This window comes from Maniola hyperantus, chromosome 25 (genome assembly GCF_902806685.2).
Source record: "Maniola hyperantus chromosome 25, iAphHyp1.2, whole genome shotgun sequence".
In the NCBI taxonomy this organism is placed as follows: Eukaryota; Metazoa; Arthropoda; class Insecta; order Lepidoptera; family Nymphalidae; genus Maniola; species Maniola hyperantus.
Window position 1 is genome coordinate 5,245,484 of NC_048560.1, and position 72,089 is coordinate 5,317,572.

A 72,089-nucleotide genomic window follows, 5' to 3' on the forward strand; every position below is an offset into this window, starting at 1 on the left:
AAGCTTAAGTTTGAAGGCCTCCCTGGCGCAGCTGTAAGCGCTGTGGTCTTATTAGTGGGAGGTCCCGGGTTCGACTCCTGGCAGGGATTTGGAATTATATAATTTCTAAATTTCTGGTCTGATCTGGTGGGAGGCTTCGGCCGTGGCTAGTTACCTACTACCCTACCGACAAAGTCGTGCCGCCAAGCGATTTAGCGTTCCAGTACGATGCCGTGTAGAAACCAAAGGGGCATGGGTTTATTAAATACTGCCATACCCCTTCCAAGTTAGCCCGCTTCCATCTTAGACTGCATCGTCACTTACCACCAGGTGAGATTGCAGTCAAGGGCTAACTTGTATCTGTATAAAAAAAAGCTTAAGGTTCCCCGATTTTTTTAAACTTAAATAAAATCGCGCGTCACGTCTTTAATATACGCCTTTACTTCTCTAATGTTGCAGAAGTATAGGGATGGTCTTCAATAATAGTCAGTTTCCAATTTCACTTCACTGTATTTTTAAGCATAGCTTGCGCCTTCGACTTAATTCTCACAATTGACCGCCATTTTTATTAAACCTACGCTTTTTATACTAATTTGACAGGACAGCAAAACTGACATATTTTAAAGGTTGGTATTATTTAACTTCCAGTATTTTACAAATTGCAAAGTGATTGAACTAAATGATACTTCCTGTGACGTCACAAATCATTAACGTAACAATTAAATCAGCTAGATGTTAAACATGACACAAAATATGTTGATTCAAATAGTTAACAATTAAATATGACTCATAGTCCATTCCCGCCAGATATAAATAACAATCAATCCATTGTATAAGTCTGGATGCCTCATGATGATGGCAGCCATGGAGATGTGGTTTTTGACATTCGGCCATCCTGGAAAGGCCGTGTCTCACGGCACTCAGATAACATCCCCGCTTTCGCACCATCAGTCACCTGACAAAAGAGAAATACCGAACAGTATTCACTTGATTGATACTTAATTTTATTACAAATATGTACCTACATATTAATAGCATATACCATATAAAATATTCAGTTGATTTATTAAGTTATCAACTACTTCTAATCAAAATTGTTATTAATGTTCCTCTTTTAATCATTACTTTAAATGTTTTGCTATAGTATTTAGGTAATACATAATGGTAACATTTGATTACCAGTAGGTGGGTGTTTGAAATTGATGAAATGTAAACGATTTCGTTGTATCTGCAATCCAAAATTGTAGGTAGGTACTTGTCTATCCAGATAAGTTTATAACAGCTGACGTCATGACTCATGAGACCATTTTATTAAGGTGGCGCAGTACGCTCGACCTAACCTGTATGCTTTTCACTTGACATTGTATGAGAAAGGTGAGAAGCACGATGATTTTTATTGAAATCAAGGGTATAGGAAAAGTATTTTGAGAAAACAAAAATACTAAATGTATGTTCGCAAAATAGAATATTTCAACTAATGAATAAATAAACTATGTCTAGTGTTAATTTGCTTCAGAATTTTCATACCCTAATTATTTATTTACGCCCAAAGTTGTCATAAATTTAGTGTTAAAATAGGAATCTTTTGAGGCTCGTAACTTTCAAATCAATATTTTTTTTTTAATGTTTAATATATCAATAAACCTAGATAATGGCAAGACAAACCGATGTAATACTTAGTTTTGAGCATATCATATCAAATAATGTAGTAATTACCCTCCTACGTTTGTATGAAGAAAGCACTGAACTGAGCCCACTTAAGAAGTTAAAATTGGTTTAGATATCTACTGCACAAGAAAAGCTAGGTTTGACATTGTAGCATATCACGGGTTATTTTTCAAGGTCGTTATTATATTATTATCAAGTTAATAACTGGGTAAGTAACTGACGTTCGACGTTCCTAGAGTTCTGCATTAGGAAGAACTTTACATGGGCATGACACCTATAAACTTAAGAAAAACAGTATGCATACTTAGACGAGATTTCATTTCTATCCCTTTTAAATCTGCAGGGGACGATTATTGAATTTTATATTCTTATGGTCTTGTTTTAGCAGAGTTTACTGTAGGTACTTTTAATTCATCTCGAACAATTTATCATGGGAAGGTCAAATAGATTCCATATCCAAGTCATTGTGTTGGAGAGAATAGAGATCACACAGAGACTATGTTGGAGTGATTCACACACACACACACGTACACACAGAGGCACACACACCATTTGGGTAGGCGACACATATGTATGTCACACGTTGCACATATCACACAGACTATTTGCGCAGGTCACACAGCCCCGTTGGGTAGGTCACACAGACTCGATGCGCAGGTCACCAAGACCATTTGCGTCGGTCAAACAGTCTTCTTTACGATTTACTACAGTCCCTTCTTTAGGAAGATCTCACAGATATGCTCTAGGGATGTGACAGACATCATACTTCAAATGCATTTTTAGTCCAATGATGAGTTTCCATGAGGAATAAGGAACAGAACACGGGTACAGAATAAAACAGTCAGGATAGAAAGTATAAGAATCATCTTACAAACAAGAATCATAATATTATTGATACAAGAAACAGGACTGATACAGACTAAAGCATGTAGGGGAGTAATTCTGACAATGCAAGAATGTCATTCGTCACTTATCGGGATTTTTTGAATTTATAAAATTACAGGAGTAATGTTACTGGCATGTCTCAGTTGCATATTAAATAATAAAATCAAACTAAAGGAGTTTCTAATTTTATATAACACTATTATTTAATTAATGAGTTATTCATAATAAAAGTTTATTACTAATTAATTAGGATTTTGAACTTATGGACCAATATTTCAATTTAATCGTGATTTCTGTATTTTAATCATACCTACTTACTAGATTTACTGTAATACTTAATGTAATGACTGTAGTATAATTAAATTAAAGTAGAGTTGAGCTTCGTTTAACTATAAGTTCTACCTACTATTGTTTTTTATCTAATTTTACTCTTGACGATGACATTTTTAGGGGAAGTCACTTTCGAAAGTCACTCAGACATTTCGATAGGGAAGTCACTCAGAAGTTTCGTTACGGAAGTCATACAGATTATCCGTTAGGAATGTCACTCAGATGTTTCGTTACGGATGTCACACAGACGTTCCGTTAAGAAAGTCGCGCAGTCTTTCAGATAGGGAAGTCACTCTGATTTATCGTTAAGGAAGTCACACAGTCGTCCTGTTAGGGAAGTCACTCAGACATTACATGTTTGATGATAATTAGCATCTGCTGATTTAGCTATATATTACCTTTCGATTCAAAATTAATAACTGTTAGTTTTAAGTAGGTACATCGATATTATTTAGCTCATAATATGTATATTTCAACGTTGCCAGTGCGGCTCCCTCCAGTGCAAGGTCGCCACTCCAGCACCCCAGGACACCCCAACGTCTATCGATTGATGATGATGATGATGATGTCGATGATGTATATTTTGTCATCTGTGTACTTTTATTATAATGAATTTTATTTAATCTATTGATGACATTTAAATTGTGTCTTGAACTAAGCCCTGCCCGCTTAATTTTGCACATCAGTCTTTTTTTCAACTACATATTTCGTTGTCAGTTTAGTAATTTTATGCTTCGAAGTCATGACGACCGTGCTCGAAAAATAATAGTTCACGATCGTAATCACCTATAATTGGTTGATGCTCACCATCACTCATCAGCTATCATGCATTGTTGCAACAAGAATACCTAAAAATCGGCCTATCACAATAATTGAGATTGTAATAATATTTGATACAGTTTATCCGCAACTGACCCACTGCTGTCATTGTAACATTATTGTCTTCCTGCAATTCGTAAACCTATCTTACTATTACTTATTAACTTGTAAGCATAATCCTATTACCTACTGAATTTCATCTGTACTAGCCAATGGTTAACCTGTACGCTATCTATCTTTTAGTTACGATAGTCTCTTTTATATAAATACCTAGTTTTATTGTGTATGAATTTTGTTTTAACTTATTTATTTTTTATTAAAGTTATAGAATGTACACTGTACAGGTCATTATTTTTGTTAAATTCAATGCCACAAAACCTGGTAACCTACATAATATTTGAGATAGTGGGTAGGTAAGAAAAATGTGCAGCTCAACTTGTAACATCGTGGTATTGCTGTTAGTGAAACCGGTAGTAGTGATCCGTAGGTAATTATTACACACTATATAGATTGCTCTTTTTTTTTTAAGTTTACGTTTGTAATTTATGTAGAGAATTTTTCTTAAAATTTTTCGTAAGATTGATTTTTAACGTAGGAACAATAAATTCGAGTCGTCATTGTTGTTGGTTAGTCAAATAAACAAAATATAAATTAAAAAAAATAGTTGCTGAGTTTTTGTCGGCTATTCTCAGGTCTGGGCGCGTTTAGAACCGTCGTAGCTTTAGTTTCAAGTTTAAGTAATTAATGATCACCATTACATTATTGGTTTACAAATTCAACAATTAACGATCAAAAAGTGTACAATGTTACCCAATTTGAATAAATGTTTTGACTTTGAAATAGTGTATCTATGACTACTTATCTAAAAAGAATTCAGTACACACAGTTCCTAGCAAAAATTAAATTTCCAACATTAATCTGGCTCTATTTTCTGGTCTTCAAGGTGTTTAATTAATTTTATAAATTTTGTTACATTAAGATTAGTTGGCTAGACGTATTGTAGTTTTCTTAGTTTTATTGGGTTTCTCACACAGTTTTTAACTTGGATAAGTCACACAGACATTATATTGGAAAGTCATTAGAATAGAATAGAATAGAATGTTTTTTTTATTCATGTAAACTTTTTAAAAGTGCTTATGAATAGTCAGGTAGTTTTAATTTACCAGTAGGTAAGCATGAATAGGTCACACAGTCACTAAAGTTGGGTAAGGATTAAATAATTCAAATGTCCTCGTATTTAAAGTCTCGTGGTGAACTGATTGCGGCCGATCCGAACAAATCAGACCAACAACTTGGAAACCAAGATTAATATTTATATGTATGAGCCTTTAGTTTTGAAACCGGAACAGAATCTACTTACTACATCACCTACGTTTATAAAGTAGCATACATACTTCAATGCAGATAAACTCTCCAGAGATGGAATAGCATAAGTTATTTTAGTTACGAATAAGAACATTAAATATTGTATTAATCAGCACACTGAGCCACCCTATGAGGCGGTAGTCATGGGACTCATGGACCTATGCGGTGGTCAGATTTTGTGATTCGATTTATTCCTCAGGATTTGCGGTGACTGGAGTACTTCGTAACGTGTACAAAGGTTATTTAATTTTATCGGCTGCCTAGTGATAATGATAATCAGACCTACATCGGAGAGATCACAAAAAGTATACACCTATTTTTGTAATTACACACACATGCACATTATTTTACACAAATTATTACATAAAGTGATTATATTATGTGAGTGCACCTAAAGCCTCTCCTCATGATGAAATCTTTAGATACTTATGGTATTTTTAACTCATTTTACAAAAAATAACTTCCGGGATCAATGTAGGTAGGCAAAGATTCTATCTGCACTAATGTAATATTATGAGAGTAATTTGCATATTATGCTTAGAAAATTTGTTGGTTAGATGTAATACGACTCACCGAGTGTAGGTATGCTCGACTTGTTGCTATGGCGACACAGGAGTCGCTGCCCTTGCGTCCCGCACGGCGCGGCGTGGCTCGTAGCGGCCGGCACGGCGCGGGCGGCGCGGCGCGGCGTGGCTCGTTGCGCCCCGATCACCCGATGCCGGATTTGTTGACATCAGCAACCCCGTGGCTCGTGATTGATCCGTCATCGTCAGTAGATTACAGCAGCGCTTCTTGTTCACGCGTGGCAAAGACGTAGTTGAACTTTAATCCCCTTTTCTACATCTTGAAGCCCGCGCTGAAGTAGTAGATTCTTTCACAATTTTCCGATGACGATAAGTAGGTACTCTCAATAAAGTAAGTAGGGCGTCTGGTATTGGTATTGTAGACCGCAATTTTGCACGTAGATATTTCAGCTTCAAGTCCTCTGATGTTATAATACACAGAAAAGTCCTCTGGTCGCATCTTGAAGATGAGTTTGCGTCGATATAGGCCCGCGGCGTAATTTTCTAAGCAGAGGCGTGGTGTTTTCAGAAGAGAAAAAAAAAAAATCTTTGACATTCTTCAATGTTCTGCTCTCTTCTCTTCTTAGTATCCCACTTCTGAAATGTTGCAGAAGTATAGGGATGGTCTTCAATAATAGTCAGTTTCCAATTTCACTTCACTGTATTTTTAAGCATAGCTTGCGCCTTCGACTTAATTCTCACAATTGACCGCCATTTTTATTAAACCTACGCTTTTTATACTAATTTGACAGGACAGCAAAACTGACATATTTTAAAGGTTGGTATTATTTAACTTCCAGTATTTTACAAATTGCAAAGTGATTGAACTAAATGATACTTCCTGTGACGTCACAAATCATTAACGTAACAATTAAATCAGCTAGATGTTAAACATGACACAAAATATGTTGATTCAAATAGTTAACAATTAAATATGACTCATAGTCCATTCCCGCCAGATATAAATAACAATCAATCCATTGTATAAGTCTGGATGCCTCATGATGATGGCAGCCATGGAGATGTGGTTTTTGACACTAATCTGTGAATTTACGTTTCATCATTTCCAGAAAGAATCTTTTGCATAATATATATATCTAGACAGGAAGATAGTCGAAATAATATGAAATAAACAAGAAAATTTTATATTTTGTAAAACCATGGTGAATTAAAACCTATGGTATAGTTAATAAATACTTTATTACTATAATAAAAAATGTAAAATAGTACATTTTAGTTTTATTATTATTTACCTATTTCCATTTATCGTCGGCTTATTATGTTTCTCAACTCTATAACAGCCACCCTAGACGAAAAACCGGCCAAGTGCAAGCCAGACTACGGTTCCCGCGCACCGAGGGAACCGTAGTACAATACTATTTTATCGACATTTTGCACGATAAATCAAAAACTATTATGCCTAAAAATAAATAAAAATCTGTTTAGGAATGTACAGGTAAAGCCCTTTCGTATTGTGATACCCCACTTGGTATAGCAATCTTACTTTGAAAGTCGAAAATAGCAATATTTGTTTATGAACCTCCCTGACGCAGCGGTAAGCACTGTGGTCTTGTTAGTGGGAGGTCCCGGGTTCGATTCCTGACAGGGGTTCCGAATTTTATAATTTCTTAATTTCTGGTCTGGTCTGGTGGGAGGTTTTGGCCGTGGCTAGTTACCACCCTACCGGCAAAGCCGTGCCGCCAAGCGATTTAGCGTTCCGGTACGATGCTGTGTAGAAACCAAAGGGGTACGTGTTTAATAAAAACTGCCATACCCCGTCCATATGTTAGCCCACTACCATCTTTGATTGCATCATCGCTTACTACCAGGTGAGATTGCAGTCAAGGGCTAACTTGTACCTGAATAAAAAATAAATAAAAAAAATGAACACATTTTTTTTAATAAAAACTATATCCACACGGATAAAACAGCGGACATCAATCTAGTAAAAAATAACCATATAGGTAGATATTTCTAAAATTCACGAAAATCTGCCTGAAAGCCAGTACCCTCATCAACCGTATGCCAAGAACAGTTTGGACTTGAATTATTACCGTTAGCTACGCTCTAAAAGAGCTGAAAAGAATTTGGGTTTACATAAAACAGTGTAAGAACCTTAGAAGGGAAAGGCGCTAATGAGATGTTTTGAATATTTTAAATACACATATACCTACGTCCTACATATAGTACGCGACAGGTCGAGATGACAAGCGCCCCGTATACCCGTATGACACTTGCGCTCGCCCGCCCAGAATTAGCGCGGCGGCTGTACGAGTGTACCCTGTACCCGTAAGGAAACACCATAAGGAAATCTGTATGCCTGAGAATTCTCCATATAATGTTCTCAAAGGTGAGTAAAGTCTGCCAATCCGCACTTCACCAGTGTAGCAGACTATGGCTTAAACCGCTTCTCATTCTGAGAAGAGACTTGTGCTCAGTACCTAGTGGGCCGGCGATGGGTTGTCATGTGTATTAAGAACTTAAATTGTATGAAATACATAATATCTGTTGATTTGACGGTGAAGGAAAGCACCGTGAGGAAACTTGTTTGCCTGGGAGTGCTTCATAATTTTTTCAAAGATGTGTAAATTGAATCTGAATCTTATGTGTTAAAACGCATAAAATTTCGAAAATAATATCTTTTCCGGCTGCACTCACGTGTTTAGTCGACGTTAGCCCGACTTACAGCCGGGACAGATATTATTTATAATGGAAATCACTAACGGTACTTTAAACGCTAAAATTCCGAAAAGTTGGAGGTAGATCGAAACTCCGAGCCTCCGAATTGGAGGCTGGAGTTTTAACAACTAGGCTATGATCGCTTTATCCTTATAGATATAATATCTACTCTTCCTTGAATTTTTAAGTTTGTTTCAATAGAAGTAAAATCCGCCCAATTCTAAAGAGAGCTAGAGTAAAAAGAATTTTCTCGAAAATCCTGCAAAATGGCTGTAAGCAGATCGGACACTTTAAACCGTGATATATAACGTGAACAAAGCGACAAATAGCTTGAAAAGCGTTATGTAAAAGCCATTCAACGGAAGATGAACTCGCGCAGTGATGAACTCGGTCCTAGGTTTGATTCCCGGCAGGAACAATTTGGGCATTTATAATTTCTAAATTGTTTCTGGTCTCGTCTGGAAGGACTTGGGAGGCTACCGCCGTGGTTATTGTGCGTTGTGATAATATTGTGCGGTTTAAGCAGCTGTTTTGTCTTGAAAAGCATAATCACATCACATCGAAAATTTGTGTGTGTGTGTGTGTGTATGTGTGTGTGTATCACATCACACTTCACACTAATATTATAAAGGCGAAAGTTTGTGTGTGTGTGTGTATGTGTGTGTGTAATGTGTTTGTTACTCCTTCACGCAAAAACTACTGAACGGATTTGGCTGAAATTTGGACAGAGCATAGATTATACTCTGGATTAACACATAGGCTTCTTTTTATCCCGGAAAATCAAAGTGTTCCCACGGGATTTTGAAAACCTAAATCCACGCGGACGAAGTCGCGGGCATCAGCTAGTAATCTATATCTTAGTTTATTAATTTTTCCCTGTGCACCATACCGTGCTCGGTCATTTAATTCTTTCACCAAAGGTTGCCTGTAAGACATTGCTTTAGCAATAAGGCTGTCTTTGCTCACTCTTGTTAGTTTCTTCCGTAAGAAACGTCGTTTGTTAGTTCGTAGGTTTGCGTCTACATCTCCTGAGGATGCTCCGGTGTCGGGGCGAAACGTGCGTCGAGTGTGTTTGGGATTTGTGTGGTGCTGCGTGGTGGTGGTGCGTATTGCTTGCCTGGTGGCTGCTTCTTCCTGCATGTTTAGCAGTGGGAGGGCGGGCGGTGCATTTCGCATGCTGCATGTTGCACCATACAGATTCGACCTGTTTCAGCGGATTATAGCAAATTAAGCTTTTGGTTCATTGTATATCATGGTAAAAAAAACGCAAAGTAACGCCTGCTTCTATACAATATACAATGTTCGTTTTAGTACATATATGTAAAAACCGAAACACATGTGAATATTTTTACATAGATCCTTTCAATGACGGGTGTATAACTTTGATTCGGGAGTTACTGAGGTACGCGAAGAGCATTTTTTTTTAAAGAATATTAGCCATGTTAAATGACTAATATTCCCCTTTCCTCTCCAACTATGCGTCAGGCTTGTGCTAGAAGTAGGTACGACAATAGTGCAACGGGCGGGGTTTGAGCCGTCGACCTTTCGGTTTTCAGTCCACTCCTTTACCGGTTGAGCTATTGAGGCTATTGAGCATTGCATGAACAGGTCATTCAATGTTCTCAGCGTACATTCGAAATCCTTTAATGTTTCACATCATTTTGTAATCAATAATCTCTAGTGCCACTGCCGTTCCAATAAGAAGTAAAATAAATAAATCTAAATATATAAAAGGAAAAGTGACTGACTGACTGACTGACTGACTGACTGACTGACTGACTGACTGACTGACTGATCTATCAACGCACATCTCAAACTACTGGACGGATTGGGTTGAAATTTGGCATGTAGATAGCTATTATGACGCAGAAATCCGCTAAGAAAGGATTTTTGAAAATCCAACCCCTAAGAGGGTGAAATAGGGATTTTAAATTTGTGTAGTCCACGCCGACGAAGTCGCGAGCATAAGCTAGTAATATATAAAAGGAAAAAGTGACTGACTGACTGACTGATCTATCAACGCACAGCTCAAACTACTGGACGGATTGGGCTAAAATTTGGCATGTAGATAGCTATTATGACGTAGAAATCCGCTAAGAAAGGATTTTTGAAAATCCAACCCCTAAGTGGGTGAAAAATAGGGATTCGAAATTTGTGTAGTCCACGCGGACGAAGTCGCGAGCATAAGATAGTAATAATAATAATACCCAACCCTACCTACTTGTTAGAATAATAGAATACAGCAAAATTTGTGCAGGACCTCAACCCATAGTCGTAAAACAAGGTACCTATGACTAAACTCGGCAATTTATTTCGAGAAAATTCTAATTTAAATCTGGAACGCCAGCCACGCCCCTCAATTTGCGAGCCTCTCGGTACTCCTACCCTCATTTTAGCGTAATACAATAATTTAACGAGACTAACACGATTTTCTAGATTTTCAACCTGAAATAAAACGCAATGTTTCTGAGATGAAAGAAAACTACGTAATTCGGAGACTTCCCATTTTATTCAGCCACTAACTTATACCTGTGACTTCGTCCGCGTGGACTACACAATTTTCGAACCCCTATTTCAACTCCTAAAGGGGTTCAGGGGTTGAATTTTCAAAACTCCTTTGATAGCGGCTATCTATGTTATTATCTGCATGCCTTTCAGCCCGATCCGTTCAGTAGGTTGAGCTGTGCGTTGATAGATCAGTCAGTCAGTCAGTCAGTCGCCTTTTCCTTGTATATATTTAGAATAAGTGTGATATCAATATAGTACGGTATAATAACATTGTAAATTGAAAAATTAAAAAGAGCAACCGCCGAGTTTCTTGCTGGTTCTTCTCGGTAGGAACGGCATTCCGAACCAGTGGTAAATTAAAACTACCTGACTATTCATAAGCACTTTTAAAAAGTTTACATGAATAAAAAAACATTCTATCCTATCCTATCCTATCCTATCCTATCCTATCCTATCCTATCCTATCCTATCCTATCCTACCCTATCCTATCCTATCCTACCCTATCCTATCCTATCCTATTACATTCTATCCCATTCCATTCCATTCCATTCCATTACATTGCATTCCATTCCATTGCATTCCATTGCATTCCATTCCATTGCATTCCATTCCATTCCATTCCATTGCATTCCATTCCATTCCATTCCATTCCATTGCATTGCATTCCATTCCATTCCATTCCATTGCATTCCATTCCATTCCATTGCATTCCATTCCATTGCATTCCATTCCATTCCATTCCATTCTATTCCATTCCATTCCATTCTATTCCATTCTATTCCATTCTATTCTATTCTATTCTATTCTATAATATGTTATAAATAAACCTTACATGCCAAACTCCTATCGAACCATTTCATCAATCTATAACGTTCATCTTGAGATGTCAATTGGATGATACTTTATCCCGCCGGGATAAAAGGACCACTTAACGGCTCTCATGCAGAGCAATTACTCGTGTAAGGTAAAGTGCCGCAGACGTGTAGAGGCATGTTTAAGTGATAAATGTGTTGCGCACGCTATTTCACTTACGTGGACTTCTATTTTTGAGGTGAAAACTTCTTTAGTACCCACCTTTGTGATTTAAAAGTCGTTACAACGAAAAAGCAGCGCTCAAAAAGAGACAAATTCATACTAATATTATTATAAATGCGAAAGTGTGTCTGTCTGTCTGCTAGCCTTTCGCGGCCCAACCGTTCAACCGATATTGACGAAATTTGGTACAGAGATAGCTTGCATCCCGGGGAAGGACATAAGCTCTTTCATCAATCTATAACGTTCACCTTGAGATGTCAATTGGATGATACTTTATCCCGCCGGGATAAAAGGACCACTTAACGGCTCTCATGCAGAGCAATTACTCGTGTAAGGTAAAGTGGCGCAGACGTGTAGAGGCATGTTTAAGTGATAAATGTGTTGCGCACGCTATTTCACTTACGTGGACTTCTGTTTTTGAGGTGAAAACTTCTTTAGTACAGTGGCGTAGCTACCTAGAGGCAAGGCGGGGCAGTGCCCCAGGGCCCTAAAGCTCAGGGGGCCCTCGAATCCTTACCAGAAAATCTCCATCGAACTAAACTTTTGAAAATTTCTCTTATTTTCAAAATAAATATGACAGGTTGCAACCTGACTTTAATAACAGCCACTCAGTTGAGAGAAATTCGAAAGTTACTAGGGAATTCCCCTAAATTCTTTATGTGAATGTATTTGTATATTTAATATTTTTACTTGATAAAACCTAACCAGTTTAGATAGCAGTGGAGCCCTATTTTTTGATCTGCCCAAGGGCCCTTGGTTACTTAGCTACGCCACTGCTTTAATACCCACCTTTGTGATCCAAAAGTCGTTATAACGAAAAAGCAGCACTCAAAAACAGACAAACATAAATACATGCTTAGGATTTAGCTACTTACTCTGTTTGGGAAACTGAGCTGAACATTGCTCTCTGCGTAGTTTCTCTGCGTAAAATACGCAGAGAAACTGAGCTTTTATAAAATAACGAAGGTCTGGCACGCTGGCTCTTAGTCCGATATGGCAACCGGATATTTTAGTCAATAACTACAAGAACGATTATTATTTATTGCGAATTTTTCAGGGTTTTGGAACCAAATAAATCAGCGCCACCTCTTAGATACTATTGAACGACCTGTTTGAAATCCAGACGTCAATGAAGTTCCATTGGTGCTAAAGCACCACTGAGTCGGTGCCATTTTGTATGTTCAATGGCCCTGTCCATACGAAGTAATATATAAGTCAATGGCTGAATTTGTGAAAGTTGTGCGTTCCTCGAAACACTCATTTTGTAAAGTGTGATTTGATGGACGCGCTATAAAATCCGCCCTGCGCTCCATTGATACAGGGTAATGTAATGAAATAGGCTTAGTATGACACCTACAAAAATTTTATTCCGGCAATATTTCAAGGGCATCGTAAATCTACTTTTTACTCGTTGGTACTTTCTTTTTTTAGAGTTCCGTACCTCAAAAGGAAAAACGGAACCCTTATAGGATCACTTTGTTGTCTGTCTGTCAAGAAACCTACAGGATACTTCCCGTTGACCTAGAATTATGAAATTTGGCAGGTAGGTAGGTCTTATAGCAGCCATTAGGGGAAAAATCTGAAAACCGTGAATTTGTGGTTACATCACACAAAAAAAATTAAATTGTGGTCATGAACTAATAATTAGTATTTTCAACTTTCGAAGTGAGTGACTATATCAAGTGGGATATCATATGAAAGGTCTTCACCTGTACATTCTAAAACAGATTTTTATTTATTTTTATGCATCATAGTTTTTGAATTATAGAGTAGTACGGAACCCTCATTGCGCGAGCCTGACACGCACTTGGCCGGTTTTTTTCTTATAAGTTAACCTTTTTAAGGTTCCGTACCCGAAGGGCGCCAACAGGATCTTATTACTAAGCCTGCGCCGTCCGTCCGTCCGTCCTTCTGTCCGTCCGTCTGCCTGTCAGCGGTATTTTCACAGAATGTGTGTTTCTGTTACCAGTTGTGGTACGGAACCCTTCATGTGCGAGTCCGACTCGCACTTGACCGATTTTTTTTTATATTGTGAGAGCCGTAGTTTCAGGGTCATTCGCGAACAAAAACATAACCAAATAATAGAGTACGTTTTTGAGGTGAAAAATAGAGACACTCGTGTGAAAAAGTGTGTCACGCCTACAAAGGAATAGAATTGTTGAATAAAAAGTTATACTTACATTCGTAACAATGGTGAGTGAACAAAAGCTATTCAACAAGTTGATATCAAAAATTGTCTACATAGAACATATTGAAGATAAAGTGAGCCCATTGTTCGGTTTAGAAACTCGGCGAAGCAAACACAGATAACAAATGAAGCCCCGATAATAGAGGCTTTGATATAACTTTTCAAGTTAACGTTAACTGTAGGTACATGAATCTGTCAAATAAAGGATACAGGGGCATATCCCCCTGCACCGTTCTACCGTGGTTCTACCACCGAACAGAAATCCTAAGAATTGGGATGATTCCTATGCCAAGAATAACTTTATTTCTTTGGAATTAATAAATGGAGGGGAGGGTCTTACAAAATGCATGAATTCCACGTCCGCTGTTAGTTTTAAGTTTGCTAACCATTTTAAATTATCGATCTAACTAATCTTTTAGTTACATATATTCTACGTAATGTGACGTACTCTTGTACGTCAAATTACGTAGAATGTATGTGACGTCACATCTGTGTATTTCATACAAGCTCCCTTACTAAGCAAGCGTTTTGACGTTTGATAAAAAGACTCTGATTTAGATCATCCCTATCGGCATCCTCATATGGTCAACATACAATCTACTCCCACGAAACGTTTTTGCTCAACGTTTCTGATACGTCCAAACATTAGCGGTTCGCACACGGTTTTACATTACAGTCATTTTCATTTTCTTACATTTTCACTCCATCCTTAGCTTTTCATCAAATTATTCCAATCTTTCTCCCTAGCCATTACTTAGCAAGGTTTTATTGGTCATGGATAACTCTATCAGTTGTCTGGATCATTAATTATTCCCTTTGGCAAAGTTTTATTCACCACCGACCGATATTTTATCTACCTCAATAATTTACACGCACAACTCACTTTTACGAAAAGATTTTGGCACAAGGTGGTTTATAGTCGATTTATATTCTAGACTAGCTTATGCTCGCGACTTCGTCCGCGTGGACTACACAAATTTCAAACCTGTGTTTCACCCCCTTAGGGGTTGAATTTTCAAAAATTCTTTCTTAGCGGATGCCTACGTCATAATAGCTATCTGCATGCAAAATTTCAGCCCGATCCATCCAGTAGTTTGAGCTGTGCGTTGATAGATCAGTCAGTCAGTCAGTCAGTCAGTCAGTCATTCAGTCAGTCAGTCACCTTTTCCTTTTATATATTTAGATAAGCTCAGAACTACAGAACAAATTGTTGTACTTAACTTCTAAGTATACCTATTTTATTATCCTTAGCGACACTAAGCAAATAAATTTTCTTTTAAAATATCGAATATCGAAAAGGATTTATTCGACTTATTGGTCGGATAAATCCTTTTCGATATTCTCTCTTCGATACTGATGAAGAGTAGGTACTTTTCATTCGACTTATTTAGTACTTTTCATTGGACTCATTTAGTACTTTTCATGAAAATGAGCCTACAATACACCGCTCCCGTACAGGTTGGTCATAAAGATGATGACGATATACTTAATTATCTTCTTTCTTTCTTTCATCTCTGTGGGCTGGTTAAGTCTGTTGTTGACAGCGACTATTTGGATTTTGCCTTTGGTTGTTGATCATGATATGTATAAACGCTGTAAACAAATTGCCCACATACTCCTAGACTATAATGTGTTAATGTGATGGGCGACGACCCATAAACGCCACCCGCTGCTTCAGTGGCGTAATGAAACAGGCGTGGTGTGATCGACACGGCAATTGATTAACGTTATTGTCTCGAGAACTTCGTAAATTGATTCACTTGCTCTTATACAATTATAGAGTGGTACGCTCAATGATATCAGTATCACTTAATCCACACTTCTACATCACTATCCATATCAAAAGTTCCCTTCCCGCAGGATTTTTAGGGTACCGACAGTACCGTACTTAAAAGAAAATTGGAACCCTTATAGGATCACTTTGTTGTCTGTCTGTCTGTCCAGAAACCTACAGGGTATTTCCCGTTGAACTAGAATCATGAAATTTGGCACGTAGGTAGGTCTTATAGCAGAGCAGACATTAGGGGAAAAATCTGAAAACCGTGAATTTGTGGTTGCATCACAAGAAAAAATTAAAATGTGTTCATGAACAAATATTGCTATTTTCTACTTTCTATACCAAGCGAGGTATCATATAAAAGGGCTTTACCTGTACATTCTAAAGCAGATTTTAATTTATTTTTAAGCATAATAATTTTTTATTTATCGTGCTAAATGTCGATAAAATGCGATTGTAGTACGGAATCCTCAGTGTGCGAGTCTGACTCGCACTTGGCCGGTTTTTAAAAACCTAAGTCCACATGACGCTCACTTCTGCTATCAGCGCCAAAATGGCGAAAATCAAATTGCTCCAAAAACAGGTCGGCAATTACAAGTCCAGAGTACTTGTATTAGTAGAGGTCAATGATTCAAATTGTGAATGACGAATGTAAAAGCTCTGGTGTGAAATTAAACGCTTCAGCAATTCACGCGCTAGTAGCTTTTGGGAATACTGACACCCGTCGCTTAACCAGATTCCTCTGGTATCCTTCTGATACCCAGATATATCTGGATAACCTCTTTGATAAAACAAGTCCGAGCATTGGTATGCTAATATTACATCCAGAAATCCTTTATGGGGTTTAGTATTCACTTTTATAACATGACTAGATGGTGCCCGCCACTTCGTCCGTGTGGATTTATGTTTTTGAAAATCGCGTGGGAACTCTTTGATTTTCCGGGATAAAAAGTAGGCTATGTCACTCTCCAGGTCTTTATCCATGCAAAAAATTACGTCAATCCGTTGCACCGTGGCGACGTGATTGAAGGACGAACCAACAAACAAACACACTTTCGCATTTATAATAAAAGGTACTGATTTTGTCGAACGACTGGTCGGTATTCTGTGCTCTACACAAAAGGTACTCGCGCGTGGAAAGGCGAAGCGAAGCGTTCACATCACGACAAAGCATTCACATTCATTATTCACGATTCTCGGCGTGAATTCTCTGCTCGAGTTTCTGTTCGTGAGTTGTAAGCGAGCGTTTTGACATTATGTTGCTCAATCTCGCTCGTAAAGAGAGTATTTTGTCACCGCAGTTACACGTTTGAAGCGGCGAGTTTTGAAATTATTTTGTACGCAACCGATGCCACTGAATAGAGAGGTAAATAAAGTATCTAAACGTATGAGGGCCTTTTCTCAAAATGTCCTTTGTCATAATGAAAATTAAAATTAAAATAATAAACATCCTTTTTGTCATAATTTATCAGAATGTCTCTCAAAATGTTCTTTTTCTCAAAATTGTTTTTTTCTCAAAACGTCTTTTCTCAAGAAAGTCTCCAGTGCTACTTCTCTAAAAAACAAAGATAGGCACTAGGGTGCCTACGTGTGGCGCTCTCCATACAATACAAAATGCTGTCTGTGGTTTCTCAGATGCTTTGTTTAATTTTTTTTTTTAATTATCAACATAAAGAATGTTTGACAAGTCCGCTTTAGACAAAGCAAAAAAACCATAAAAGTGACCATAGATTAGCGCTTGGCTGCAACACAAACTCACGCCTCCACGAGAACTTGTGCCAGTAGGCTGTAGGATAGCCTCATAAAACCCTGTACCGACATGATATTATGTTACTTACACAAAGATTTTACGATGACACACGCAAGTAACCTAATTTGAAACTAACACAAAAACGTACATAAAAGTGAACAATGAAAAAGTTATAAAAAACAAATTAAGTTCCATACAAATTGAAACGGTAGCAGAATAGGAAAAAAAACACATAACTCCATAATATTTCTGACCCATTTAGGGTTATGAGCGAAATTATCTCTTTAGAGTTTACGATGCAATAAAATGGTCCGTAGAGGCGGGAGGCTCGGCTGAAAGTAAAGTTGAGCGTCCACTGACTACAAATCTTAATAATTTATACATCAAGAGGCAAGACTCGTAAATGTGTCTCTCGAATCTTTATTTTCACGTAAAACTTTTTTTATTATTCATATACATAGCATTATTTAGATATAAAGAGAGCCAGCGCGTGCCAGACCGTCGTCGTCTAAGTATATAAAAGGAAAAGGCATTTCGAACAGGTCCGTTCATCTATATATATAAAAGGAAAAGGTGACTGACTGACTGACTGATGTATCAACGCACAGTTCAAACTACTGGACGGATCACGCTGAAATTCGGCATGCAGATAGCTATTATGACGCAGGCGTCCGCTAAGAAAGGATTTTTCAAAATTCAACCCCTAAAGGGGTAAAATAGGGGTTTGAAGTTTGTATGAAAGTCTGTCAGTTTTGAAGTGTCGATAAAGAAGTTTTGTAGTTAATATTTTTGTAATTAGCAGTATGACATATTTTTTTAAGCTTATTTTAAAATCTCTTAGTTAAAAATCAAACCTAAGGGTGTAAAATAGGGGTTTAAAATTTGTGTAGTCCACGTGGACGAAGTCGCGGGCATAAGCTAGTTAGTATCTAAGAGATGGCGCTGATTTATTTGGTTCCAAAACCGTGAAAAATTTTGTTCGCTTGGGCATATCTTGTCATTTATGTCGCTGGGTTTGAATTTATAATTCATTCGTGACACAAATTGTCCGCGGTCACACCTGTGTCCCGTGATTTATATACGGGTATTTGGATAAATCGGACACTTAGTAGTTCCATCATGCATGAGGGTAGCCTTTGCTCTCGTTAACATAAAGTCTACAAGTTGGTATTACTAGCTGATGCCCGCGACTTCGTACGCGTGGATTTTATTTAAAAATCCCGTGGGAACTGTTTGATTTTCCTGAATAACAAGTAGCCTATGTCATTCTCCAGGTCTTTAACTATACCCATGCAAAAAATCACGTCAATCCGTTGTGCCGTTGCGACGTGATTTAAGGACAAACGCACTTTCGCATTTATAATATGCGTTGTGATAAAATGATGTTCCTTCCATGGGATACAAGCTATCTCTGTACTAAACGTTCCTACCAAGAGCCAGCAAGAAACTCGGTGGTTGCTCTTTTCAAATATGGAATACGCCTATAAAGAGAACAGAGAAATGATAACTTTATTGCTTCATGAACTTTTTTTTTAATTATAGCATTTAATTAAATATCATGTTAAAGCATAATAACTGAACTTCATGAACTGAATCGTCTCTTTATATAAGCTAAAGACACGATTCAGATATAAGATATATTAAATATATAAGATAAAGAGTTATCTTTATCTTATTTAGGTTAATGAGAGGTTGTTGGCCCTAGGAAATAAAACTGATCTTTGTTTTGGTGAATTCTGTCACGTTTTATTTATACTATAATCCATCACCAAGACCAGGCTTAGTCAGCCTAGCTTTTTTACGACCTTTGGATGATATAGAACTAAGATATTCATTTGTATATTATAGAGTCAGTTTTTGGAATCGTACTGTACCAACTCTCATACGTATGAATTTCTGAATTGTTATTTTATTTTGAGACAGACGGATGGACGGCGGAGTCTTAGGAATAGGATCCTGTTTTACCCTTTGGGTACGGAACAATAAAACCGAAGACACGAGCTATTTTCAGTTTGTTAAACATTAAAAAAACTAACTTTCTTATGACACAATATGGTGAACCATTTCACCCCAATCTCCCCTATAGACCGAGATACGAGCTATCTTGGTTTGTTTTACATTAACATAATGTGTTTCCAATATACATCGAGTATTGAGGCCGCGTGTCCTAAAGAATTTTCTTGCGTATCGGTATATGAAAATGTTTTATTTGCTCTAGAATAGAGCTCTAGAGAGAGAATAGTTAAGTGGGGCGGCAAAAAAATCTCTATTGGTATAAAGATTGGATTATTTCACAGGTAGCATGGGAAAAGTCGCGTGAAAAGCCTTTAGCGCATGAAAATCTCGTAAAGATTGTTTATTAATTACTAGCTGATGCCCGCGACTTCGTATGCGTAGATTTAGGATGTTTAAAATCCCGTGGGAATTCATTGATTTTCCGGGATTTTCCAGGTCTTAACTATACCCATGCAAAAAATCACGTCAATCCGTAGCACCGTTGCGACGTGATTGAAGGACAAACCAACAAACCAATAAACCAACAAACAAACACACTTTCGCATTTATAATAAGGGTACTGATTGACTAACATTCCCCTTTCCCCTCCAATTAAGCGTGAAGCTTGTGCAAGGAGTGGTGTTTGAGATAAGACTGTTGTTGAAACTGCGTGTTACATCCAGTTAAGTCAATGTAGCGAACCAGCCCAAAGAAACAGGTCAAGTGCGAGGCGGACTCCCACACGAAGGGTTCCGTACCAACGTACAAGAAATAACACTTTTACTTCCCACACTTAACGGGTGTGGACCGGACCACGGGTCATAAAATATATTTAATGACGAACAGCGCCATCTATGATCTAATTTGGTACACATGTTATTTGGTCGTAACATTTTTTTAAGCACTACTACATTTTTAAATTTTTTTGTGATGTACCTAACCACGGATTCACGGTTTTCGGATTTTTAGGATTCCGTACCTCAAAAGGAAAAACGGAACCCTTATAGGATCATTTTGTTGTCTGTCTGTCAAGAAACCTACAGGGTACTTCCCGTTGCCCTAGAATCATGAAATTTGGCAGGTAGGTAGATCTTATAGCTGACATTTGGGGAAAAATCTGAAAACCGTGAATTTAGGGTTAGATCACACAAAAAAAATTAAATTGTGGTCATGAACTAATAATTAGTATTTTCAACTTTCGAAGTGAGTGACTATATCAAGTGGGGTATCATATGAAAGATCTTCACCTGTACATTTTAAAACAGATTTTTATTTATTTTTATGCATCACAGTTTTTGAATTATCGTGCAAAATGTCGAAAAAATATGACTGTAGTACGGAACCCTCATTGCGCGAGCCTGACTCGCACTTCGCCGGTTTTTTTCTTTACTTGTGCGACTTATAATGAAGAGTAGGTACTTGCTAAATTTCATGATTCTAGGATAACGGGAAGTACCCTATTATAGGTTATGATTCCCCTTGTTTTGATAGACAGACAGACAACGTAGTGATCCCATAAGGGTTTCTTTTTTCCTTTTAAGGAACGGAAAGAAAAAAGGTTCGATTGGGATTCTTGAAGATACTTTATCGTCAGGTTCAATCGCAGACTAGCTTAAAATAAAAATAAAAATAAAAGTAAAAAAAGAAAGAAATACTAACTTATCATCCGCTAAATAAGAAGATTGTGATCAAGCCCTGACTTATTGTGGACGACAAAAACAAGGAAAAGCTAATTTTCTCTTATCGTAATTGTGTCGAATTCTATCAGTCATGGTGTCGAAATTAATGTTTATAGTTACACAAATAGGTTAGGGCCTTCTTTTGGAACTAGGTGAACTACTTCTGTGTCAGAAGACTTAACTCTTCCATAATCTCGTGGTTAAATCGCAGACTAACTTATCATCCCCTAAACAAGAAGATTGTGATCAAGCCCTAACTTATTGTGGACGGCAAAAACAAAGAACCATCGATATAAGTGACAAGATATGGTCAAGCGAACAAAATTTTTCACGGTTTTGGAACCAAATAAATCAGCGCCACCCCTTAGATACTAATGAACGACCCGTTTGAAATCCAAACGTCACTGAGGTTGCATTGGTGACAAAGCACCAATGAGTCGGTGCCATTTTGTTTGTTCAATAGCCCTGTCCATACGAAGTAATATATAAGTCAATGAGGAAAAGTTAATTTCCTCTTATCGTAATTGTGTCAAATTGTATCAGTCATGGTGTCAACATTAATTGGAAGGCACATGGAAGCCGCAAATTTGAGTCAATAATCGAAATGGCGACGACTGTGTCGTATTCTATTTTGATCGCGTTTCTTTGTCTACTATTCAGTGGTAATACGGTAAGAAATAGAATATTTTTTGTTCAAATAAACTTTTACAAGTAGATACCTACAACCGTACTTTTACAAGTAGGTAGGTCATATTTGGGCTGCGAAAGTATGACCATGTCTCCGAGTACCGCCGTAAGCTCAAGTGGCTCCCGATTCGTCTTCGCAGGAATACTCATATTCTTCATCTTCTTTACTGTATACTGTTCAATCCCTCCATTCCTTTTTATCTTAAAGAACGCTTTGAGTACGTATATCACTACACACTCTTTTTCTCTTCGTTCTCAAAATAATCTACGTCTGAAAGTTCCTACACACTCCTCTTCTTATTATGCTAAATCATTTACTGTTACCGCTATACTGCTATGGAATTCTCTCCCCTTGGATATCATACAGTCTCAATCACTATCAATTTTCAAAACGAAATTGAAGCTCTTTTATTTATCCTCCATTTGATGTGTTTATTTATTTATTTTTACTTTTTATTCCACTTATCTGTCGTCTATCCTTCTCTTATTTACTGTTGTATTTTTATTTATATATATATATATACATACGTATATTATGTATATTTACTTTATTTAATTAGTACACCCCTTCCGCTTTCTTTAATTTTTATAATATCCTCTACCCTAAGGTTGCCTGGAAGAGATCGCTATTTTAGCGATAAGGCCGCCTATTGTACATGCTATCTTTGTTATATGTCTATTGCTTTGGTTTTGGTGTACAATAAAGCATATTTTACTTACTTACTTACTTACCTACTTTTGAATCGTCAAATGCTTCTGCCACATACTAGTTCGGAATCTCTTTCCTACCTAAGTTACCTTAATAATTATATCATCATGCTAATAAAAGTAATAAAATATATTATGTATAAATCTTAATGAGTATTTGTTTGTTGAAAGCTAATTAAAACTACTCTTGTTAATAGAATAAAATTAAATTAGTGAAAACAATATCAGATCATAATTTTAGTAATACTCGACTCATTTTATTATTTTGCCCGTTAAAGGTTATTGGTAGGTTAATGTAAAAACATAATTACTACACGCAATGCGTAGACCTCTGACAAGCTGGAGTGATTATCTAAATATAATATGAAAGATATCGAGTCAACCGGGGACCCGAGAGCTGGCAGCTACCTTGGTCAAAGAATTAGTTTGGCCATCCAAAGGGGTAATGCTGCCAGCATCTTGGGTACAATGCCTCGCTGCGGTGGTCTCGACGAGGTTTTAGATTTAATTTAATTTATTTTAATTTTAATTTAATGTTGTTCTTTTTTTAGATTTAAGTTTATTAATAGTTAAATATTAAATTAAATAATAAATAAATAAAAATTATCACTATCATAATATGAAAGGAAAACATCACTGACTGACTGACTGACTGACTGATCTATCAACGCACAGCTCAAACTACTGGACGGATCGGGCTGATATTTGGCACGCTATTATGTATGTCCGTCATAATAGAGTCTGCATGAATTTTATATTAAAAATTGAAAAATATGTTGTTTTACGCATTGAGACGTAATTGTTCGCTTTCCGTACAGCGGCGAGACGTTAATAATTAATTATGTTAAAAATAAATAAAAAACATGATTTTTTAAATCAGTATTGAATTGAATTCTAGCCCCATAAACTTCCGCTAGACGAAAAAATCACATCATTTTATTACTACAGTCCAAGACCCTATTAGCATTGGGGTTTTTTTAGGGTTCCGTACCTCAAAAGGAAAAACGGAACCCTTATAGGATCACTTTGTTGTCTGTCTGTCTGTCAAGAAACCTGCAGGATACTTCCCGTTGACCTAGAATCATGAAATTTGGCAGGTAGGTAGATCTTATAGCTAACATTTGGGGAAAAATCTGAAAACCGCGAATTTAGGGTTAGATCACACAAAAAAAATTAAATTGTGGTCAATATGAACTAATAATTAGTATTTTCAACTTTCGAAGTGAGTGACTATATCAAGTGGGGTATCATATGAAAGGTCTTCACCTGTACATTCTAAAACAGATTTTTATTTATTTTTATGCATCATAGTTTTTGAATTATCGTGCAAAATGTCGAAAAAATACGACTGTAGTACGGAACCGTCATTGCGCGAGCCTGACTCGCACTTGGCCGGTTTTTTATTTATTTATTCAGATACAAGTTAGTCCTGTGACGAGGCTGCCTACTTAGTGGAGTCCTGGCTATTCAGACATAGCCAGCGTTTTGTGATCTCAATGTGTTTCTATCGTTATTTTACTGTACGGATACTCGTAATAATATTATGCCCAACAATCAACTGCATGTAATTACAGGTAGCTATTTATGCCCGAAATTACCCTAAAATTGAAATTGCTCTATTCGTATTAGATTTTATTATAGTTAACAGTAATAATTACTGATACACTACCGGTTTTTATAAATATTATGAGTAGGTATTGCTTACGATAGCTTCATGTAATCTATTATGTATTCTGTGACTGTAACCAGTATTTTTTCAGCTTTCCAAAAATAAAAGGAGAAAAGACGGTAAGTTACCGGCTTCATTTATATGTTTGCTAACTATATCTCATGAAAAAGTTCAGAGTCACAGGGCGATGAGAGATGATCAAATCAAAGAATTCAAGAAGCACTGTTTTATAAAACTTTTTTGTTCGTATTATTAAGTATAGGCTAACGCCGATAGCCTAGTGATTAAGACGTCGGCCTGCTAATTCTAAGATCTGGAGTTCGATCCCGGGACCTATAAGTTTTCAGAATTTTGTGCATTTTAAGCAATTCGGTGAAAACATCGTGAGAAAACCTGTTTAACTGAGAGTTCTCCAAGACGTACTTAAAGGTGTGTGAAGGCTGCTGATCCGGACTTGGCCAGCCTGATGTCCTAATTCCTTCTCATTCTTAGACGAGACCCGTGCTCAGTAGTGAGCCGGCGATGTATTCAGATGCTGAAATATAAGCGAGGGTAAAACCACAAAAAGTTACGAGTATAAGTCCCGCAAATTTTCTGATGCGCGTGGCCGCCATTTTAGTGACGTCAGCAAGTTTCGAGCTGATGGTATATTTTTACTTAAATATATCCACGTCAATTGACGTCATTTCGATGTTAATGAGACATGGCTCCAGGCGCAATATCAATTTGCGGGACTTATACAGAATTGAACATTCATGTCACACTTTTGCAACTGACAGAGTTGGGTCGCCTGGGAAGTGAGATATGGCTTTGATGTTTGAATCGGCGAACAAATGAGGCCGGTTCGTGTGAAAGGGCCTTTATGTGACCGGCGATTGCGTATGTAAATCAAATTTATAGCCGGATTCTCGGTAGATTTTGTGTCGGAAATTTTCCGGACATGACCTGTCCAAAGAGGTCTCTGTTATGGAAATGAATATTTTATTTTTGAAATCCTGGAATAAAAATATGGGTTTTCCATCTAACCTTTATAGAGAGTGTAATTGGAATGATAGCGAAAACCTAGCGATTATTATACTACCTTAATAGCCTCAATAGCTCAACGGGTAGAGGAGTGGACTGAAAACCGAAAGGTCGACGCGACGCGACGGTTCAAACCCCGCCCGTTGCACTATTGTCGTACCTACTCCTAGCACAAGCTTTAAGCTTAGTTGGAGGGGAAAAGGGGAATATTGATCATAATTAAAATGGCTAATATTCTTTTGTAAAAAAAAAGAAGTCTCTGTTATGGAAATGAATATTTTATTTATTAAATCCTGCAAGAAAAATATGGGTTTCATCCTTCCCTTTATTATGTAACAGAGTGTAATTGGGTATTTGACTACATCAAAAATAAATTATTTCTCAGTGATTATTAAATAGAGGATCTTCCAAAATACGTAAAACCCACGTCCTTTTTTAGTTTTAAGTTAATAGCCATTTTAAATTATCGATTAAACTAAAAAAGTACGTCATTATGATGTGACTTCACATTCCAGTATTTTATAGAATCTCGCATACTAAGCGCGCGTTTTGACGTTTGATAAAAAGTTACTGATTTGACTAGTAGTCAAATACTGTATTAGAAACGATAGCGAAAACTTAGCGCTATTATTATACTTCCTAAACACAATCCAAGAGGTACCAATAATTATTTGCCTTAATATATTATTATATTATGTACTTTTAATTTTAGTGATTTAGTGTTTGGTAAACCCGCAATGTATAGCTTTCAAAACTTGTGGTCAACGCCCCACCTATGACGGGGTATTGACCTATGGTACCTATTTACGCAACATTTCTTGACCTCTAACTGCAGTTAGATGTTTTATTTGCAATACAATGAAAACTTTAAAAAGTAAAGGATTTTTTATTTTTATTTTCGCATTTTTTTCTGGTATCTTATGAGTAATCATCAGTCTACTATCATCTGCGTTTTGTTTTTGATAGCGTTCTAATTACACTATAATATACAGGGTGTCACCAGAACGCTAGCAAAATCGAAGACAGGTGATATTACTGATGCTTACTGATATGATATCACAAAAGAAACGCGAAAATAAAATAAAAAATATTCTATATTTTGTAAAAGTTTATGATATATTGCAAATAAAACATATGACTGACGTAGGTGGGGCGTTGACCCCAGTTTTGCACGCTATACATTGCGGGTTCAAAAATACTAAAACCCAAAATGAGGCAAATGGTTATTGGTATATTGGATTGTGTTTACGTACAATAACGCTAAATTTTTGCTAGCGTTCGGGTTACACCTGTTTAATTTTGGCTTTACGTAATTATGGTGTTACGTTTGTACCTTGCAGTGAAAAACTATATTTCCAAGCTCACCCACTCCAGGAATCATCCTGAGAAATGTGTAGATGAGGTAAGTGCTGAAATATTTGCTTATTATTTATATATTTTACTATTTATTATTTATTTTAGATGGGCTGATGATGATGATGATGAGCATTTTTAAAACTGTTAATTATATTATCAAATATTTTACTGTCTTCAATGAGAACTGAATTTTCAGTGCAGCTATTGGTTCTGCAAGGCTGAAGTAAGTATACTACCTATTTATTAAAATAAATAGTAATTTAAGTTAGGAAATAACTGTAAGAAATCTCATGAAGTCTGTTTTGTAATTTCAACTATGGTTTTAATTTACAATAATTATTAAATGATTCAATCAATCAATCAATCAGCCTGTTTGCGTCCACTGCTGGACATAGGCTTTCCCGAGAGTGCGCCACCACACACGATCCTCCGCCTTCCTCATCCACCCACTTTCCGCTACCTTCTTAAGGTCGTCAGTCCAGCGAGTTGGAGGTCGTCCCATACTGCGCTTGCTGATACGCGGTCTCCACTCCAGGACACGTCTGCTCCAGCGGCCATCGGTTCTGCGGCAGACGTGGCCTGCCCACTGCCACTTCAGCTGGCTAATTCGTTGAGCTATGTCGGTCACTTTGGTTCTCCTACGGATTAAACGATTGCGGTGTATTTATTGACCATTGTGGTCATTGGTTACTTTTTCTATCTCTTTAATGGAACAAAAACAGCTTTTACATTTTTACTTAGTTACTTATTCCTAGTCAGTACTTATTTACATTATACTTACCTATTGAATTTAGTGCGAGAGTTAGTTATGTTAGTAATAAAATTTTATTAAATTACAATGAGTTAGTTAGTTCGTTATGAAGTGGTTACAAATAAATTATATGTATATAACTAATAATACCTCTAGCTAGAGTACATATAATTATTTTAACTTTTTAGTTCAGCTAAAAATTTACCAATTTATTTTTTTAATAATTTTATTAATGTTGATGATTTTTAGTGCTTAGGACACGAAGGCCAAGCAACTGTGAGTAATTTTCGAAATCATCAATTACTAAACAGGTTGGATAGTGTGTTTTTCATGTTTGAGATGAGTTACAATGAAAAAAAATTATGATTTTTTTCTTTTTTTTTAGTGCTCCAGCGCTTTTTGTAATGCACAGGTACTTAATGTTATTATACTTTTGTACTATTACCATACAGGGTGTAACCAGAACGCTAGCAAAAACTTAGCCGACTCCCAGTGCTCTACTTACGCAACGTTCGTTGACCTCTAGCGTCAGTAAGATGTTTTATTTGCAATATATCGTAAACTTTTACAAAATTATAGGATTTTAAATATTTTTTCGCGTTTTTTTTGTGGTATCATATCAGTAATCATCATTACTATCACCTGTCTTCATTTTTGCCAGCGTTCTGGTTACACCCTATATACTCTATCCATGTTCATCCAATTTCTAATCTGAATAGATTGCGCGAGAGAGACTTCCAAAGTGGTAAAATGTGTGTGTGTGTCCCCCTGTAACTTCTAAAATAAGAGAATGATAAAACTAAAAAAAAATATATGATGTAGGTACATTACCATGCAAACTTCCACCGAAATTGGTTTGAACGAGATCTAGTAAGTAGTTTTTGATTTATCGTGCAAAATGTCGATAAAATACGATTGTACTACGGAACCCTCAGTGCGCGAGTCTGATTCGCACTTGGCCGGTTTTTTTTACACTACCACTTCACTACTTCACTAATTATTTTTCAGACAAGAGGAGACCTATCGAAAGCAATGGTGAGAATTTAAACTATCGTAAGTAATCCCTACCCATATTATAAATGCGAATGCGTTTGTTTGTTCGTTTGTTGGTTTGTACTTCAATCACGTCGCAACGGAGCAACGGATCGACGAGTGTTTTTGCATGGGTATAGTTAAAGACCTGGAGAGTGACATACCAAGCAGTATGTATATTATATATGTGTTATATATCTAAATATTGTTATATTTTACTTTTTAATAAAGTTGAAAACTAAAACCCGATTACGATCGTCACTGAAATATTATACTAAAATTGTCACTGACAGCTGGTACCACAGATAATTAATAATTCCTATTCCATTATACCACACAAATTCACACTGACCTCTACTTATAAATCATGTACGCTGGACTTCCGATTGCCAACCTGTGGAGGGGATTATTACAAGACTACTCTAAATATACTATACAAACTGTTGCAAATAGCCTTTTTTACGTTGTTTTATATCACTTCCTGGTAACTTTAAATGCATTTTTGTTAGTAAACTTATTAACTTATATATACTGTTGGCTGGTGATTATGTGTATTTTGGCGCTTATTACTTATTGTTAAATTAGGATAACAAACTTAGTTTTTATTTATTTATTATTTATTATTATTATTATATATATTTATATAATATATAGTATTATATTTTATACATAGTATGAATAATAACAATATATTTACAGATAGCATTTCAGATAGTGTTCATAGCGATAGCTCTGATGATGATGTCTTTTTTTCTCCTGCTTGTTCTTCCGACGAAAGTTTCCACAGCACTTCGATACCCTTAAACTCACACCTTGAGACCATATTCGCGGATTATCCGAAAAATTTTAACGTAGTCCACCTGAATGCGCAAAGCGTACCTGCACATTTTCCGGACTTTTTAGCCTCATTTGATGTCACTAATATCCATGCCATTCTGGTGTCAGAGACGTTCTTGAAGCCTTGCCTACCCTCCATATCTTACTCCTTACCGGGCTTCCATTTAATTCGCAATGACAGGGTGGGTAAGGGTGGCGGTGGGGTGGCAATCTACCTCCGCAGCCATATTCCTTTTTCCATGTTAAGTAAATCTCCGTCTGATTATTCCGAATCTTTGGAACATATCCTTTTAGAGTTGCTGTTTGGTAACCGCAAAGTGCTTCTAGGTGTGTTCTACAGCCCTTCGCTTCGTATAGACTACTTTCAAGAATTTGAGACATTATTAGAGAACTTTCTACCCAATGCAGATCACTCCATCATCATGGGTGATTTTAACACATGTCTAATAAAGAACGATTCACGAGCGCTTAGATTAAAAAATATAGTTAATAGTTCAAATTTATCGATACTTCAAACAAACCCAACTCACTATTTCCCAAATTGTGCACCCTCACAGCTCGACCTCATGATTGTCTCTGACCCAGTGCATGTTAGTGTGCATGGTCAGCTAACTGCTGACGCGTTTTCCTATCACGATCTAGTATATGTATCGTATAAGGTAAAGCCACCTAAGCTTAAACCGACTACAGTTATGCGGCGTTCTTTTAAAAAATTTAATAACGAAAAATTCTTGCGCGACTTGAATGGCATAGCTTGGGACATAATTTTCGAGGCGTCCACGATGGATGATAAACTTTCTATCTTCAATTCCCTTCTTATTGAACTTTTTGACATACATGCTCCTTTACGGCCAATTAAGTTGAAACATCTGCCCGCACCTTGGCTCACTGATGATATTAAGCTTGTCATGACGAAACGTAATTCTGCTAAATCAAAATACAAGCTCAAACCGTCAGAAACAAACCTACTCAAGTATAAGCGACTGCGGAACCGCTGTAATAAGATGTGCAGAGACGCTCAGCGCAACTATATTCACAGTTCAGTGAATGGGCAAAGTACCTTAAAGGTGTGGAGATTCTTGGAATCGTTGGGTGTTGGACAACAGCATAAGGGTGTTGCCCAGAATATTGACTTCAATGCGCTAAACTTCCACTTTTCGCATGTCCCTACGAATATACATAACAAATCTAAAACAATATCCTCCATTAACTCGCAGCCAAGACCAAATTTTACTATGTTTAGTTTTAGCCCAATCAGCCCTGATGAAATTAAAAAGCACATTTTTGCAGTAAAATCAGACGCCATAGGCTGTGACGGAGTTAGCCGTAAGATGATTATTTTAAGCTTGGACTGCATCCTACATATTCTATCCCATCTGTTCAATCACTCCCTTTCTTCTAATATCTTTCCCAGTGCCTGGCGTGTTGCTCAAGTTATCCCTATCCCCAAAATCAACAATCCAACTTTATTCTCTCACTATCGCCCTATTTCCATTCTCCCTTTCTTATCCAAAGTCCTTGAGCGCATTGTCCACTCCCAACTCTCATTGTTCCTAACTAAAAACAATATACTCAGTCCTCATCAATCTGGTTTTCGTAGAGGGCACAGCACTGTCACGGCACTAACGAAAGTTTGTGATGACATTCGCTTTGGTATCGATAATAAACAGGTGACGATTTTGGCACTGCTTGACTTTTCAAACGCATTTAACACAGTTGATTTCGAAATACTCTTGGCTACCCTCAAATCCATTAATATTTCTTCAGCTGCTGTTAGTTGGTTTCAGTCCTATCTATATGATCGTTCGCAGTGCATCCGTGCTAAAGATAAACTATCGTCTTACTGTCGTCTCAGTGCTGGTGTTCCACAGGGTGGTGTCCTATCTCCTTTACTTTTTTCCATTTTTATCAATACCGTCACCAATCTTCTTTCTTTACCATATCATCTCTATGCTGATGATTTCCAACTATACGTGTCCACTTCTGTGGAACAAATCGCTGAGGCCGTTGAGCGCTTAAACTCTGAACTGAATGTGGTCTGCGGTTGGAGTAAAGATCATGGATTGTTGGTAAATGCTAGTAAATCCCAGATCATTGTCATAGGTAACTCCAGGCAAATTTCCAAACTTGACTACCCTTCATTACCACCAGTGATCTTTGATGGTTCTGCGCTACCGTACAGTCATACTGTAAAAAATCTTGGGATTATCATGGATAGCAATCTATCATGGAAACCGCAAGTTTCAGCTGTTAGCAAAAAAGTCTTTGGTGCTTATGGATCCCTAAAAAGGTGGAAAAACTTACTACCCGTTAAGACCAAGATCTTGCTTGCCAATACCCTCCTTCTTCCAATCTTGGATTACGCCGATGCCTGCTACCTAGATTTAAATGAAGACCTACTAAATAAACTGGAGCGACTGCAAAACTTGTGCATTCGGTTCATTTTTGGTCTAAGGAAATACGACCATGTATCTGAATATCGTAAAAAACTGAACTGGCTCCCTATTAGGCATCGACGTAATCTGCATGTTCTTTCTATCCTATTTGCCACACTTTTCCATCCCTGGTCACCACCCTACCTTAAAGATCAGTTTAAATTTTTTAGCTCCTTCGAACGTGATCGCGGCCTGCGTTCCTGTTACGATTTCAAGCTTATAACGACCAAACATAATACGCATGGCTACGCGGAATCATTTACTGTAAAAGCAGCTTCGCTGTGGAATGCACTTCCGGTCGAAATAAGACGCTCCAAATCGCTGGCAATTTTTAAAAACCGTGTCAAGAAACACTATCTGTCACTGTAGATTTTCTGCCATAACTATATTATGTACAGTTAGCTATGTAGTATGTATTATTTATTTAATTATACTATATTGATTTTATATAGTATTTATATCCATGTATATTGTATATATTATATTATATTTTATAGTATGTACCTATTAGAGTGTATGTGTTTATATATACCTATATATATTTATATATATATTATATTTATAGCTACATTGCGACTCCCCGTCTTACAGTTCTATAAGTTCTTAAGTATGGGTTGCCTGGAAGAGATCACTTTAGTGATAAGGTCGCCCTTTGTTTTTTAAGTGTATCCTGTATTCTTACTCTCTGTAAATCTATTAACAATAAAGTTATTTTAAATTAAATTAAATTGCTTTTCTGTCCCTGGGTATATTTTTTAATGTTGTAGTATATACATAAAATATATCATACATATATATACTACATCAAATACTATCTCAATTTTTTTTCCACTCGATACGATAGCAAAAAAAATATTTGAGACCCCAATTTTTTGTATGCAACATATATTAATTTTGTACATTTAATATGTAGCCTATATGTCACCCGAGCTATAATAACAAATCGATTGACACCTTATTCATCAAAATCGGTTCAGTAGTTTAGGCGCTACGGGGGAACACATAAATACAAACCTACATACATAGACTGCTAAAATCATAACACTTCCTTTTGGCTTTGCCTTAGTCGGGTAAAAAGAGTAAGTTTTGCCGGCTCTTCTAAATAGAATTTGTTTTCCGAATAAAGTTGTGTTGTACTACATTTTACTGCAGCAGTTCGTAGCTTCGTAGCTAACGCGTAGCTTTTACGTAGGTCCAGTCTTCGATAGGTCCGCAAAGTACGTTTGCGAAAATAATGACACGGTACGACCCAAAATTTAATTCAAAATTATATTTATTTTATTTAAACAGCTTTTTAGTTTATTTTAAGTTTTGAAAACTATTTTGATTGTTGGTGGTCTTTGACGTTTTTTTAATTATTGGAGAAAAAAAACCAGACATAGCCCACAGACATTCCCTTAGGCAAAAACCAATAAGTCTAGCTCTATACATTTCGTACCTAACACGTCGCTTCGCTACGCTAGAAAATCGTTTCAATCCATTATTGAATACCAGCGCTCGATCCCTGGCTTGCAAAACAAACAGCAAATACAATATAGAAAACTCCTGCCATTGTATCTATTCTATACATTATATTCAAAGTATATACACATTTGATACATTTTATCATATATACATTCTACATATTTTTTTTTATTCGTTATAGGCGCACGCTTGACCACGATCACACCTGATGGGAAGTGATGATGTTGCCTAAGATGGGACCGTTTGCCTAGAAGGTGCCTATCAATTGAATTGTTTAATCAATGTGGAGGGGGATGCAATTACCAATTTTTACCACCACAATTACCAATTTTAACCAATTACCAGTTAAGCAACTTTGACCCAAGTTGGTAACTAGATGGGAGAACGACTATGGAGGTCCAACTGAAAAAAAACGATTAAACTTTTACAAATATTTTTGAATCGAATTGAATTGAAATTTTACCTTTTCGTTACCTCCGTGCTCCCTATATGTAATAATATGTAATAATCGGGTAAACCTAAGAATCGGATTTGCACTCATATTCATATGCGGAAGGATTTAGAAGCCCATTGCATTATAATCCGAAGAGGACCCCTACCATTAAGTGATTGATGGACACTCAGCAATGAGGAAGACGATGCAAAGAAAAAGAACTCAATTCCAAAGTTATGTTACGAGTAAATGCAAATAAATTAATTCATATTGAATTCGATCTCTACACTTAAAATTTAAAAATGTGTCTTAATTCAGTTTCATATTGAGAATTTTTTTTTTAAATAATGTTTTTTCTTTGTTTAGTGCGACGGAGCGAATTGTAATTCATTGGTAAATATAAAATCACTACTAAGCTAAGGAGCCCTAAAAATTATAAACATTATTTTATACTGATCTAAATTCTAAACTACAACTAAAGTATGTCTCTACTACCAATATGTTATTTATTTCAGTGCCATGAGAAGAAATGTGGGTCTCAGGTAAATATGAAAACCTCGATGGGAGCTTCGTATTCGTGCCTTTTGGTGTGGAGACCTTGGGGCCGTGGGGCCCGGGAGCTCGAGCTCTTTTTGAAGAAATTGCGAAAAGAGTTATCGAGTCAACCGGGGACCCGAGAGCAGGCAGCTACCTTGGTCAAAGAATTAGTTTGGCCATCCAAAGGGGTAATGCTGCCAGCATCTTGGGTACAATGCCTCGCTGCGGTGGTCTCGATGAGGTTTTAGATTTAATTTAATTTATTTTAGTTTTAATTTAATGTTGTTTTTTTTTAGATTTAAGTTTATTAATAGTTTATACTTTAAAAATAAATAATTAAATTAATCTATGGAGAAAACTATTACTTGTTATACGTAAATAAGTACTGTAGTCAATACTAATATTATACTTAAATGCGAAAGTGTCTGTCTCTCTGTTACCTTTTCACGGCCCATCCGCTTTGACGATTTTTGGTGCATCCCTGAGACGGATATAAACTACGTTTCATCATCATGATCACCGGCTCACTACAGGGCACGGGTCTCCTCTCAGAGTGAGAAGGGTTTTGGCCATAGTCTACCACGCTTGTCATGTGCGGATTGGTAGACTTCACACACCTTTGAGAACATTATGGCGAACTCTCAGGCATGCAGGTTTCATCACGATGTTTTCCTTCACCGTTAAAGCAAGTGATATTTAATTAATTAAAATTCACATAACTCCGAAAAGTTAGAGGTGCGTGCCCGGGATCGAACCCCCGACTTCCGATTAGAAGGTGGACGTCCTAACCACTAGGCTATCACAGCTTCTAAATCTAAACTATGTTTATCCCAAAGATATTTTTATATCAAAGAGTTCCCACGGGGTTTTTAAAAAACCGACATGAACCGAAAAGAACAGACTGTCACAGTTTCGTATTTATTAGTAGTATTCAATCTATGAACAAACTCTGTTATAAATTTTATAATTTAAAAAAAAGTGATTTATTTGTTTTATGTATTTGTAGTGTACGGCAGCATTATGTCAATCAAAGGTAATTTCTTTGCAAAAACTAAAAATTAACACAATAAACATTTTTAATCCACTTTTTATCCTCTATTTTTTTTACTCTTCAGTGCTTTGGTGAAGATTGTCAATCTGATGTTAGTATGAAAAAATCTATTAAAATGAAATAAATAAATATTAGGTGCACTTATTTCACCATATTTTCACGGACGGAAAAATACCAGTGTAAAAAATAAGAAATACTGCAGTTTTAAAACTATCAACGTTAAAAAAATACGTTTCCTATATTTTCAGAATTTCATGTCTAAACTACTTCTAAAGCTTTATTTAATTAAGTAAAAAAAACAGCTTTTTAAAAGGGGATGGGTATTTAATATTTGTATTTAGTTTATTTTGATTTTAAAAGCAGCCATAAGTTTCTGGCTGGTCCTTCTTGGAAGTCCGGTCCAGTGATAGATTTATTTGAATTTCGTAATAATTTGTAACAGTTTTTTTTTATTTCTACTCCTTTTAGAAAGTTCCTGTTTTACTTTTATTTTTATAAAATTACACTAATTCTATACTTTTTCATCAACTATACTTTTAATAAATAAGCTTTGTAAAAATATTATTTTCAGTGTTCTGGTGGAATTTGTGGGGCAGCGGTATGTTTTTTAAATACTGATTTTTACTAAAATATTGATAAATAGCTTATGCTCGCGACTTCGTCCGCGTGGACTACACAAATTTCAAACCCCTATTTCATCCTCTTAGGGGTGGAATTTTTAAAAATCCTTTCTTAGCTGATGCCTACATCATAATAGCTATCTGCATGCCGAAGTTCAGCCCGATCCGTCCAGTAGTTTGAGCTGTGAGTTGATAGATCAGTCAGTCAGTCAGTCAGTCACTCAGTCAGTCACCTTTTCCTTTTATATATTTAGATTATCATTGAATAACATACAATCACTAATTAAAGCTACAAAATAATAATGATTAATATTATTAGTTTACTTTATTGATATTCGAAGCATGTACAATGTACATCTTGTAGGTACATACGTTAAGCCTCTGTTACGGCGATTAAGCATTGTACTTCCGTCATCCGAGTTCTATCCGCCATGCGTGAGAATACTAGCGATTATCTACGACATATTATGTCATAAAGCTTCCATATGAAACAAAAAAGAACGTATTTTCACGGACTCAGATCGGATGAGTATCGTAACCGCCGTAAAATACTCGTTAATAACTGTAAACTAATCAAAACGAAGCGACACTAATCATTCCATCTCATTCACACAATATACTCAAGAATAGTGTGTAAGTGAGAGAAAGAACGCCGCCATTTTAGAATCTGTTTATTGACACGAGTTATATTATATCTAAGCTTTCTTCTTTCTTTTCCAGTGCAATGGAAAACATTGCAATTCTAGTGTAAGTAAACTATAGGTACCATTGCTGGGTTCCGTATTTTCCGTTTGAAGGAAAGTAAAAGTAAATACGTCTCCTATTATTTTAGTGCATCGGCGGAACATGCTCTTCTGACGTAAGTATTATTACACCACAAATTCTTATTAAGACCGTTAACAGGTTCTCACGCTTGGCATGTTTAGGTATTTACCCGAGGTTTTTTGTTTGTTTACGTGAATGGACGTACCGAGTGCAGTGTAGTTTAACAAAACCGTTTTGATACTAAAGTTATCTTGAAATGCATTATTTATTTTAATATTTTTGAGAGTGTGGTGTTAGTTATTAGAGTTTTAATTTTTTTTAATACTAATCTATATATATATAAAAGGAAAAGGTGACTGACTGACTGACTGACTGACTGAATGACTGACTGACTGACTGACTGATCTATCAACGCACAGCTCAAACTACTGGACGGATCGGGCTGAAATTTGGCATGCAGATAGCTATTATGACGTAGGCATCCGCTAAGAAAGGATTTTTGAAAATTCAACTCCTAAGGGGGTGAAATAGGGTTTTGAAATTTTGTAGTCCACGCGGACGAAGTCGCGAGCATAAGCTAGTATATTATAAACATTATAGATTAAGTACGAGTACATAAAAATTATAATTGTAACCAATACCTAATACCATTTTCTACATACTTGTGTAAGAATAAGAGAGTCAAGAAATAATACAAAATTATGAACGCAAAAATGCCTGTCTGCCTGTTTGTTACCTTTTCCACTACCAACCGCTTACCCGCGGGCTGATTACGTAAAACGTTGCAGTAGCGACAGCAACGAGACAGCAGTACCAATGCGACAGTTCATAGATTGTCCGATATAGGGTGAACTAGAGCTCGATTGCTGTCTCTCTTCTTCTTATTATTTTGATTTGTGGCTATCTCTCTGTAGCCGCTGTTACCTGTGACGTTTGACAGCAATGCTCGCGAGATACGCCTGTCGCAAGCCTGTCGCGAGATTCGTAATCACTAATCACCCCGCCGATCATCATTGTACATTCCTATAATTATTGTGCATTGACCCCGCAGCACCTATCTCCGGAACGTTCGTTGACCTCTAACGTCAGTCAGATGTTTTATTTGCAGTACATTGCGAACTTTCAAAAATACAGGATTTTTTAATTTTTTCGCGTTTTTGTGGTAGCTTATCAGTAATCATCATTCATCAGTACTAGCACTGTTCTTCGTTTTTGCTAACGTTCTAATAACACTCTGTACAGATTTTTTGTTCTTACAGGCTATAGGAGTGGACGCAATATCACATGTAAATATTCTTTCAGTGATTAATTAACCATTATCCATCGTTGATCTTAGTGGATAGCTTAATCAGCTGCGGATCGTAAGGTTCGAACCCCAGGCCGAGCCAAAAAAATGGGTATTTCTGTCGAGAAATTCCTAGGCAATGATGATTGGCGAAGTTGGCAAAGCCATTGATCCTGCGTCTGATCTCTCTCTGGTTATACCGGATAGTCGCCCCGTTGAACTATGGGAAATGGAATAGAGTTCCGGTGTTTACAGAGCGAAATAAAATTATCTGAAATCATTTTTAATCAACTTCCAAAAAGAAGAAGATTCACAATTCTCAAAATAAATTTAATTTCTATATTTTTTATAGTGCAATGGTGAAATTTGTGATTCAAATGTAAGAGATTTATTTTTACCTAAAGTTATGTTTTTTATAGTGTAACGGTGGAACGTGTAATTCACATGTAAGAGACATAATTATAATCCTAGTTATTATGTTAAACCAAAGTCATTAATGTACGTATTTTTATTACAAGCTTTTATTTAACTTGCCTTGTTATCTTGTTAGTAATATGTTGTCAAATCTTGCAAACGAATTTTAGACCAGTGAAGTTTCCCAAACGATTGGAACACATAATTAATAAATCTACCATACCTACATACCATAGAGACAGTCTCATATTAGAGCGGGAAAATAGCTATAGGAACTCCTCAACTTCTCAACATAGCTCTATCACGTTTGGGCTCCTTGGATTTGGCACCTACCACAGAGATGGTCTCATGATAGAGCGGGGTTATGGTTATAAGAACTCCTCAACTTCTCAACATAGCTCCATCACGTTTGGGCTCGTTGGATTTGGCTTGACATGTACTATAGGCCTAGATGATATCCAGCGTCTCATGATGGAGCCGGAGAATCGTTTGAATACATGACTGAAATAAAAACTTGTTTTCAAAAAGTTTTTTTATGCAATATTTTGATATAAATATTATTTTTATTTCTCTATTTCAGACAAAAGGAAATAACACAGTAGCTACGGTAAAGAGCTAAAGTCTCTGGTAACACTTTTTCAGTTAACGTTAACTGTCCAGAGAACAAAGTGCTCTAAGATTAGTCTGTAAATCATTGAGCCTTTGTAATTTTAAAAACTACGCATTGTTACAGAAATATTTCACAGATATATTAATTTACAAAATGTGTCAACAAAATTGAGTCATTTGTTTTATTTTCAAACTAGCTTATGCTTTAGAACTCGCAAACCCCCAATGGGGGTTCGAAATTTATGTAGTCCGCGTAGACTACATAAATTTCAAACCCCCATTTAACCCACTAAGGGGTAGAATTTAGAAAAAACCTTTCTTAGTTTTATTTACCCTGCTCATTTAGTTCACACGTTAGTGTTTCTCTCAAATTATGATTGTGAAAGGTAACAATTACTTACACAGTCGTACTAACAAAAATACTTTTTTCAGTGCATAGGCGATGTCTGTCAAGTCAAGGTACGAACTAATTTATAACTAACTAGCTTATGCTCGCGACTTCGTCCGCGTGGACTACAAAATTTCAAAACCCTATTTCACCCCCTTAGGAGTTGAATTTTCAAAAATCCTTTCTTAGCGGATGCCTACGTCATAATAGCTATCTGCATGCCAAATTTCAGCCCGATCCGTCCAGTAGTTTGAGCTGTGCGTTGATAGATCAGTCAGTCAGTCAGTCAGTCATTCAGTCAGTCAGTCACCTTTTCCTTTTATATAATATATAGACTAACTTCGTACCGCCTAACAGTCGATTCAATTTTTCTAAATGTTTCTCTCCGTAAGAACCATCCTCGTACTTATTTACGAATATTATAAAAAAAGAATTAGCGAAATCGGTTTAGCTGTTCTCGAGATTTGCGATCAGCAACACATTCAGCGATTCATTTTTATATATAGAGACTAGCTGAAGCCCGCGACTTCGTCCGCGTGGAATTAGGTTTTGAAAATCCCGTGGGAACTCTTTGATTTTCTGGTATAAAAAGTAGCCTATGCCACTTATAGACACAGATATTAGTTCCTAGAATGTATCAGCGAAATTTCATTGAGTTTGATTGGTTAGTATTCTAATCTATATATATAAAAGAAAAAGGTGACTGACTGACTGACTGACTGACTGAATGACTGACTGACTGACTGACTGATCTATCAACGCACAGCTCAAACTACTGGACGGATCGGGCTGAAATTTGGCATGCAGATAGCTATTATGACGTAGGCATCCGCTAAGAAAGGATTTTTGAAAATTCAACTCCTAAGGGGGTGAAATAGGGTTTTGAAATTTTGTAGTCCACGCGGACGAAGTCGCGAGCATAAGCTAGTGAGAGCTAATCTACCTTTGTTTGCAGTATTTTTTAAACTTTTTTTGTATGTTTTAGTGTTCCGGGAAGAATTGCACCGCAACGGTAAGCATCGATTGTTTATTTTTAATTTTATGTCTCAATCTTGTGAAAATCCACTATTGGACGCAGGCCTTCCCAAACGAGTGCCAATAGTTCAATAGTTACACCAGTTGGTCGATTTCGTACAACCCGCATCAATCATTATTACAATCTCAATTGTTGTGATTGGCTGAATTTGTGCGATTCTTGTTGCAACAATTTGCATTGTATAAACGTGGAGGGGGATAGCTGCGCATGCGAATCATTATTTTTTTTAATTAATTAATAGTATTTAAATATTAATAAACTAACGTAATGATTCATTTTATTTATTTAATTAATTAATAGTATTTAGCCATTAGGTAATTAATTAAACAACAAATTTCATTAAAAACAACTAAAAATTAATTAAACAACAAAAATTAAATGAAATTTTTGTGATTTTTTTGGGAGTAATTAATAAGTATCACTTTAGGATCAAATTAAGACACTTTTTAAAAAAAGGTAAATATGTACCCTATTCAATATTTGCAGTGTGATGGAGAAGTTTGCATAGCTAAGGTACAATTTTGGTTTATTTTTGTTCCGTAAATCCACGCTTTTCGTCTGTAGGTAGGTATATATAAAATTCAAAGTCCTGACTGACTAACTTATATATCAAAGCACAGCCTAACCCGCTGGTCCTAGAGACATGAAATTTTGAGAGTGTTTTCTTTGTAAAGAGTAGGTATCCACTAAGAAAGGATTTTTCAAAATTCCAACCCTAAGTGGGTTAAATGGGGGTTTGAAATTTATGGCCACGCGGATAAAATCACGAGCATAAACTAGTCTAAATATATCAAAGGAAAAGGCGACTGATTGACTGAATCTATCAACTATTTGGAGCTCAAACTACCGGACATATCTGGCTGAAATTTGGCATGCAAATAGCTATTGTGAGGAACACATTCGCTTAGAAAAGATTTTTTAAAATTCAACCTCTAAGAGGGTAAAGTTTACTTTATACTCTATATACTCTTAGAGGTTTGAAATTTGTGTAGTTCATGCGGACGAAGTCGCGGGCATAAGCTAGTAATTTACATAATATTAGAGGCTTTGAAACTTGTGTAAATTCAAGACTAAAATTAGTTTAATTTTTACCTATAAATATATTTTACAGTGTGACGGCGAAAACTGCACGGCTAAGGTACAATTTTGGCTTATTTTTGTTCGGGAAAACAATATTTATATTTAAATCTCATAGACCATACTATATTAAAATAAAGGATCAGCCTGGATGTCCAGTACGGAAATGCAGCCAATATTCCTGGCACCATTCCGCGCGGGCATTTGTACAGTAATTAGACATGTTTTAACTGTAACTAAGGCTAAATTAATTTAAATATTAGAGGCTTTGTTTGGAAGCATATATTTTTAAATAGATATTTTAAACTTGTGTAAAGCCAAGACTAAAATTAGTTTAATTTTTACCTATAAATATTTTCAGTGTGATGGCGAAGACTGTGCGGCTAAGGTACACTTTTGGCTTATTTTTGTTCGGAAAAACAATATTTATATTTTTAAATGCCTACGTCATCCGCTAAGAAAGGATTTTTGAAAATACAACCCCTAAAGAGGTGAAATAGGGGTTTGAAATATGTGTAGTCCACGCGGACGAAGTCGCGAGCATAAGCTAGTAAATAATAATAATTAATGTATTTCAGTGTTCGGGGGCTCATTGTAAAGCAAGTGTAAGAAAATGTTTAGTTTTCACTACGAGAATTAACTTGATACGAGTATGTTTTGTTGTTGATGATGTATGATGCAGAATGCTTGGAGTTATTCTACGTGATCAAATCAGAAATGAGGAGATCAGTAGAACTAGAGAAGAGTAGAGTTAGACGACCTCCCTGGCGCAGTGGTAAGCGCTGTTGTCTTATTAGTGGGAGGTCCCAGGTTCGATTCCTGGCAGGGATTTGGAATTTTATAATTTCTAAATTTCTGATCTGGTCTGGTGGGAGGCTTCGGCCGTGGCTAGTTACCACCCTACTGGCAAAGTCGTGCCGCCAAGCGATTTAGCGTTCCGGTACGATGCCGTGTAGAAACCAAAGGGGCATGGGTTTATTAAAAACTGCCATAACCCTTCCAGGTTAGCCCGCTTCCATCTTAGACTGCATCGTCACTTTCCACCAGGTGAGATTGCAGTCAAGGGCTAATACTTGTATCTGAATAAAAAAAGGTCTATATCTATACCCATGCAAAAAATCATGTCAATCCATTGTACCGTTGCGACGTGATTGAAGGACAAACCAACAAACCAACAAACAAACACACTTTCGCATTTATAATGAGGGTAATGATATAATAAGGGTACTGATTACGTAACAGAGAGAACGCTATACCAACTTTATTTCCGCGGATAGGGTATAGTTTGAAAATAATTCAATGCTTTATTTTTACAGTGCACTGGCCACAACTGTAAATACGAGAATAATGGCAAGGTTCAAAACGCGACTAGAACCCTAGTTCTCCCACTACTGAACTTAGCATTTGAGGCAGAGCTAATCGATTCTGACTAAATAAACCAATGGATTGTGTTGTACCTTATATTGTTTTTTATTTCATCAACCCATCGCCAGCTCACTACTGAGAACGGCGGGCTGATTACGTAAAACATTGCAGTAGCGACAGCAACGCGACAGCAGTAGCAATGCGACAGATCATTTGCTGTCTCTCTTCTTCTTCTTCTTATTTTGCTTGTGACTATTGCTGTCTCTCTCTAACCGGACGTTTGACAGCAATGATCGCGAGATACGTAATCAACCCGAGGGTCTCCTCCCAGCGTAAAGAGGGTTTGGCCATAGCCCATATGTTCAAGACATTCGCCTGCAATAATAGTGCGAGCAATAGCGCAAGAACTTTATTGGCTATTTTTCTATAACAGGACACTTCTCTTCGTATTAATGTTGGTTTGGTGTGACGTGTCCCGGAATTATCTCCAGTTTTAATTAATTAAATAAGTGTTTTAAGTTCAGTTCCTGTATTTTTACTGACCTCTAACAACCATTAAATAAACCATAGTTCACCACGCCGCGCCGCGCTGACCAATTGCGGATTTTCAGAAGTTTTCGTTCACGGTTAAAGCAAGTGATCTTTTATTGTTTTTTGTTTAACTACTAGCTTTTTCCCTCGATTTCGTTCGCGTAATTTATAGCCGAATTTCAGAATCAGATCATTAGTTCATGTACTAAACATGTTGAGCCTCAATAGCTCAACCGGTATAGGAGTGGACTGAAAACCGAAAGGTCGACGGTTCAAACCCCGCCCGTTGCACTATTGTCGTACCTAAATCCTAGCACAAGCCTGACGCTTAATTGGAGAGGAAAGGGGAATATTAGTAACATTTAACATGGCAATATTCTTTATTTAAAAAAAAATGTATATAACAATAACAACTTCAGAATTACACCGAATTTAAAATCATAGTATATTTAAGTCGTGAGTAAATTCAATAGTAACATATCAAAAACACATAACAGAGCGTTAACATATTTAATGATTTATGACGTCGCCACTTTTCTTCGAGTTATGACAGTTTATGGCCCCGATAGTGGGTTGATCACACGTCTTATACTTTGTGGAAAGTCTCTTAAAAAACTTTTGGTAGGTATTTGTTATTATTATTTAGATACAAGTTAGCCCTTGACTGCAATCTCACCTGGTAGTAAGTGAAGATGCAGTCTAAGACGGAAGCGAGCTGACCAGTAGGGCGATTGGCTAAAACCTGCATCGATCATTATTACAATCTCAATTGTTCTGATTGGCAGAATTTGTGCGATTCTTGATGCAACAATGCATTGTGGCCAATAGTGAGCGAGCATTAACTAATCTCAGAGATGATTGCGATCGTGACATTGTAGCTGTCAAACAACCGCGGTAGGGCCCCTGGAAAGGGTATGGCAGTTTTTTAGGGTTCCGTACCTCAAAAGGAAAAACGGAACCCTTATAGGATCACTTTGTTGTCTGTCTGTCTGTCTGTCTGTCAAGAAACCTACAGGGTACTTCCCGTTGAGCTAGAATCATGAAATTTGGCAGGTAGGTAGATCTTATAGCTGACATTCGGGGAAAAATGAAAACCGTGAATTTGTGGTTACATCACACAAAAAAAAAATGTGGTCATGAACTAATAATTAGTATTTTCAATTTTCTAAGTACGATAACTATATCAAATGCGGTATCATATGAAAGGTCTTCACTTGTGCATTCTAAAACAGATTTTTATTTATTTTTATGCATCATAGTTTTTGAATTATCGAACAAAATGTCGAAAAAATATGACTATAGTACGGAACCCTCGTTGCGCGAGCCTGGCCGGTTTTTTATTATTCAATGCAAGTTAGCTTTTGACTGCAATCTCACCTGGTAAGTGAAGATGCAGTCTAAGACGGAAGCGAGCTGACCTGGAAAGGGTAAGGCAGTTTTTATTAAACCCATGCCCCTTTATGCAACTTATTTCGAAGTTACGGATCCAATTTGCTGATTCCCTTACCTACATTATTCTATCGACTAGAGGAGGTGAGTATAAGATTATTTCAGAAATATCTGAATTCAGCTTCCTTTCAATCTAACCCTAATTTTATGCTTAAAGTAATGAAGGTAAAAAAATCATCATCATCATGACCAACTTATCACAAGCACGGGTCTATCTCAGAATGAGAAGGGTTCACCACGCTGGCCAAGTAAGGATTGGCAGAACATTATGTAAAACATTCAGAATTGCAAGTTTCCTTTCCTTTACCGTTGTAGCAAGTGATATTTTAATTGCTAAAAATGCGCATAACTCCGAAAAGTTAGTGTTGCATGCTTGGGATCGAACCACCGTTTTCCCGAAAAGGAGGCACTAGACTATATCACCGCTTTTGACGATTATTTTGATCATAATAATACAGTTTTCATTATTTTATCCAAAGATTACTACCACAATTTACACTTGCTCTGCAACGTGAAGCCTCAATAGCTCAACCGGTAAAGGAGTGGACTGAAAACCGAAAGGTCGACGGTTCAAACCCCGCCCGTTGCACTATTGTCGTACCTACTCCTAGCACAAGCCTGACGCTTAGTTGGAGAGGAAAGGGGAATATTAGTCATTTAACATGGCTAATATTCTTTAAAAAAAAAAAAATTACCTGGGCTTTATGTTTCAAAATATTTTTTTAAGAACCATGTTAAATGACTAATATTCCCCTTTCCTCTTTAACTAAGCGTCAAGCTTGTGCTAGGAATAGGTACGACAATAGTGCAACGGGCGGAGTTTGAAACGTCGACCTTTTGGTTTTCAGTCCACTGCTTTACCCGTTGAGCTATTGAAGCTCTTAAAATTTTAATTTGATAGGTATACCTACCTAATTTAAAATAATAATTTGTATCTAAAAATTGTATTTATTACCAACTCTACACTTGCGCTGGCCTTAACAAAAAATCAAAACATACGTGGTTTGGCAACGTCATGACTATATGAATTTATTACATTTAGGGATAAATGTATGGATTAATTTCTAATTGTCATTTTAGTCTCTGGGATTAACAAATATTCTATAGTAATCGCAGTACCTAATATTAAATGTTTATGGGCACCCTATTTTAAAGGTAATTCGTCTTCCATGACACTTTTTGAGTTGAAATCTCGTGAGCTCGTGAGTGTGGGCCGGGACCTCTGATGTCATTCCAATTTTTGCTTGACAAAAATAAAAATATATAGTTATACTTATAACCTGGCTGTATCCCTGTAAAAGGTTGCCAGCACAAAATTCAGCTGCATGCCAAAGAGTTCTCAATAATGTTCTCAAAGGTGTGTTAAGTATGCCAATCCGTACTCGGTCAGCGTGGCAGTGTAGTGGGCCGGCAACAATGGGTTGATCATGTTCATGGGTGGCGTGGTAATCACTTAACATCATGTGGCCCACCTGCTGGCCCGCCCGCCCGCTGTCGCTGTTAAAAAAATCACGAAGAACTGAAGTCATCCATACCTATCAGTACCCTTATCATATATATGCGAAAGTGTGTTTGTTTGTTGGTTAGTTGGTTTGTCCTTCAATCACGTCCCAACGGAGCAACGGATCGACGTGATATTTTGCATGGGTATAGTTTAGTAACTACCTTAGACCTGGAGAGTGACATGGGCTACTTTTCATCCCGGAAACTCAGAGTTCTCAGGGGTTTTTGTAGTGACCTGGAGGCTATACTTTTTATCCCGGAAAATCAAACAGTTCCCACGGGATGTTTAAAAAACCTAATCCCACGCAGCCGCAGCGCATTGAAAAAAGTTGAAACTAAAGTCCCGGGCAGCAGCCAGTAAGGGAATAAATAAATAAATATGAATGTTTTTCGGGTTCCGTATTTTAATCATATTCATTATCTGTTGGTCCATAATTATTGTATCTGTACTGCGGATAGTGTTCCTCCCAAACTCCTCCTCCGTACCGGATCTGTCCGTTCATCACAAAACGACAGGAAAAACTTCTACACTGGAAAAACATGGGAAAAAATTGTTTTATAAAACTACAAACTCTAGTTTTAAAAAAACCGGCCAAGTGCGAGTCAGGCTCGCGCACCGAGGGATCCGTACTACAATCGTTATTTTGCACGATAATTCAAAAACTATGATGCATAAAAATAAGTCAAAAAACTGTTTTAGAAGATTGGCATAGTTACCTTACATTGAAAAAGAATTTTCAAAATCGGTCCAGGCGTCTTCGAGTAATCGGGGAACAGACAAAAAAAGATTCCGACGAATTGAGGACCTCCTCCTTTTTTGAAGTCGGTTAAAATACTAATATTTGCTCATGAACACATTTTAAATTTTTTCTGTCATGTAACCACAAATTCACGGTTATTCCTTTACTTGTGCTATAAGACCTACCTATCTACTAAATTTCATGATCCTAGGTCAACGGGAAGTACCGTATCGGTTTTCTTGACAGACACGACGGACAGACGGACAGAAGACAGACGTCAAAGTGATCCTATAAGTGTTCCTTTTCCTTCATTTTTGCTGGGTTATACTTACTCTCTACTCTAAATAAGTAACAGGAATAAATATAACATACAGTCACAAATGCGACGCGTGCGCGAACTGACTCCGTTGAAAAAGGACCTCGGATGGGTTCGAAACTAGCCGGGCTAACGTCGACTAAACACGTGAGTAAAGCCGGGACAGATCCATACTAATATTATAAATGCGAAAGTGTGTCTGTCTGTCTGTCTGTCTGCTAGCCTTTCACGGCCCATCCGTTCAACCGATTTTGATGAAATTTGGTACAGAATTGCATCCCAGGGAAGGACATCCCGGAAAATCATAGTGTTCCCACGGGATTTTTAAAAACCTAAATCCACGCGGACGAAGTCGCGGGCATCATCTAGTACTTAATATAGTACCAAGAATAAATAAAACATACGTTACTCTCGCACCCGTTCCCGCGACACTAAAATAAAGAATAACCAATAAAAATACAATCCCTTGTAACCCAGAAAAGTCCCATAAATATTGTATGTAGACACTGTTTTTACGGTTATGTTTTATTATATTATTAAATGCAATACTTGACTTTTAAGTTCCGTATTATGAACACTAAAAAAGTAATATTATATTTTATTCTGTATATAAAAGCTTTTGGACTTAGAGCCAGCGCGTGCCTGACCTTCGTTATTTTATAAAAGCTAAAAGTTTCTCTGCGTATTGTCTGAAGTTTGGATCATGGGGGCTTTGGGAGATAACAGGTAATAAAGGTGTAAAAATCTTACGTCAAAGTATAGGTACAGTCTATTTTTTTCGGAATAGTATTAGAAATCACGTTATACATTGCCAGACACAGTATCATGGCAACCCTTAAACTTTTAAACTTTAAATTTTGTTTACTTAAGTCCTTTTTAGTAAAACTAAACTAAAAAAGCCTTTAATTAAAAAGTTATTGCCTTATTTACCCTTGCCTCACATGACATTCCGTCGCACTGTAAAAATTATGCATCAATAATAATTAACATAAACATAAAAATATATAATCAATTTTAATTTGGATTTTTGGCTTTACAGTTTATACTTTGTAGGTATTTACGTTGATTACTATCTATACCGTCTTATTTCATGCATTTATCATACATCACTCTGTTCCGTTTGCCGTGGAGACCCTGGGGCCATGGAGACCCTGGGGCCATGGAGACCCTGTGGCCATGGAGTCAGTGCTAAAAAAACAATTAGGTAAGTACGAGACCATAGATTAATTATTGGTCTCGCTGTATGTACGAGACATTTCACAAAGATTAAGAGCCTCATCTGATGACAGAAGGGCTGGCTCATTTTTTGAGCAATGAATCAGTCTGGCATTTTAGCGCGGAAATACAGCCACTATTCTTGACACCATTCCACGCGAGCATGATTTGTATAGTAATTAGATAAGGCTCGCTTTAAGTTATATTGTAATTTACCAACCATATACCTCCCTATACCTACAGTGGTGCTGATTCTGAGCACACCTAAAATTTAGAGTATTTGCATCCTCTTCTTACTAATGTAATATGAAAAGGACACAGACACAGTTTGACAGTTTTATATTTAATTTTGAGCTGTCAAATCCCGTGACTTTAGCTGCCAGTCGCGAGCCTTTAAATGTAAACGTCCTTTTTTAGCAATATTAAAAATAAAAAGATGCAGATACTCTAAATTTAGTTAAGAGAAAGAATCGGCGCCAATATGAGTATGCACGACTGTTTTAAGGAATCACTAATTTTCATGGAAATAGATTGGTTTAAAAACTAGATACTCAGAGTACGTACCGAAGCAGTACAACCTAGACCGATACACTGAAAATAATAGTAAGTAAGTACGATTAACACATCATCAACCCATCGTCGGCTCACTACTGAGAACGGCGGGGTGATTACGTATCTCGCGACAGGCTTGCGACAGGCGTAAATCTCGCAATCATTGCTGTCAAACGTCACACGTACAGCGGCTACAGAGCAGACCCTTCACCCTCTATCGGACAATCTATGAACTGTCGCATTGCTTCTGCTGTCGCTACTGCAGCGTTTGACGTAATCAGCCCGTCTCCTCTCAATGAGAAGGGTTTGGCAATAGTCCATTACGCTGGCCAAGTGCAAGGCTGGCAGACTTTACACATCTTGGAGAACATTATGGAAAACTCTCACGCATGCAAGTTTCCTTATGATGCCTAACTTCGAAATGTTAGAGGCAAGAACTGGATAAGCACGGTCCAAACTAGATCTCATCATTGCTTTTTACTGAAAAAGTGAAAAGTGAAATGCAAGCCTATCTCACAATAAATTAATAAGATATACTTAATATAAAATAGAAATCTCTCCAAAAATTTAGATATAATATTTATAATGATAATTTAATATTAAATACAAAATTGGATACCATTGACAAACATCCTGGCCCTTTACACTGAAAACATTTTTCATAAAATTAATAAAAAGAAAATAAAACTAAGGTTTAAGCTGTAAAATAATTATAAGGTTAATCCCTGAGATTTCTTGAGATTTTCTTTTATATTTCATCATCATCTTCGTCAATCGATAGACGTCCACTGCTGGACATAGGTCTGAAGGGCGTGCCATGTCCTGGCAGACAAAACACCGAAAAGAACTTACGCGTGCGATTTTCGCATGCAGAATTCCGCAGTCTTCTAGTTTTAAAAAATAAACTTACGTAAGTTTTGCATGAACCACCAACACACTGTAAAAAGATGATAATTAATATTTCCTATGTAGATAATGAAATAAATTAATAAGTATTGGACATTAAAAAATGTTAGTTAGTTACCCCAGTTGCACAAGAATCACCTTTGCACTGTAATAAATAAAATTATATTAATAGGTACATTAATTATTTAAAAATCAATTTTTTCACATAGAGCTCTTTTATAGAATAGAAGTCCATTTATTGGTTGATCCAACACACGATAAACACAAACACAAATATTTACAAAAAAACATTCACTTATAATACCACAAGAGCTTCAAAATTATCGGGTATTTCCCGATAGGTTCGTTGCAAACAAATGAAGGAGTCAAGTTTTTCAGGTTAAAAAATCACGAGCGCGAAGCGCGAGTGATTTTTCCTGAAAAACTTGACGACTTTATTTGTTTGCAGGGAACCTTGAGGGAAATGCCAGATAATTTTGAAGCTCGTGTGGTATTCGGGGGATTATTTTTCCGTCCCAAATGTCGGCCAAAATCTCCAATTTTCACAATTGAATTCAACCTGTCAGTTTGACGTGTGGTTAATTTGACTGGATCATGTTTTGTTTTTTATATATAGCAACTACCAGAGAAAATTTTCAAAAAATTATCAGTATAATACCATGTAGGTTGTACCACGTGACGTCGAATGGTGCAATTCTATTGGTCGACATTTGGGTCGGAAAAATAATCCTTAAAATCTAATAGGTACGTAGTGTCTAGAATGTGTCGTGCCAACGAAAAGGCCCGAACTCAGCTGAATGTTGTGCTTACACGATGTAACCACAACGCTGGTTTTCTGTTCGAGCCCAAACGAGGGAATTCCTGGTTAGTAGCATCATTATTTATTTGTACTTAAAATAAAATAAAATAATAAAAATAGGTAAAAATTGTGTTCTTTATTTGTATGTTACTGCTATTATAGATTAATCAAGTGAAACAGTTTTTTTTAGGTTTACGTAACGACAAATTACACAAATAAATAAATTTTATACAAATGATAGATAAAAAAATCTTAGTGGGCGTTAACCATTTTGAGGCACCAACCAATCACGAACATGTTTTAAAAAAATATTCGAAATTCAATTTTTTTTTTCAATAAGAAAACATAAATAAATAACATGTGGGATTACGTAACAGAGATAGCAATGTACTAACTTCTTTCGGTGCATAGAGTATAATTAACTATTTTCCAAGTGGTTTTTATTACATTGGTACTATTGTTTTAGTCTGTTACATAATATGTTTAGACTGGACCATAATGCAATCTCCTTTTAGGGTTCCGTACCTCAACTTCTCAGACTGACATCACTTTGATGTCTGTCTTCTGTCTGTCTGTCGTGTCTGTCAAGAAAACCTATAGGGTACCTACTTGCCGTTGACCTAGAATGACGAAATTTGGTAGGTAGGTAGGATTTATAGCACAAATAGAGGAATAAATCCGAAAACTGTGAATTTGTGGTTACATTACACAAAAAAAATTAAATTGTGGTCATAAACTAATAATCAGTATTTTCAATTTACGAAGTCTATCAAGTGGGGTATCATAATATGAAAGATCATCACTTGTACATTCTAAAACAGATTTTTATTTATTTCTATGCATCATAGTTTTTGAATTATCGTGCAAAATGTCGAAAAAATACGACTGTTGTACGAGCCTGACTCGCACTTGGCCGGTTTTTTTAATACAACTAAATGTACTGTTTGTATCGTTATTTTAGGACGTACTACAGAATCGCATCCCAATTGTTGACACTGAAAATAAAAAAAACTTTTAAAGAACTATTTCTCTTGGTCATATATATTTTTTTTTAATTAAATTGATATTAATAAAGGTTTATTAATAATGGTTTCTTATGTATAATTATTATGGGCTTACTCTAGCTTGGCAACCATCTCCAACACACTGAAAAAAACAGACATTCGTGTTACTAATTTATAGATGTACCTAACAGTAGTAGTGTAGTAGGTACGTATGTTGTATATCATATCGCTGATAAAACAAGAATGTGCTTCGTGCATTATTTTAGTGGTCTAGAACCATCTTTGCATTAGTGCCTTTCTAACGAAACCAGGTTAGGCCACACTGGTTGGATGGTTTTAAATTAATTGACATAAGTAGAAACATTTTTTTGACGACCTCCCTGGCGCTGTGGTAAGCGTTGTGGTCTTGTTAGCGGGGAGGTCCCAGGTTCTATTCCCGGCAGGGATTTGGAATTTTATAATTTCTAAATTTCTGGTCTAGTCTGGTGGGAGGCTTCGGCCGTGGCTAGTTACCACCCTATCGGCAAAGCCGTGCCGCCAAGCGATTTAGCCTTCCGGTACGATGCCGTATAGAAACCAAAGGGGCATGGGTTTATTAAAAACTGCCATACCCCATCAAGGTTAGCCCGCTTTTATCTTAGACTGCATCGTCACTTACCACCAGGTGAGATTGCAGTCAAGGGCTAACTTATACCTATCGGAATAAAAAAAACAGTTTTATATATTAAAATATAGGTGAAACGGTGATAGCTAAGTGGTTTTCAGCCAGTTCGAACCCGGGCACGCACCTCTATCTTTCCAGACTTATGTTTCCGACATTTTCCCCTTCAATATGAGTGAGACTTCAAGATTACATTGCAGCCTTCTCTCCGAAATGTGCCACGGTAATGACCTTATATATCAGCTCTTACAAAGGGTGTCATTGCCTTGCTCCCTTAATATCACCCAATATTCTATACGTCACCTTACATTTGCAAATTAATTTGTCTCCACCTTTATAAGTAACTAGCTTATGCTCGTGACTCCGTCCGCGTGGACTACACAAATTTCAAACCCCTATTTCACCCCCTTAGGGGTTGAATTTTCAAAAATCCTTTCTTAGCGGATGCCTAGGTCGGTCGTAATAGCTATCTGCATGTCAAATTTCAGCCCGATCCGTCCAATAGTTTGAGCTGTGCGTTGATAGATCAGTCAGTCAGTCAGTCAGTCAGTCAGTCAGTCAGTCAGTCACCTTTTCATTTTATATATTTAGATTGGTATTTCACTACACATAGGTATTTTCCATACTCCATACTTAACACTGTCTTTTTGTAATTGCTCGTCTACTTATAAATACAGGGTACAACCAGAACGCTCTAGCAAAAACGAAGACACGTACTGATGATTACTGATATGTTTAAAAAACACGCGAAAAATACTTTAAAAAATTTCAATTTTGTAAAAGTTTTACTGCAAATAAAACATCTGACTGACTCTAGAGGTCAACGAACGTTGCGTAAGTAGACCACTCGGAGTCAACGCCGCGTCGTAGGTGCGGCATCGACCCGAGTTTTGCACGCTATACATTGCGGGTTTGAAAAACCTAAATCACTAAAACTACAAAATGGTTATTGGTACAACTGGCTATTGGTATTGGATTTTGTTTAGGACGTATAACAACAACGCTAAGTTTTTGCTAGCGTTCTAATAACAACCTGTATAATGTTACCTGGTTATCTCTTTGTCGTTCATCTAAAGATGTCTCGAACACAAGCCAGTCGGCTTCGTCGATTTTCTTCATGTCTATACTGTGGACCACAGTGCGTAGAGTGTGACTTGGTGTGGTAAGAATCGATGGGGCAGATGTCTGAAAAATACAAGGAAAAAAGAAACAAAAACTGGTCTTTTAGTTATCATAATATTCGCGCAAGACTTTGTTAATTTTAGAGCCTCAATAGCTCAACCGGCAAAGGAGTGGACTGAAAACCGAAAGGTCGACAGTTCAAACCCCGCCTGTTGCACTATTGTCGTACCTACTCCTAGCACAAGCCTGACGCTTAGTTGGAGAGGAAAGGGGAATATTTTACTTTTAACATTTTTTACACAACACAATTACAACACATATTTTATTTATGGCTAATATTCTTTTTATAAAAAATAAAAAAATATATATAGCTAAGTACTTACAGTGAATCCTAAACGCTCTTCGCTATAATCTATAACTGGAACCAAAACCGTGCCCTGAAAAGGATCAAAAACCGGCCAAGTGTGAGTCAGAGTCGCGCACTGATTGTTCCGTACTACAGTCGTATTTTTTCGTCATTTTTCACGATAAATCAAAAACTATTATGCATGAAAGTAAATAAAAATCTGTTTTAGCATGTACCTACAGGTAAAGCCCTTTCATATTATGATACCCCCCTATTGGTATAGTAATCTTACTTTATAAGTTGAAAATACGGAACCCTAAAAATGGATACATTCAAATTCAGCAATTAAGTAGGTACGTAGGTATATCATTTTGTATTCAAATTAAAAACATACATTAAAAACATATTGCCGGTTCTTTCCTGTCTTTGGATCCTTAAATAAAAGATGAAAATCGTTATAAGTACATAAAATTCAAAGTCCTGACTGACTGACTGACAGACTTATAATATCAACGCACAGCCTAAACCACTGGTCCTAGAGACATAAAAATTTTGAGGGTGTGGTTCTTTGTAAAAAGTAGGTGTCCACTAAGAAATGATTTTTTCGAAATTCCACACCTATAAGTGGGTTAAATAGGGGATGAAAGTTTGTATGAAAGTCCGTTATTTTCAAGTTATTTAAATTCAATGAAGAAATACGTGTTCCAGGATTGCATATCGCATGTTGCATGTTGCAGATTATAACATATATGTAGATTGATTATAGCAAAGTAAGCTTTTGGTTCCTTGTACAAAATAAAGCATTACAAAGAATATGCACTGTAACTTGTAAGAAAAAAAATAAGATTTTGTTAAAATAATAATGATGCTTACCGTAACTTTTGCCAAACCATCTCTCGTATCATTCTAGGGAAAAATGTGTTTTTAATGACTATCATTAGAGGGTTGGCAAAGTATTGACGTTTTGGTCAGCAGAAAAATATATTGTCAGCAAATATAGTAAATTGGTATGCTACTTATGCAAAAACATCGAAATTGATTAACAATAAGTACCCTTTTTATAAATGCGAAAGTGTGTTTGTTGGTTGGTTGTCCTTCAATCACGTCGCAACGGAGTCGGTCATTTTTTGAATGGTTATAGTTAAAAACTCGCTTTATTTATATTTTAGCGAGTTTATTTTTTTAATCCATTGAAGGTTTCTTAGGAAAAATTATTTTGCTATCACTCAATGAAGCAGCAATGTTTCTACATTGCTGCTTCATTTGACATTGGTTCTCCAACCAATGTCAAATGAGCTCGGTGTTTATCATTCAGTGTTAGACACTGAGTTAGCGAATAACCCCGCTGGAGAGTGACATAGACTACTTTTTATACCGGAAAATCCAAGAGATCCCCCGGGATTTTAAAAACCTAAATCCACGCGGGCGAAGTCGTGGGCATCAGCTAGTAAAATAATAAATGTCTTATTTGTAATGCAAGGCGGCAAAATTATTATTTGACGCAAGTCACACACTCACACAAGCATACACACACACACACTGTTGTAATTTTATTATTGTATATACCTACATTTATTCTAAATCTATTCTGTTAAAAATAGTTTTAATTATAATTTTAAGTAATCTCTTTTGGCCTTCTGTTATAACTAGATTTAAATTTAAATAATAATTATGTATTTACGCTGTTGATTACTTTGAAATAAAAAAATAAAATAACAAATAAGTGCTTGTACTCGGTATCCAAATACCGAGCAAGGGTCTTATTAAGGATTTTAAGATTGAACCACGAGCAATGATTAATGTGATTCAAAAATGGAACCCTTAGAGCATAGCGAAGGATTCATAGGCACGAGTCCACTCAATAAAAACTATACAGTCTAAATACAAAAAAAAATGTGTATTATACAGTCCATGTTAGATTTTTATTGGCATCCTGGATACCTAATCTAGTCCTATCGAGTATCGAGGGCAGATCGTTAACACAGATTCTAGGTTTTTTGGCATTGGAAGCCATAACTCTATAGATTGTTTTTTTAGGTTCAGAAGTTAATGTCAGACATTTGTTGGCTTATTTCCTTTATATAAGAAAGTTACCTTGCCTTGATCTAATGTTAGTGTGTTACTTACAATAAATACTTAAGTAAAATAAATATTTCTTTATTTGGGACAAGAACGACACAATACAGAGCAGAAATAAATTACAAGCAATAAAACAGATCTTAAAACATTTTTTGAGGTGAAAAATAATCTTTAGTGCCGTTGTAATTTGAAACTCAGTGAAACTAAAAGAGTTATACTAAAAAGTGATAAACTCATATGGACTACGAACCCGGTGGGTCAGATCTTCTTTATTTTATAAAAGCTGAAACTATATGCCCAACACAGGTAGGATTTAGGAACGATCAGCGACTATGAAGTTTGGATCATCGTGGCTTTGGCAGATAACAGGTAACACAGTTGTATAAAATCTTTCGTCAAAGTATAAAGTCTAGCCCGGTGCGAACGAGCGCGGGTGACGTGCAGGTGTGCGGGGCGTCCTCCCGCCTCATACCCCAATTGCCATGTCGACCTGGACTAACTTTATTTTTAAAACTTACCGACGTTAATGATACCCATCGGATCGGAGATTTGAAATCATCCTAGAGGAAATTATTATATTATAATTAAAATAAATAAATAAGCCTACCTCAATTTTTTTTTTTATATTTTGTATATATATAAATTTTTTCTATTATCTTTTATTTTTGCTTTTTTTTATATTATAATTAGACAATGTGGCTAATTCCTTTGTACACAATCTCTAAACTAAACTAAAATATCACGTTTAAATCTATTGCTATTGTAAGGGTGGCAAATTGAGCGGAATAGAAATATACCCGGATACGGAATAATCTACCACCTTACAAAGATTAGAGGAAAAAAAAAATAATTTTAATTTACTTTACTTGATCTATCTACCTAGTAAAGAATAGAAGCTAGCCGTCGACTCCCTTGTAATGCATATGAGGTGTTATAAATGAAATTTGCTAGATGTTAGGCAAAATTGTTTTTAATGTAACTTTTACCGGGGTCGCTTAATACAGAATGATGGCTAATAATGCTTAGTTATTCTAGCTTAATGCCAAGACTTAATTTAGATACATTAGAATGACTTAGGTAGATAGTACATAAGATCTATGTTTTAAATTTAAGATGCCATTGGCATGGAATAGACAATGACACAGTAAAATTCATAAAATTGTTTCAAAATAAAAGCTCAGTAGTAAAGACAGGGTTCTTACTGTACACATACACTAAGAAGGTTCACTAAACTGTTCCAGGATACAAACATTTGCTTACTTGTAGGTGCGAAGACTGCAAGGTAGCTGGACGGCATCGGCCAAGATCCAAAACTCAATTTATTTGATTCTTCACAACCGAAATGTTTCATTACAAAGATTTTCACCAAGTCTTATCCATAGAAATTAAGTTGCCAACGTGAATGTGCAAAAGAAATAAATACGGAAAACCGAAAACTAAAAACGGAAACGCAAACGGAAAACGGAAACCCTATTGAACTCCTGGCCACCAATGGTTTTCAGGGGTCCCCCACAACCCATTATCCTCATTTATTTGGGAAGGTAAATTAACTGGAACTGAAAGGGAAAATCATGAAATTAGGATTTTCTCTAACCAAACCGCCATTTTGTCGAATCCACATTACTTGATTTTTCACTCACCATAATTGATGAAACATTGAAATACGTTAGGATGATTAAATTTATAACTATTGTATTTTCCCAGGCGAAGCCATGGGCGAAAAAAAGTGAGATTTTCCTGGAACGAAAAAAATTCGTCTTCACATGTTGACTCCAGAAAAATTCTAAATCTCACCAATCGGTGTTGCCTGACGCAACCCGAGTGTGGCCGCTCTCATTTAGTTTGATCATGAAGCCAATTCATTTTTGAATATTTGCGGAACCTAAGGATATATTATAAGAACCGTTTTGTTAATGACTTAACAATAAACAAATGATATTATGGTTTTATTTAATTATTTTGTTTTATTTTTACGACAATTGACAACGAAGCAAACGCCATCTATTGTGGCTCGAATGAACTCTGAACATCGACCCACGCGTAGTTCTGCACCTTGATGCTAGGTGGCACCAACATACTTTGAACAAAATAGATTTTTTATTAAAAGCGAAACGCTAATTAGTAGTTCAAAATTTACAACGTCACAATACTTCCCCTCCTACGAAAAGGTTCAACAGGTTGAACCACGCTGCCCTCAGCGTCATCCAACAACTACTAACAATTTGCCTGAAACAAACAAAAAAAAACACAGAAGTTACGCGTGAACGCACATCTACTACTAACAAGGAAAATTGTCTAACAAAATAAATATACTGAAAACAGTGTAAGGTTTTATACATTATACTTAACTACACAACCCTAACTTCTAAAAAGAATATATACAAAAAAACTTCATGGTGTCTAAGACACTTGAGTGGAAACATCTTGGCATCATTCTTCAGCTGACTGATAGAATGCGTCTAGGCCTACGGTGGTTCACTCTTTTAAACTACCATCTTAATATTTGTTACTCAACAAATACGGAAAAACTGGTTGTGAACGGGTCCATCTGATATGGCAACCGTTCTCTATCCCATTCGGAAAAATAAAACCGAATCAAAATCGGAATATGAGAAAAAAAAAACGAAATAACTCTCCTAGAAAATAGATCTCGGAACAGAATCGGAAAAATAACAGAAATGATCCATTATCTAGAAGGAAAACGAAAACAAAACACAAAACCCCCCCCTTTTCGTTATCCCCAAAGTACGATATTTGCATTTTTACTTTCTCAACCGGTTGGTCTACCACAAGCATTCCAATCATCACATATTCATCCCTACATACATCCACTACATTCATCCTCAACTGAACCATGGTAATGTTACTGTTAATTCAGAACATCACTACACTCATACAAATTCCTAATTGAATATTGATAACTTAAATATTCAAACAGTTTAGACCAAACTAAGTAATGGCAAATATCTACTTCTTAATATCCTTAATATGCCAAGTGCCTATTGGGTGGTTGTCAGCTACTCTAACTAGTTCATAAACCAAAGGTGACAAAACCTTGACAACCCTGCACTTTTCATACTTAGGTGCCAGCTTAGCTGTGAAAAAATTTGTAGCGTCGCTTTGTGGATAGGTCTTTTTCCACACTATATCCCCAACAGAATATCTTGCAGACCTACGCCTTAAGTTGTAATGCGTTGCATACTCTGCGTGAGCCTGAAACAAATTTCTCCTAACCTGACCAAATATGTCCTCCAAAGATCCAAACTTTCCTGCGTATTCCTCCCTTGGAATTCCGGCCTCGTACTCCTTATCCGTGTCCTTATAGAAGGAACCATTTAAAACCGGTTCTCTAGCGTGGACAAGGAAGAACGGGGAGAATCCAGTGGATTCATTAACCGCACTGTTTATGGCGAACTGGACCTTGTACAGGTTTTCGTCCCAGGACCTGTGGTTATCTTTCACAAAAGCGGCTACAGCAGTCATAACAACCTTATTGTACCTCTCAACAAGGTTAACTTGCGGAGTGTACAGTGGTGTGTAGTGTAATTTCGGAATATTATAACGCTTAATGAGATTACGGAATTCAGATCCTGTAAATTGGGACCCATTGTCCACAATCACAGTCTCTGGAACACTATGGTTCAAAAATACAAAATTCTCTAGCGCTTTAACAACAGCGGCACCTGTGGCACGCCGTAACGGAAACAACATTGTATATTTCGAAAAACAACACGTCACCACAAAAAGAAATGTAAATCCTGATTTAGACCTAGGCAAAGGTCCGACTAAATCAGCCGAAATGACCTGAAAAGGTCTCTCGCAGACTTTAGGCTTCCCAAGCAGACCTGGAGTGGCTGATGTCGTGTGTTTATACGCAGAGCAAGTATCACAATTCTTAACGTACTCAACCACGTCCTTATACATACCACGCCAAAAATATCTGAGGGATAATCTGCGATGAGTTTTGAACACACCAAAATGACCTGCAGTTGCGTCTGCATGGTTTTGTTGCATAATTCTAAGGATGTCGTTCTTGTGGACTACCTCTTTCCAGTCGAACTCACTGAGAAGCTGGTATTTACATTTACTGTAACGATATAGTTTATCGTTCAAAATACAAAAATTCGGAAAATTTGCTGGATTGATTTTACAGCCATTAAATGTTTTGTCATACCAGTCATCTACCAAAACTTGTTGACTAGAGTTATCATTACGATCACCAACTACATCTACGTGTATGAGTCTCGACAAGGTATCCGGAACTACATTATCACAACCCTTCCTATGTTCGATAACAAAATTATACTGTGATAATCTACAACCCCATCTGGCGAGTCGTCCTGAGGGATTTTCTAAATTTAAGAACCACTTTAGGGATGCATGGTCTGTGATAATTGTGACTGGCTTGGAACCAAAATAAGCCTGAAATTTCTCCACTGCAAAAATCACAGCTAGAGCCTCGCGTTCCGTCGCGCTGTAATTCCTTTCGTTTTTATTTAGGCTCCTACTGACATACGCAATGGGATGATCGCAACCATCGGTTTCTTGCGTTAGCATACCGCCAACACCATATGCAGAAGCATCACAATGTATTTTGAATGGTTTTTCAAAATTCGGTACCGCAAGAACAGGTGCGGTTACCAACGCATTCTTCAATGTATTAAATGCTACCTCTGCCTGTTCGCTCCACTCAAATTTAGGTGCGTTCTTTCCTTTACTCGTTAGTCTATTGAGTGGTGCAGCGATGGTTGAAAAATTCCTAATAAAGCGCCTGTACCAAGAACAAGTGCCTAGGAAAATCTTTACCTCCTGTGCAGTTTTTGGGGTCGGAAAGTTCAAAACTGCGGCAACTTTTCCAGGATCTGTGCGTAAACCAAATTCATCCACTATATACCCTAAATATTTCAAAGAGTTTCGAAAAAAATTACATTTATCAAAATTTATGGATAGTTGAGCCATTTTTAGTTTATCCAGAACTCTGTTTAATAAAATTAAATGGGTTTCAAAATCAGCAGAACAAATAACAATATCATCTATATAACAAAATACTATTCCATTTTCAATATCACTACAAAAATTTTGATTAAATAACTGGTCCATTAACCTCTGCTGTCGTGCTGGTGCACCGCATAGGCCAAACGGCATGACTTTAAATTTGAATAACCCTTTACCAGGAACTGTAAAACTGGTTTTTTCCTGAGAGTCGTTAGCTAACGGAATTTGCCAGAAACTTGAACTTAAATCAATCGATGATAAAAACCTTGCCTCTTTCAAGCTATCTAGAATTTGTGGAATGTACGGTATTGAGTATGAATCCCCCTTTGTCACTGAATTTAATTTCCTGCAATCTAGGCAAAATCTCCAGTCTCCATTTGCCTTTTTCACTAAAATTGCTGGGTTATTCCAAGGGCTTTCACTCGGAGTAACTACGTCCATTTCCAGCATCCTATCTAACTCTTTACTTAAAGCTTCCTTCTTTTCGGGAGAAAGTGGATATTGTTTTATTTTTATTGGCAAGGCATCACCGGTGTCAATAACATGTTCAATTAATTTTGTTCTACCCAATCCAATTTTCGTTGAAGAAATATCTAAAAATTTATTTACTACAGACTGGGCTAATTCTTTCTGTTGAGATGATAAGTTTTCAAAAGAAGTGATGGTATGAATTTGTTCATTATCAATCGCACAAATATTGTAAAATTGAGAAGGTGCCTTAATTAATTCTAAATCATCAAAAATGCCAGGGGCTAACTGAAATGTTTTCCAAAAGTCACAACCAAAAATAACATCCGCTATTATAGAGGGTACTACAAAAAATTTTATTATGTGAGTTACGGAATTATAAGTAATCGGAATAAACATATAACCCATGCAATCAAGTTTGTCTCCATTTGCCACTGAAAATGTGGTATCAATACTGCTATGCAATTTATAACCGAATCTCAAAAAAACCTTGTGCGCCTGGTTACCCAAAATTGACGCGCAAGCACCGGAATCTAGTAAACCTGTAATCTCAAAACCGTCAACAAAAACCTTTAAATGTGGCCTAAAGTCTCGTTTATCCACTGAATACAGAACTGTGTCAGGTAAAAGGGATGTTTTGTTGTTAATGACCAAGTCCTTTACTTGTGTCTCTGCACAGTTCTTACTAATTAGTTTTTTGAATTTTTGTCCGGAGCGGGTTTACTAGTCGCCTTTTTACTACAACTTGGACATGTCTTTACTGTAAAGTTCTGACGTCCACACGAAAAACATCTAATAAATTTCGGAACTGTCCTGCAAAATTTAAAGGAATGGTTACCCTTGCCGCACTTGTAACATAGTTGTTTATTTGTTTTCGTAAAATCAATGCCTTTACTTGTATCAACCTTAGGTGCAGGTGTGACTGAAAGTGTGTTTATCTGTTTTGTCACTTGTTTGTAAGCAAACTCTGAACTTAAAGTTGCCTTACTGTTAGTAGGCTCAGAAAATAAGGCGGAACGCTGCCTCGCAGCCTCTAGTTTGCGACACTTTTCCTTCAACATTGCGACAGACTTAATGTCAACAAGAGCTAATTGTTCTGAGTAAAAAGGGCGAATATTATGTAATAAAATTTGTAACTTTTGTTCTTCGGAAAGTGGTGTTGACAACCTTGAAAACATGCCAAACATTACAGCGAAATAGATAGACACAGGTTCTTCAGAGCCTTGTGTTCTTGCTCGAATTTCACCTAGCAACCTGTAGTCATAATCTACTGCATCAAATTCCTCTAAAAATAAAGTTTTCAATTCTGACCAAGACGAAACTTGACATTTGTTGCCTCTGTACCATAACAATGCTCGGCCTGTAAAAAGATGAAATGCAGAAACAAATAATTTTCCATCTGAAACGCCATAAGATCTTTTATATTCCTCAACGCGTTCGATGAAACTGCGCGGATCACCCTGTCCGTTGAAATTTAACTTCCACTTGGCCACATTTTTATCACCAGTGCAGTCAACGGCGGTACTCTCGGAATCCAGTGATTCGTCGTGAGACGACTCATTGTCAGCATCTAATCTGGAAATCAAACTCTGCAACTTTGTATGTAATTCACTCTTCCTACTTATTAAGCTGAGTTCGGAACACTGTATTCTCAAAATTCTAAAGTACAAATGTGAAGCTAAAGCTTTAGACCTACAGAGGGCATGTCTATCTTTAGTGTCAGAACACTTTTTTAATAAATCTTCTAAGTCTTGAAGTTTTTTAGTAATAACCCCTAACTCACTTTCAGAAGTGAAATCCGTCTCTAAAATTGATTCAGAAGGAATTTCCTGAATTAATTGTTTTAACTGTTTCTTTAAACCTAGCACTGTAGGTGCTGGAGTTTCGGAACGAATGGATACCTCATAACACAATTCGTCCTTCAAAAGTGAATGAAACTGGGCAAAAGTCTGTTCCATTGTGTTAAGTCAAAACACATTTAACAAAATATCGAGCTTGTGTAACTGTCTATGTTTAGCCTTATACAAATTGGTTAAACACAAACACAAAAGAAGTTATTTAAACTATTAAATATACACAAGCAAAATACACAACAAAAACAATATTCTTAAGTCTATCCTAACTATTTTATCAATTATGTTCCTATTCCAAAATATTGTTAATAATACAAGCACATATTATTACTATAGTAAACAAAATATAACAAAATAAAACTTCCCAAAATTGAATAAATGATTGTAAGGTGCAGTATCACCTTTATGAGTACACAGTGTGTTACAACCTTTACAATTACAAAAGTAAACAGGCAACAAAGTTGCAATGAACTCTGAATAGCATATTATCTTTAAAAAAAAAAACAAAGAGATTGTGCAATGGTTTGATGACTGTTACTTTACACTTTTAACACATAACCTAAAATACAACAAAATCTGTTTCTAAATGTCACTTTAAACTACCAGCATTCAATTAAACTTAACATGTTTTGTGTGTGAAGTAGCTTTTATCATAACCTTAACACAGCTCTAAACAAAATTTCAACAAAATAATGAAGTATCAAGTCACTGAAAACAAATTGTTCATAACTTCATACTTGAACTTAATGTAATCTCTGAATATAGTTTATATATTTAGTTTCACAAGTTGTAACTCTTAGTATTTATAAATGTATGTGTGTAACTAGTTAACGGCACATAGCGTTTCAAAACTTTAATTATACTAAGTTACCGGAAATTTCAAACATAAGATGTACTTACTATTGAAAGCAATACCCAACAACAACTCAGTTAAGCAATGTTTATTACTAAACTGAAGGCAAACATTCACTTATACACCTCCAAGGTAAGTCAAATAACATAATTGAACGGCATAAACACCATTTATAATGTGTTAATTAAATAAGAAACAACCACTGTTGGACTATACTCAGAACATTACTTAAACTATCAAACAAAATTTCTAACTATTAGTTATTATTTAGTTAGTTAACCATAAAAAACAGCTTAGTGCTCTTTGCAATGTGTCACTACTTAGAAAATTGTACAATCAGCGGAGTACATTTCATAAAATTCACAAAATTTCTCAAAATATACAGAAATAACTATATAAAAAAACGTTCGGGCGCCATTTGTAAGGGTGGCAAATTGAGCGGAATAGAAATATACCCGGATACGGAATAATCTACCACCTTACAAAGATTAGAGGAAAAAAAAATAATTTTAATTTACTTTACTTGATCTATCTACCTAGTAAAGAATAGAAGCTAGCCGTCGACTCCCTTGTAATGCATATGAGGTGTTATAAATGAAATTTGCTAGATGTTAGGCAAAATTGTTTTTAATGTAACTTTTACCGGGGTCGCTTAATACAGAATGATGGCTAATAATGCTTAGTTATTCTAGCTTAATGCCAAGACTTAATTTAGATACATTAGAATGACTTAGGTAGATAGTACATAAGATCTATGTTTTAAATTTAAGATGCCATTGGCATGGAATAGACAATGACACAGTAAAATTCATAAAATTGTTTCAAAATAAAAGCTCAGTAGTAAAGACAGGGTTCTTACTGTACACATACACTAAGAAGGTTCACTAAACTGTTCCAGGATACAAACATTTGCTTACTTGTAGGTGCGAAGACTGCAAGGTAGCTGGACGGCATCGGCCAAGATCCAAAACTCAATTTATTTGATTCTTCACAACCGAAATGTTTCATTACAAAGATTTTCACCAAGTCTTATCCATAGAAATTAAGTTGCCAACGTGAATGTGCAAAAGAAATAAATACGGAAAACCGAAAACTAAAAACGGAAACGCAAACGGAAAACGGAAACCCTATTGAACTCCTGGCCACCAATGGTTTTCAGGGGTCCCCCACAACCCATTATCCTCATTTATTTGGGAAGGTAAATTAACTGGAACTGAAAGGGAAAATCATGAAATTAGGATTTTCTCTAACCAAACCGCCATTTTGTCGAATCCACATTACTTGATTTTTCACTCACCATAATTGATGAAACATTGAAATACGTTAGGATGATTAAATTTATAACTATTGTATTTTCCCAGGCGAAGCCATGGGCGAAAAAAAGTGAGATTTTCCTGGAACGAAAAAAATTCGTCTTCACATGTTGACTCCAGAAAAATTCTAAATCTCACCAATCGGTGTTGCCTGACGCAACCCGAGTGTGGCCGCTCTCATTTAGTTTGATCATGAAGCCAATTCATTTTTGAATATTTGCGGAACCTAAGGATATATTATAAGAACCGTTTTGTTAATGACTTAACAATAAACAAATGATATTATGGTTTTATTTAATTATTTTGTTTTATTTTTACGACAATTGACAACGAAGCAAACGCCATCTATTGTGGCTCGAATGAACTCTGAACATCGACCCACGCGTAGTTCTGCACCTTGATGCTAGGTGGCACCAACATACTTTGAACAAAATAGATTTTTTATTAAAAGCGAAACGCTAATTAGTAGTTCAAAATTTACAACGTCACACTATCCCTTTCATAATGTTGCTTGCGGAAAAGGAAAGCACTAGATTTAGACCTGTTAATTTAGTTTAGTTTAGAGATTGTGTACTAGAGAATCGGCCCCATTAATAAATTATTTACGGCGGCTGGACGACAGCTTAGAAAAGCTCATAGTGACGGGCAACACTGTTCAAGACATTCGCCTGCAAGAATAGTGCGAGCAATAGCGCAAGAACTTTATTGGCTTTTACTTTATAACAGGACATTCTCTTCGTATTATTGTTAGTTTGGTGTGACGTGTCCCGGAATTGTCTCCAGTTTTTAATTAATTAAATTAGTGTCTAAGTTCAGTTCCTGTATTTTACTGAACTCTAACAACCATTAAATACAAACACTGAGGGCAAAAGACCGAGAGGCCGCTCACCAACTAGGTGGGCCGACCAGCTAAAGGAGTCCAGCAGGTGTGGATTTTATCACATTGTAAAAATGGCCACCGACAGAAGCCGGTGGAAACAAATAAGCCATTCGAGGGCAGTTTGCCAGGACCACGATCTTCAGCAATGAAGGAACGACCGGAGAGAGAGAGATCATAAATTATAGTTGAAATTCCACGGATACGTACGAAGCGATTTGCCTCCTCATTTCTCATTCGAACCGCTAAGATTTGGAACACCCTTCCAGCATCAGATTTTCCTCCAATTATAATATGAGTACCTTCAAGTCAAGAGTGAATAGGCATCTTCTAGGCAAACGCGCTTCATCTTAGGCTGCATCATCACTTGCCACCAGGTCTGATTGCAGCCAAGCGTCTATAATAAAAACTTTTCAGTTATTTCTCATTATTTCTTAATCCCAACGAAAAAATATTAAGATTACCAACACTTACCTACCTCTTTTGGTAGAAGACTATGGAATAAGTTTTGCGTAGGCTGTTTGGGCGGTGGCTGCAAGAATATTACAAGTAATTAAAGGAACCCATAAAGGATCACTTCGTTGTCTGTTTGTCTGTCCGTCTGTCGTGTCTGTCAAGAAAACCTATAGAGTATTTCCCGTTGGCCTAGGATCATGAAATTTGGTAGGTAGCTACCTACCTACCTACCACCGGTTTTCAGATGTTTCCCTTTACTTTTGCTATAAGACCTAAGTGACTAAAGTTTTCGATTTTTATTATAAATGTTAATATTAATTTCAAGCTAAATATCTGCACACTGTCGGTGACAGTCGATTGTGTAAGGGACTGTTGTATTATTGTTAACTTGTTATGCCCACAATAATTTTGCAAATAAAACATTTATTTATTTATTTATTTTTAAAGTACATCTTATAACACAAGTAAAGTAAAAAAAACCGTAAACTGTTTTGTGGTTTAAAATACATTATTATATTCATGAACAAAGAATAATTAAGTAGTATTTTGAAAGTACGATAACTAAACCAAGTGGGATGTTATACGAATGAGCTTTACCTATACATTCTAAAACAGATTTTTATTTATTTTTATGCATAATAGTTTTTGAATTATCGTGAAAAATGTCGAAAAAAATACCCGAGCACGGAAAACTCGGTGCGCGAGTCCGACTCGCACTTGGTCGATTTTTTTACCTCTAGACTTCTATAAATAAGCGAGAGTAGGTACACATTAAAAACCAAAAAAAAAAAATTACTCTACACAGTCTAAAACTCGGTTTTATATAATTCCATCAAACCAGGAAAAAATTGACAAAGTTGGTTAATAAATACTTTTTCATTTTTCATAATATTTTCCATCATCCAGACATTCAGCTCGATACGGTAGCAAAAAAAAATTCAGATACCCACCATTTTTTGGATGTAGCATCTGTCATATTGATTTTGTCCTATCCGTAATCGGATAAAGTAATAGGTAAAATAGATAAAATAGTATTTACGGAAACATACATAGCAGGCAAAATAGATAAAATAGTATTTACGCAAACATACATAAGATAAGATAAGATAAGATAAGTTTATTAATTGCAAAATTGTATGTACATAGGGTCTTAAAAATATAAAAGTCCAATTACAATCTGCCATCAATGGCGCGCAATTTTACAATAGTGTCAGTTACACATTTAGTTACTATTAACATAGTAGGCAAAATAGATAAAATAGTATTTACGCAAACATACATACTAGGCAAAATAGATAAAATAGTATTTACGCAAACATACATAGTAGGCAAAATAGATAAAATAGTATTTACGGAAACATACATAGCAGGCAAAATAGATAAAATAGTATTTACGCAAACATACGTTTGGTGATTTTATCATCGGCTCCTGAATTACTTGTCCGAGAGGATCTTGTTTCTCCATTTTATCTACATCCTAGACAAAAAAATGCAATATAAGAAACAAAAGAAAATTATCAATAGCAGAATACTCAGCACGAAACCTTCTCACCATCATCACCATGATCAACCCATCGCCGATTCACTACTGAGTATGGGTCTCCTCTCAGAATGAGAAAGGTTTGGCCATAGTCTACCAAACTGGCCATGTGCGAATTGGTAACGAAACCTTCTAATCAGTACCCTTATTATAAATGCGAAAGTGTGTTTGTTTGTTTGTTGGTTTTATTGGTTTGTTGGTTTGTCTTTCAATCACGTCGCAACGGTGCAACGGATTGACGTGATTTTTTGCATGGGTATCTAGATAAAGACCTGGAGAGTGACATAGGCTCTTTGATTTTCCGGGATACTTTTTATCCCGGAAAGTCAAAGAGTTCCCACGGGATTTTTAAAAACCTAAATCCACGCGTACGAAGTCGCGGGCATCAGCTAGTTCTGAATAAATAATTTGAGTTAGAGTTTGAGTCGGCTTTGTAGAGCGTGCTCTCTGTCACTCATACCCACGGAGGAGAGTATTCCGTGCTCATATCTATGTGACGTTTTGTCGGTCTCAACGACAAGGACAACTCTCTACGAAACCGCTATCTCTTTCTAAAGGTTTATGTAGAATATTTTGCCGCGTACTGTAACGTGGTGTTACCTGCAATAATCGAAGGGCTTTTTCCCTCGCTTCCTTGGGTGACAACTGTAAAACAGAGAAAGAATAAAAACTATTGTGACTGCATTGACGACCTCCCTGACTCAGTGGTGAGCGCAGTGGTCTTATAAGTGGGAGGTCCCGGGTTCAATTTGGGAATTTTATTATTTTCTAGTCTGGTGGGAGGCTTCGGCTATGGCTAGTTACCACCCTACCGGCAAAGCCGTGCGATTTAGCGTTCCGATACGATTCCGAGTAGAAACTGCTATACCCTTTCCAAGTTAGCCCGCTTCCATCTAAGGCTGCATCATCACGTACCATCAGGTGAGATCGCAGTCAAGGGCTAACTTGTAACAGAAAAGTAAAATAAAATGAAAACAATAAGTACGTTGCATACTTTACAACCAAAAAACAGCCACCCTTGCCAAAACGACTTCATTCTAAATATATAAAAGGAAGCATGCAGATAGCTTTTATGACGTAGGCATCCGCTACGAAAAGATTTTTTGAAAATTCAACCCCTAAAGGGGTTTCTGTGTAGTCCACGCGGACGAAGTCACGAGCATAAACTAGTCGGTTATATGATGCTACAGTATCTACTTACTCAAACATTGGCTACAGAATTTGTTACTAATTAATAATAATCATTCATCATCATCATGATCAAACCATCGCCGGCCCACTACTGAGCATGGGTCTCCTCTCAGAATGAGAAGAGTTTAGGCCATAGTTTGCCACGCTGGCCCAGTGCGGATTAGCAGACTACACACACCCTTGAGAACATTATAGAGAACTCTCAGGCCTGCAGGTTTCCTCACGATGTTTTCCTTCACCGTTATAGCAAGTGATACTTATGTATATGCTTAAAATGTACATAGCTCCGAAAATTAGAGGTGCGTGCTAAAAATCCAGTGGGAACTCTTTGATTTTCCGGGATAAAAAGTAGCCTATGTCACTCTTCAGGTCTTTATCTATAGACTATACCCATTCAAAAATCACGTCAATCCGTTGCACCGATGCGACGTGATTGAAGGACAAACCAACAAACCAATAAACCAACAAGCAAACACACTTTCGCATTTATTATAAGGGTACTGATAAAAAGTAGCCTTTGTCCACAGCCTATGTCACTCTCCAGGTCTTTATCTATAGGTACCCATGCAAAAAATCACGTCAGTCCGTTGCATCAATGCGACGCGATTGAAGGACACACCAAGAAACCCACAAACCAATAAACCAACAAACAAACACACTTTCGCATTTATACAAGGGTAGGTACTGACAAGGGAACTGACATAAGGGTACTGATTCATAATTATAGAATGTTATGATAAGCAATTCAAACCTTGTTTAGTCCTGAAGAAACCTGCAATTCAAAGGAATAGGAATCATTTGAAGCCATATAATAGGTCAATGATCAGAGAGCGGACTGAACTCCTAAAGATTGTAGATTCAAACGCAAGCTTTGTAATTTTTTTCACCCTAGCAAAATCTTCACGCTTATTTATTAGACAAATATAAAAGAAAAAAGGTGACTGACTGACTGACTGATCTATCAGCGCACAGCTCAAACTACTGAACGGATCGGGCTGAAATTTGACATGCAGATAGCTATTACGACCTAGGCATCCGCTAAGAAAGGATATTTGAAAATTCAACCCCTACGGGGATGAAATAGGGTTTGAAATTTGTGTAGTCCACGCGGACGAAGTCGCGAGCATTAGCTAGTATAAATATATGGTGCCTACCTCATCAGTTTCATCTTCACCCCAATAACCCGCCATCTAGAACATAAGGTGTTACAGATGAAAATGTTACATTGTATGCTTTGTTTATATATTTCTGTGACATCAACAACAAATAAATGCATTTTATTTCTTTCTTCTATTAGGTACTAGAACTAATATAATAATACAATGGCATAATTTAAACTTACTCCAGGCGAAGGATTCGCCTTCGCTAAGTTATCAGAATAGGGGTCCTGAAAAGGTAAATTAATAGAATTAAACTAGTAAAAAAAAACTTTAACGGAGCGGACCGAAATCCGAAAGGTCGCCGGTTCAAACCACACCCGTTGCATTATTGTCTTACCTATAACTCATAAAGTCATAAAAAAAGCTTTACGCCATCGATATAAATGACAAGATATGCCCAAGCGAACAAAAAGTTTCACGGCTTTGGAACCAAATAAATCAGCGCCACCTCTTAGATACTAATGAACGACCCGTTTGAAATCCAGACGTCACTGAGGTTGCATTGGTGCTAAATAAACATTTTAGGACCAATAAGTCGGTGCCATTTTGCTTGTTCAATGGCCCTGTCCTTACGAAGTAATATATAAGTCAATACTTTACGCTTAATGGAAAAGGGGAATATTAGTCTTGATAAACGTAGCTAACATTCTTTTAAAAAAATCAAAACTATTTACGCATCAAGATTTTCTAATAATTAGATTAGCCTGAAGTTGATTAGAATAGCTACTGTGGTATTAATTACAGATGAAAATAAATAGGCACCTTCTAAACAGGTGCAGTCACCTACCCTAAAAGTCTACGTGTGTGTTTCCTACCAATTACAACCCGGGTATCTTTAAAACAAGAGTGAATAGGCATCTAGGTAAACGCGTCCCATCTTAGGCCACATCATCATTTCCCATCAGGTGTGATTGTGGTCGCGCGTATACCTATATATATTTTTTTTTAACTGATTTTCTTACCGACATGACTTACCAAAAATTTCTTAGGAAATTGCGGTGGTTTCGTTTTTTCGGGTATAAAAAGCAGAATTTATGTCATTTTTTTTGGGTTCCGTACGTCTATATGACTATGTCCTCTCGCTTATGCCCTCGGTTTTGTCCGCGTGGACTACACAAATTTTAAACCTCTATTTTACCTCCTTGGGGTTGAATTTTCAAAAACCCTTTCTTAGCGGATGTCAATAACTATCTGCATGCCAAATTTCAACCCGATCCGTCCAGTAGTTTGAGCTGTGCGTTGATAGATAAGTAAGTCAGTCAGTCAGCTTTTTTTACTTATACTTACTATGTACACTTACTGAAGGACGCCCGCGATTATACATTCCGCCAATGAAATTCTGTGGAAAATAATTATAAATGTTTGTTGGTTTGTCCTTCAATCACCGAGCAACGGAG

The 72,089-nt window shown here is 36.6% G+C and overlaps 1 protein-coding gene across 1 annotated transcript; it reads left to right on the forward strand.

Annotated features, from left to right (window-relative positions):
• The first annotated feature begins 24,381 nt into the window (after nucleotides 1–24,381).
• On the forward strand, nucleotides 24,382–40,387 carry LOC138404106 (multiple epidermal growth factor-like domains protein 10). The gene is made up of 18 exons (XM_069507332.1): nucleotides 24,382–24,404; nucleotides 26,649–26,710; nucleotides 26,861–26,887; nucleotides 27,665–27,691; nucleotides 27,801–27,827; nucleotides 28,424–28,450; nucleotides 33,983–34,009; nucleotides 34,132–34,158; nucleotides 35,160–35,186; nucleotides 35,269–35,295; nucleotides 35,776–35,802; nucleotides 36,545–36,571; nucleotides 36,657–36,683; nucleotides 37,849–37,875; nucleotides 38,294–38,320; nucleotides 38,869–38,895; nucleotides 39,330–39,356; nucleotides 40,271–40,387. The coding sequence occupies exons 6-18, from the start codon at nucleotides 28,448–28,450 to the stop codon at nucleotides 40,385–40,387; spliced, it is 417 nt and encodes a 138-aa protein (XP_069363433.1). The 5' UTR covers nucleotides 24,382–24,404; nucleotides 26,649–26,710; nucleotides 26,861–26,887; nucleotides 27,665–27,691; nucleotides 27,801–27,827; nucleotides 28,424–28,447.
• Nucleotides 40,388–72,089: the final 31,702 nt, after the last annotated feature.

What these genes read in the sequence shown, in the direction of transcription:
- LOC138404106 (XM_069507332.1), top strand. An exon ending in GTGGAACGTGTAATTCACAT is followed by an intron (nt 38,321 to 38,868) that starts GTAAGAGACATA and finishes TCTCTATTTCAG; the next exon opens with ACAAAAGGAAATAACACAGT. An exon ending in GAAATAACACAGTAGCTACG is followed by an intron (nt 38,896 to 39,329) that starts GTAAAGAGCTAA and finishes TACTTTTTTCAG; the next exon opens with TGCATAGGCGATGTCTGTCA.